Source organism: Impatiens glandulifera, chromosome 1 (assembly GCF_907164915.1).
Source record: "Impatiens glandulifera chromosome 1, dImpGla2.1, whole genome shotgun sequence".
Taxonomy (NCBI): Eukaryota; Viridiplantae; Streptophyta; class Magnoliopsida; order Ericales; family Balsaminaceae; genus Impatiens; species Impatiens glandulifera.
In genome coordinates, this window is record NC_061862.1 from 8,308,586 (window position 1) to 8,380,674 (window position 72,089).

The 72,089-nt window shown below is 31.0% G+C and overlaps 2 protein-coding genes and 1 pseudogene across 2 annotated transcripts; all 3 read left to right on the top strand.

Moving 5' to 3' along the window:
- The first annotated feature begins 17,595 nt into the window (after positions 1-17,595).
- Positions 17,596-18,863, top strand: LOC124939136. The gene is made up of 4 exons (XM_047479673.1): positions 17,596-17,842; positions 18,121-18,212; positions 18,556-18,681; positions 18,756-18,863. The coding sequence occupies exons 1-4, from the start codon at positions 17,596-17,598 to the stop codon at positions 18,861-18,863; spliced, it is 573 nt and encodes a 190-aa protein (XP_047335629.1).
- A 1,807-nt stretch (positions 18,864-20,670) lies between these two features.
- On the top strand, positions 20,671-24,502 carry LOC124920972 (metal tolerance protein 10-like). The gene is made up of 6 exons (XM_047461564.1): positions 20,671-20,979; positions 23,170-23,279; positions 23,365-23,610; positions 23,682-23,762; positions 23,831-24,061; positions 24,150-24,502. Exons 1-6 carry the CDS (start codon positions 20,784-20,786, stop codon positions 24,492-24,494), a joined length of 1,209 nt encoding a protein of 402 aa, XP_047317520.1. The 5' UTR covers positions 20,671-20,783; the 3' UTR covers positions 24,495-24,502.
- A 463-nt stretch (positions 24,503-24,965) lies between these two features.
- Positions 24,966-25,059, top strand: LOC124923196 (annotated as a pseudogene).
- The last annotated feature ends 47,030 nt before the right edge of the window (positions 25,060-72,089 follow it).

Here is a 72,089-nt window from a genome sequence, read left to right on the forward strand (position 1 = left end):
TCGGGGTTCGAGGTGGGGATGGTATTTACATGCACCAAACTGATCCCCGAACTGAACCGATTATATTTATTTAATAAAAATATATTAATTAATGACATAATTATTTAATGTCATCATTATTTTTCCTCTTTTTCATTGAAAACCTCTTTAGCTTCCTTCCCTCTACACGCTATTTACTTTTTATCTCTTCATCTTCTTCTCATATTCATTTATCTTTCTCATTATCATTTCTCTCTCTAGAATTTATTATAATTTTAGTTACACATTTTTTCTACGTACATGATTTTCTCTTGAATCTTGAGAGTGTTTTCAGATTGAAGGTTAGTTGAACTATTTGCTAATATTATTTTGTATATTATTTTACTATTTTCTTACTAATTAATATAAACAATATGGCATCACATCTTTTTTGTAGAGTTTTTTCTATCTTTGTCTTTCACAATCTTTGTTATATCTTCTATCGACTTGACGACGATATTTTTGATTTCAGGTCAGTTTAGTTATTTTATTTCCAATATAAACAATTAGTTTAGATCACTATTATTTAATTTGTATAATATTTGTGTTCGATCATTTTTTTTGCTATTATATTCATGTATAATATTTTATTGTTCCTCAAATAAAAAATTGTGTTACAAATTATTTTGTCCTCAAATTACTTTTTATTAGATGTTGATGATGAAGATGTTAAAGTGTAGGATGAAGAAAGAGGTTATGAATTTTTATGATGTTATTAATCAAGAAAATTGTTTTGTCTTTTTTATTTATTAATATTCTTTTTTATGAATGTAGAATTTAATGTTAATAGTGCCAATTGAACATGGTACATTGGTACTAGCCTACTAGGTCGTTTTTGAATGAAGAATGTTAGATTTCTTTATTGAATATGTATAATTAAATATATAATAATACTTCATTTTATTTATTAATATTTTTTTTATTAATACAGAATATGATCATAATTATTGAAGATGAAGAATGGAGATTTAATCCATTAGAGTTTATGTTATATTTTGAAACATTGTTATTATTGGAAGTTTATTTGTTTTGTATTTAATACTTTAAAATTATATTATTGAATGTTATTTTTGTTTGGTATTTAATATTTTGATAAATTATAACTCTAAATATATGAATTATTTTATTATTTATATTTTAAATTTAAATTGTTATTCGGTTTCGGTGCACCGCGGGGAAACCCCGTCCCCGATCAGGGCGGGGATGGTTTATATTTAAAAACCAAGTTGGGAATCGGGGCGGGGTGGGTAAATTCGAGGCGGGGATGGTATTGTCATTCACCGAACCGAACCGCCCCATTGTCATCCCTAGCTATCATTAACTTGAAGGATTAGATAGGTGAATAATCCACTAATGTGTTGGTGGAAGATGAAAGATTTGGCCTACCATAGGAGAATGTCGAGAGGGCTTGAAGTGAAAAAAGAATTATAGATTTAGAAGACTATCGTGAGAAGTTTGAAAACTACAAAAAAAACATATTTGAGGAGTAAAAATGAAAACGAGAGCTCAAAGGAAGCTCTGATATTGTTAATAATATATTATTATATTATATATTATTTTATACTTATTATATTCTTATTATATTTACTAATATGACTCAGGTATAAATACGATTATGATCTTAAATCTATATGCATAATATTATTCTATTTCTCTCTCTTTTAACAAGGTATAAACTATAGATTTTATGGTCGTTTAAGATATGTGTATTTATTTTTGGAATATTGATGTTCACGTTGATTCAACTTTAATGGATAAGTTTTCCAAATTTGCATTCTCTATCGTTGTTGTTGTCGCATGTACTTCATTAGAGAACTTTTACCAAATTCTCTCTTAAAAACCTTCAATCACTTTTACAAAAACTTCAATCAGATCATGGTATTACATTTTCTTCAATCATATCTTCTCCAATCTTATCTACCACACAAAGTACTTTCACCTTATGGGTTTTTTTATTCAATATGTTGTAATCATATGACTTTTGAATCTTTTTTTTCACATTTATTAGAAATCATATTATTCTGCATGATTTTCATATTGCTGATACTATTACTTTAAATGTTCAAACTATTGGTACCGTTCAAACTTCTATATTGTCCTTACCTAAATATTTTTTTGTTCCAAAATTTCGTTAAATCTTAATTTTGTTTGACAGCTATGTGATTTCGATTTGAACTTAACTTTTTCGAGTAATTGTTGTGTTATGCAAGATCCTCAAACAAATAAAATCATTTTGAAATAGGACGTAAGGTTGGACGATTGTTTGAACATACTTCTCTATCTCATCCATCACAATTTTTTATTGGAGCTATCACTTCTCAAATTTAGCAATCTCGATTAGGTCATCCTATTAATACTGGAACTTTTGATTGTATTTCTTGTGAGTTTTTTAAAGGACACGCTTTATCTTTTTTTTCCAATAATTCTAATTTTTAGCACCTTTTGATATAATTTACTCTGATATTTGGGGTATTGCACCATATAATATTATGAGTGGTTTGAAATATTATTTTATATTTATTGATGAAATTTTCTCGTAATACATGAATTTATTTGATGCATAATAGATCTGAATTGTCCTCCATTTATATTTGTTTTGCCAATATAATTAAGACTCAGTTTTTCTCCATAATTAAAATCTTGCGCACTAATAATGTAATGGAATACATAGACACAAAATTCATAGAGCTTCTAGCACAAGAGAGCACAATTATTTAAAGATCTTGTCCTGGAGCTTCTCAACAAATTGGCCGGGCCTAACAAAACACAGACACATTCTTAATGTTGTTCGAGCCCTTCATATCTCGTTTTCTTGTCCCGATATCTTTTGGGAAAAAGCAACTTTCGCAGTTATTTATACTATCAATATCAATTGTATTCATTGATCTCTTGTCATAGATAACATCTCTCATTTTGAGCGTCTTTTTAATTGAGCTCTAAATTATCAAACTCTTAAAGTTTTTGGATATTCTTTTTTTGTTTTATTATACAACCTCATGAGTACACTAAATTAGAACTCAAATTCAATTATATTATTTCTTAGGTTATGGAATCAAACACAAATGATATAAGCGTTGGGATACATTGTCTCAACGTCTTCATATCTCTAGTCATGTATCATTTTGGAAACATAAGATGTTTTCAACTCTATCTAAATTTAGAGTCAATGAACCTCCTATTCAATTTTTTTGTGATCCTAACATACCTTTGTTTCCTAAAATTTCTTATGTAGGATCATTTAACAGCTCATGCGACTCAATTCCACATGTGTTTCCTACCTCGACATCTTCTCCATCTCAAAATCTTGCACATACCTTATTTGATCATATCATTCAAAATCTCATTATCAGTCACACCATCACAAACCTCATATGATCCTATCATCCAAGATTATCCTTATCTACCACCACCTACTGTTGGAGTTAAACTAACTAGAGTCGTACCTATGTTCGATAAGGCCTGAGGCAAAAAATAAAAAATAGGCCATTTCGTTGCCGTAAAATTTAGTATGCAATATATATATATATATATGAAATATGTCACGTCAATAAAAAGACAAAAGTTAACAATATTTGAAATAACTAAATAAACATCACTCGTCTAATTAGAGGCAAAAATATTGATCAAATATGTATAATCTAATTGACGGACTATTTTTTTCTCAATCGATAACATTGTTTGCCCATTTAGTTTATCATGTAACATTGTTGATCAAAGATAATTTTTAATTAACTTCAACTTCGAGAAACTTCTTTCTACCGATGCAACTATTACTGTTATGGTTAATAAAATCTTATAAGTAATATTAATATTTGGGAATAAACCATTCAGTTTTTCCAAACATTGTAGCATATCAATTTCTCTTTTTCCATTTGTTAAATAGCATCTCACGACCATCAACTCTAAATACAATTCATCACCATTAATGTCTGAACGTCCATCGTGACTCAAAAATTATTGAAGCTCCATACAAAACTTCATCAAGCTAGTTACATGCTCACGTTTTAACTTCTCCAAATTCAATAAAACCCAAATATTTCTTGATATTATTTAAATTGTTCAAACCGAACCTGAAGCGAAGATCGAGCTTGATCAATTATAAACAAAAAATATTCAACTCTAAAAGACTCTTCACTAGATTGTGTCACATCATCATTACCACTTTCAACAAAATATTATATATGAAATAGAATATACAAGCCATAATCTATCAAATGTTTGTCCATTTGCTATTATTCGTGTATAATGCGATGAATCAAAATGCATATTGTTACTATCCTTAAGAAACAAAAAATCATCCACTCTTTTTGGACCCATATGTACCAAATAATCTCTTAGTTTTTGACTAACCTCAACTAATTCTTCATTTTCATAGTGACTTTGTTCTTCAATCACCAAACTATCTCATTCCTCTATTTTTGTTATGTTATTTCTACTAAAATATTTGTTATTATCACCGACTTGACTTTGAATTAATGTCTCCTCCCATTTTCTATTTTGAGCTCCAAATAGATATTTAGGAGGCATTTTTATACAAGATCAATTTCAATAGCTACAATCATTTTTTTTTTCAGTCGACAGATTTTGAAATTATCATAATTTACAACTAGCATTTAGCCCGTGCATTTGCACGAGTAATAATATAAAAAACCGTGAAAAAAATTACGGATAACATTTTTAATTTTATTTTTAACCGTTTTAATTTTATGGGTGGGTCAACCCACAATCCGACCCAAGTATCTATTTACTCAACATCCTTATATATTAATTAGTTAAAAAGTTGAACTTATATTAATATTAAAACGTCCCGCGTTTATCAAATTTGGTGTTGAATTTAAAATATAAAGTCTTTGTAGCTTAGTTAGTTAAAGAAATGTACTTGTTTTGTTAGGTTGCAAGTTCGAAACTTACCTCTAGGATTTTTAATTTTATTTTTAACCGTTTTAAATTTAAAAACGGATCAACCCACAATCCGACCCAAGTATCCAAACTAACCACAGCTCTCGACCCGGCAATCCGGACACTTTAAAAATTAAGCATCATTATATATATATAGATTAGTTAGTTAAAAAATTGAACTTATATTAATATTAAAACGTCCCGCGTTTATCAAATTTGGTGTTGAATTTAAAATATAAAGTCTTTGTAGCCTAGTTGGTTAAAGAGTTGTATTTGTTTTGTTAGGTTGCAAGTTCGAAAATTACCTCTAGCATTTTTAATTTTATTTTTAACCGTTTTAAATTTAAAAACGGATCAACCCACAATCCGACCCAAGTATCCAAACTAACCACAGCTCTCGACCCGGCAATCCGGACACTTTAAAAATTAAGCATCATTATATATATATAGATTAGTTAGTTAAAAAGTTGAACTTATATTAATATTAAAACGTCCCGCGTTTATCAAATTTGGTGTTGAATTTAAAATATAAAGTCTTTGTAGCCTTGTTCGTTAAAGAGTTGTACTTGTTTTGTTAGGTTGCAAGTTCGAAACCTACCTCTAGCATTTTTAATTTTATTTTTAACCATTTTAAATTTAAAAACGGGTCAACCCACAATCCGACCTAAGTATCCAAACTAACCACAACTCTCGACCCGGCAATCCGGACACTTTAAAAATTAAGCATCATTATATATATATAGATTAGTTAGTTAAAAAGTTGAACTTATATTAATATTAAAATGTCCCGCGTTTATCAAATTTGGTGTTGAATTTAAAATATAAAGTCTTTGTAGCCTAGTTGGTTAAAGAGTTGTACTTGTTTTGTTAGGTTGCAAATTCGAAACTTACCTCTAGCATTTTTAATTTTATTTTTAACCGTTTTAAATTTAAAAACGGGTCAACCCACAATCCGACCTAAGTATCCAAACTAACCACATCTCTCGACCCGGCAATCCTGACACTTTAAAAATTAAGCATCATTATATATATATAGATTAGTTAGTTAAAAAGTTGAACTTATATTAATATTAAAACGTCCCGCGTTTATCAAATTTCGTGTTGAATTTAAAATATAAAGTCTTTGTAGCCTAGTTGGTTAAAGAGTTGTATTTGTTTTGTTAGGTTGCAAGTTCGAAAATTACCTCTAGCATTTTTAATTTTATTTTTAACCGTTTTAAATTTAAAAACGGATCAACCCACAATCCGACCCAAGTATCCAAACTAACCACAGCTCTCGACCCGGCAATCCGGACACTTTAAAAATTAAGCATCATTATATATATATAGATTAGTTAGTTAAAAAGTTGAACTTATATTAATATTAAAACGTCCCACGTTTATCAAATTTGGTGTTGAATTTAAAATATAAAGTCTTTGTAGCCTAGTTGGTTAAAGAGTTGTACTTGTTTTGTTAGGTTGCAAGTTCGAAACTTACCTCTAGCATTTTTAATTTTATTTTTAACCGTTTTAAATTTAAAAACGGGTCAACCCACAATCCGACCCAAGTATCCAAACTAACCACAGCTCTCGACCCGGCAATCCGGACACTTTAAAAATTAAGCATCATTATATATATATAGATTAGTTAGTTAAAAAGTTGAACTTATATTAATATTAAAACGTCCCGCGTTTATCAAATTTGGTGTTGAATTTAAAATATAAAGTCTTTGTAGCCTAGTTGGTTAAAGAGTTGTACTTGTTTTTTAGGTTGCAAGTTCGAAACTTACCTCTAGCATTTTTAATTTTATTTTTAACCGTTTTAAATTTAAAAACGGGTCAACCCACAATCCGACCCAAGTATCCAAACTAACCACATCTCTCGACCCGGCAATCCGGACACTTTAAAAATTAAGCATCATTATATATATATAAATTAGTTAGTTAAAAAGTTGAACTTATATTAATATTAAAACGTCCCGCGTTTATCAAATTTGGTGTTGAATTTAAAATATAAAGTCTTTGTAGCCTAGTTGGTTAAAGAGTTGTACTTGTTTTGTTAGGTTACAAGTTCGAAACTTACCTCTAGCATTTTTAATTTTATTTTTAACCGTTTTAAATTTAAAAACGGATCAACCCACAATCCGACCCAAGTATCCAAACTAACCACAGCTCTCGACCCGGCAATCCGGACACTTTAAAAATTAAGCATCATTATATATATATAGATTCCATTAATTAAATGGAAATGATATTTGGGCTAATGAAATTTACACCAAATTCAAATGTGAATTAAAGTGAAATTAATCCAAATGAAATTCACATGAAATTCAAATGTGAATTAAAGTGAAATTAATCCAAATGAAATTCACATGAAATTCAAATGTGAATTAAAGTGAAATTAATCCAAATGAAATTCACATGAAATTCAAATGTAAATTAAGGTGAAATTTCATCCAAATGAAATTCACATCAAATTCATTGTGAATTAAATTTTTTAGTTGTTACAATTAACATAAATGTCTTGAATGAGGCAATTAACAAATGATGTTAATTGCCATTGTAACTACAAAATATTTATTGTAGGATGTAACTTGCAAAGATGATGAAAAGGCAAGCAACGATAACCGTTGGATGAATGGATGATGGATTAGTGACCGTTGGATTAAAGAATTGATTATGAGTTTAATTTTCAACTATAAATATCCCTTCACATTGTATTCCTCTCCACACATTATCTTATCACTTCTCTCTCTAGAATTCTAAAGTCTTTTCTTGTTCTTGTGAGTGTTCTTCGAGTTTTTTGACTCGACCATTTTTATGCAAAACCCGGTGATTGTGATTCAGGTACTTTTGTCTAGTTCGCTGTTGTAGTGATTTTTCTGTGCTAAATCATTGCAGGTTCCGTTATACCCTGGGAAGCAGCCACCGACGAAACTCTCCAGCACAAACGGGAGATGGTGAAACTGTTTTAAGGGAACTGTGATTCCACAGGCCTCGGAGCAAACGAGAAGATTTTTCTTAATTTCTTAAATAATCTGTTGTATTGTTTTATTATCATTGTATTATTTTCATATATCATTTACGTGTAATTTTTATAAGATAAGATAACCAACAATCTTAAAACAGTGTCAAATATAATTACTTATCTCAGATTCTTACACATTTCTGGTTGTGATTCAGAAATGACTACCGAAACACCTACTTCTAACATGAGGATGCCGGTTCCAGCTAACCATCTGGATAAGCCAGAAAAGTTTGATGGCTCAAACTTTAAGAGATGGCAGCAAAAGATGTTCTTCTACCTCACGACCCTAAGTCTTGCGCGATTCCTCACGGAGGATCCTCCCACTCCCAAAATCGATGAGCCAAACGTGGCTTCATCGTCGGATGCAAACGTGCATCCGAAAGTTGATGTGCAAGCGGCTTCGGCCATTGATGCTTGGCACCATTCAGATTTCTTATGTACAAATTACGTGCTAAATGGTTTATCAGATTCATTGTACAATGTGTACAGTGAAAAGAATACGGCCAAAGAATTATGGCAATCTCTTGAACGTAAGTACAAAACAGAAGATGTGGGTGCAAAAAAGTTTATGGTCGGTCGATTTTTGGACTACAAAATGGTAGATTCAAGACCAGTCATTAAACAAGTTCAAGAGATCCAAGTTATTTTGCACGAAATTCATGCTGAGGGCATGAATTTGGGAGAAACTTTCCAAGTGGATGCTATTATTGAGAAGTTACCACCGTCTTGGAACGATTTCAAGAACTACCTTAAGCACAAGCGAAAGGAGATGAACGTAGAAGAATTGGTGATTCGTCTACGCATTGAAAAGAAAAGAAAAGCGCCTCAAAAAAATACTTTAGTCAACATGTGGCTAAAGAAAATGTGGTTGAGCATGGTAAAGACAAGAAGAAACACAATTCTTTTGTAAAAAACCAGAGCCTTAATCCTAAAGGAGGAATCTCTAAGAAGTTCACGGGCAAGTGTTTCAATTGCAATGGCATGGGCCATAGATCTTCCGATTGCAAGAAGCCGAGAAGAGTTCGAGAGGCTAACTTGACTCAAGGATTATCGGACATGGATCTATGTGCGATGATATCTGAGGTTAACTTGGTGGGATCTAATCCATGAGAGTGGTGGGTTGATACAGGAGCTACAAGACATGTTTGCTCCAACAAAGAAGTATTTTCAAGCCTCGAAGAAGTGAAGAATGGTGAAAAGCTGTTCATGGGGTATTCTGCCACTTCTGACATACAAGGTGAAGGAAAAGTGGTGTTAAGGTTGTCTTCAGGAAAAGATTTAACTTTAACTAATGTGTTGTATGTTCCAGAGATTCGGAAAAAATTGATATCCGGATCTCTTCTAAGTAAGCATGGTTTTAGAATTGTGATTGAGTCGGATAAAATTATTTTATCCAAAGGTGGAATGTTTGTAGGTAGAGGTTATGCTACCGATGGGCTTTTTAAGCTAAATGTAATGGCAGTTAAGCCAAGTATGAATGAAAAGAATAAGTCTTCTATTTATTTGTTGGAGTCTTCCATGGTATACTAGGTCATATTAATTATGATTCGATGCATCGATTAATAAAACTGAATAGTATACCTACATTCGAAATTAATAAGAAACACAAGTGTGAAATTTGTGTTGATGCGAAATTGACGAGATCATCATTTCGAAACGTTGAAAGAAGTAATAGACCGCTTGATTTAATTCATACAGATGTGTGTGATTTAAAAGGAACACCAACACGTGGTGGAAGAAAATATTTCATTATTTTTATTGATGATAACACAAAATATTGTTATGTGTATATTCTTAAAAGTAAAGATGAAGCCATAGAGAAATTCACTCTCTATAAAAATGAGGTTGAAAACCAACTTGGTAAAAAGATCAAGGTGTTAAGAAGTGATAGAGGAGGTGAATATGAATCACCTTTTGCCGAGCTATGTGCTCAACATGGTATAATCCATGAGACGACAGCACCTTATTCTCCTCAGCAAAATGGTACGGCTGAGAGAAAAAATAGAACATTAAAAGAAATGATGAATTCACTTCTATTAAGTTCTGGTCTACCACATAACATGTGGGGAGAAGCTATTTTGACAGCTAATTACCTTTTAAATAAGGTTCCACGAAAGAAGCTAGATAAGAGTCCATATGAATTATGGCATGAAAGAAAACCATCATATGAATACTTACGAATGTGGGGGTGTCTAGGTAAGGTAGCCGTACCATTACCTACAAAGGTGAAAGTTGGACCAAAAACTGTTGATTGTATATTTATTGGATATGCACATAACAGTAGTGCTTATCGTTTTCTTGTGTTTAAATCGGACATTCCGGATATTCATAAGAATACGATAATGGAATCGAGAAATGCATCGTTCTTTGAACATGTACTTCCATATAAGTCTAATGAAGAACAACGTTCTCCAAAAAGATTTCTTGAACTAGATGAACAAGAAAAGGAGAATGAAGTTGAGGTTGAACTTAGACGAAGTAAACGAGCTAGAACCGAAAAATCATTTGGTCAAGATTTTATTACTTTCATGATGGAAAGTGAACCTCAAACGTATAATGAGGCAATTAACTCATCTGAAGGGCCTCAATGGAAAGAGGCAATTAATAGTGAGATAGAATCTATCTTGCAAAACCATACATGAGAACTAGTGGATCTGCCTCTGGGAAATAAACCACTAGGTTGCCGATGGATTTTCAAAAGGAAAATGAAAGCTGATGGATCAATTGATAAATATAAGGCAAGACTGGTGGTAAAAGGATATCGCCAACGAGAAGGTCTTGATTATTTTGATACATATTCTCCAGTTACGAGAATAACTTCTATTCGATTGATTCTTGCGATTGCTTCTTTGCGCAATCTAGAAGTTCATCAAATGGACGTAAAAACAGCTTTCTTAAATGGAGACTTGGAAGAAGAAATTTACATAGATCAACCTCAAGGGTTTTCTTCTCAAGGGCAAGAAAATAAAGTTTGTAAATTAGTTAAGTCATTGTATGGCTTAAAACAAGCTCCAAAACAATGACATGAGAAATTTGATCATGCTATGATCTCAAGTGGATTTAAGATCAATGAATGTGATAAATGTATTTATATTAAAGACACAAAAAATGGTTACGTCATTTTATGTCTTTATGTAGATGACATACTTATCATTGGAAGTGATGATAAAATGGTTAAATCCACTAAAGATATGTTAAATTCAAAATTTGACATGAAAGATATGGGATTGGCTGATGTGATTCTTGGAATCAAAGTGATTAGAACATCGGAAGGGATAGTTCTAAGTGATTCACATTATGTGGATAAAATCCTCGAAAAAATTAACAATGATGATTCTGCATTGGCTAAGACTCCGATAGATACGAGTCAACATCTATCTAAAAATCGCGGAGAGAGTGTTTCTCAATTAGAATATTCTCGAATAATTGGGAGTCTAATGTACTTAATGAGTTGTACAAGACCAGATATAGCCTATGCAGTAAGCAAACTAAGTAGATACACGAGTAATCTGGGTAATAATCATTGGAAAGCCATTGTATGATTACTTAGGTATTTAAGAAATACTCGTGATTATGGTCTGCACTACACGAGACATCCCGTTGTTATCGAAGGGTACTATGATGCTAATTGGATTTCAGATATGAAAGACTCTAAGTCAACAAGTGGATATGTATTTACACTTAGAGGTGCAGCTATATCTTGGAAATCTTCTAAACAAACTGTTATTGCTAGATCCACGATGGAATCTGAATTTATAGCTCTTGACAAATGTGGTGAAGAAGCTGAATGGCTACGTCTATTCTTAGAAGATATTTCAATATGGTCTAAGCCCGTACCAGCAATTTCTATTCATTGTGATAGTCAATCTGCGATTGGACGAGCTAAGAGTCATATGTATAATGGTAAGTCTAGACATATACGTCGTAGACATAATACCATTAGACAATTACTCTCTACTGAAATTATCTCAATTGATTACGTAAAATCAAAAGATAATATTGCGGATCCGCTAACCAAAGGGTTAAATAGAGAGTTGGTGTTAAAGTCCTCACAAGGAATGTGACTTAAGTCTACAATAAGTTAGTATGAAGGGAAACCCAACCTATGATGACTGGAGATCCCAAGAACTAGGTTCAATGGGACAACCTAATTGTACTAAACTTGGTAGATTGCTATGGGTAAAAATCCTACGATAAAATAGCATTTCAGGAAAGGATAAGCACATAGGCTTTTAATGATTCTTTATGAATAAAGAGATCACCTATGTGAGAGAGAAGTGGGGCCGCTTCGAAAGAATTGCACGGCTCAATTCTAGACCCTCTCACTGAATCAGGCGAGTGTTCATGGCCAAAACGAACACAATCATGAGAACTGACATGTATCAGGAAGAATTTTATGTGAAAGTGTGTAATCGCTTACACAAAAGGAAGAATAGTTCAAGGACATCGAGTCTACTAATCGGTTAGTAAAGTTATATACTTTCATAAGGGAAGGTTCAAATGGTTACACCTACCTATCCTATGTAAAATTTAACTGTTGAATCTTTCACCGAGTTAATCTTTCAATTTCCATTAATGTGGGGGATTGTTGGAATTAAACTAATTCCATTAATTAAATGGAAATGATATTTGGGCTAATGAAATTCACACCAAATTCAAATGTGAATTAAAGTGAAATTAATCCAAATGAAATTCACATGAAATTCAAATGTGAATTAAAGTGAAATTAATCCAAATGAAATTCACATGAAATTCAAATGTGAATTAAAGTGAAATTAATCCAAATGAAATTCACATGAAATTCAAATGTAAATTAAGGTGAAATTTCAACCAAATGAAATTCACATCAAATTCATTGTGAATTAAATTTTTTAATTGTTACAATTAACATAAATGTCTTGAATGAGGCAGTTAACAAATGATGTTAATTGTCATTGTAACTACAAAATATTTATTGTAGGATGTAACTTGCAAAGATGATGAAAAGGCAAACAACGATAACCGTTGGATGAATGGATGATGGATTAGTGACCGTTGGATTAAAGAATTGATTATGAGTTTAATTTTCAACTATAAATATCCCTTCACATTGTATTCCTCTCCACACATTATCTTATCACTTCTCTCTCTAGAATTTTAAAGTCTTTCCTTGTTCTTGTGAGTGTTCTTGTGAGTGTTCTTCGAGTTTTTTAACTCGACCATTTTTGTGCAAAACCCGGTGATTGTGATTCAGTTACTTTTGTCTAGTTCGCTGTTGTAGTGGTTTTTCTGTGCTAAATCATTGCAGGTTCCGTTGTACCCTGTGAAGCAGCCACCGACGAAACTCTCCAGCACAAACGGGAGACGGTGAAACTGTTTTAAGGGAACTGTGATTCCACAGGCCTCGGAGCAAACGAGAAGATTTTTCTTCATTTCTTAAATAATCTGTTGTATTGTTTTATTATCATTGTATTATTTTCATATATCATTTACGTGTAATTTTTATGAGATAAGATAACCAACACCTACCTCATTTGATCATATAATCCAAGAATCTCCTTATCTACCACCATCACATACTTCATATGATCCTATTATTCAAGAATCTCCTTATCTCCCACCACCATCGTCACCACATCCTCGTCGTACTAATCGTGTAAGTCAACATTTTGTTCATCTCCATAACTTTCAGGTGTACTCATTTATTGTCTCTCCCTCTCTCTATGAACCTCGTACTTTTCGTGAGACCAACTCTAACCCTTTGTGGTAGTAAACAATTATAGAAGAATGGTAAAACTTAGCAAGACAACAACTTGAAACTGGGTTGATTTACCTTCACATAAGTCTGTTCTTGGTTGCAAATAAGTTTTTAAAACTAAGACACGAGTAGATGGTTCAGTTGAACGATATAAAGCTCGCCTTGTTACAAAGGGATATACTCAAAATATGGTATTGATTATGAGGAAACGTTTGCTTCTATTGGTTGATTGACATCGATTTGTAGCCTCATTGCAGTAGTTGTTAGCAAAAGGTTGTAACTATTTCAAATGGATGTAAAAAATTCATTCCTTAATGGTGAACTAACATAAAAAGTGTATATGTAACCTCTACTAGGGTATGATCATCCTCCAAATAAAGTTTGTAGACTTCGTAAAACTCTTTATGGTCTCAAACAAACTCCTAGGGAGTGGTTCGCCAAATTTAACTACTCCATTGGTAATATTATATTTCAAATCCAACTCTTATGATCATGCACTGTTTTTGCAAAAAAAAAATCAAGGTTGTACTTTACTTTTATTTTTTGTGGATGACGTGATAATTACTAATGATGACACAAATGGAATTTATGATCTCAAAAATTCTCTACATCAACAATTCGAAATGAAAGATCTTGGACATTTAAGTTACCTTTTTGGGTTTGAAATATCTTCCGATGAATCTGGTTATTATTTATCACAAGCTAAGTATGTAATTGATCTCATGTCCCAGACCGATATTATAGACATAAAAGTTGTTAGCACACATTTTGACTCCATAGAGCACTTGTTTGCTTCTGATGGTACTACACCAAGTGATGAAACACTATCGACAACTAGCTGTTAAACTTATATACCTTACTGTCACTCGACTAGATATTGCATATGATGTCCATATTGCGAGTCAATTTATTTCATCTCGTTGTACTACTCACTTCTCTACCATTCTTCACATATTACATTACATTAGATGAACATTATTTAATGGACTATATTTTGTTCACTATTCTCCTCTAGAGTTAGAGACATACTTTGATGTTAATTGGGCAGGGGATCCAACTGATCGTCGATCCACTATTGGATATTATTTCTTTTCTGGCACATATTTCATTTAATGGAAGAGTAAGAAATAAATTGTTGTTTCTCGCTATAGTACATAATTTGAATATCGTGCTTTTACATATACTACCTCTAAGAATGTAGATTGCTCATAATGATGTATTTCACGAACTTATCAAATATATCAAAATTGTTTGTCATCTGACAAGACATTATGTCATTAATGGTACCATACAATTGATTCATATTTTTTTGCAAGCTCAGAATACCTGACATTTTTATCAAATCTCATTCTCCATAGTGTTTTCAAGATTTAGTTTTTAATATTAAATTATTCAATTCTTTTCCACCTTGAGCTTGAGGGAGAGTGTTAATAATATATAATATATTATGTTATACTTATATTATTATTATTATATTTACTAATGTAACTAATGATCTTAAATATATATATGCACAATATTATTCTTTTTCTCTTTGGATACTATGTAGAAACTTGATTTGAGAGTGAAAAGTGTTATTTATTGTATCTTGTTAAATGATAAATATATAATATTTAAAGAAAGTTAAGTAAACTAAATAATAAGCAATGCATTAAAAAGATAAGAAAGATTGAGTGAGGAAAAATTGAGGTTATTCAATGAAAGAGGGATAGTAATGTTTTGTTCAAAAGTTCAACAAATACTTTTTTATCTCCATTAGAAACATAATTAAGTGGTCCATGTAACTTATGTTTCTCTCCAATTGCTTTCTTTATAAAAATGATATCTCTTTTGTTTTCCAACCAACACTCCATAATTTGGAAAGAGTTTCAAACTTTGAAGACCCCTTATCCACATTTTTGGTGTCAAAGTTTAGCTTCATTTTCTTTAATAACCAAACATTTTTCTTCTCTTTTCCCTTTGAATGTGCATAATAAACATTTTGTTTTGGTCATATCTATGGTCATAATCATCCAATTTTCTCTATGATAAATTTTACATTTATTCTTCTATTAGATTTGAGCGTCATTTTGAAAGTAGTTGTCACTCATCAAATTTGGTTTCAAACAAGGTACATAAATTATTTTAGTAATCATATGAATCTTTCCATTTACGTTATCTTGATGTTTCATTTCACTTTGACAACTAAACTAGGGTGATCTCCAATTTTACTAATATATTAAAATTTTCATTGAAATATGAGAACTTTTTCTTTTTTGTCATATGGTTACTGCAGCCATGGCTAATATACCACATTTTTTTTTCAATTTGCTCCAGATCATTTTGTCATGAACAAGAATTCTTCAGTAGTTTCTACATATTGTATTTACATAGCTGTCTCTATATTTATGACAATAATAACATTCAACATTTGATTTGTCGTATATACCTAGCTCTTTCTCGAAATCCATAAGAGTAATTATGACTAATCTTCAAAGTTTGTTAAGCTTCCGAATTGTGTTCATTCATCAAAGATTAATGAGCAAGCAAATTACTTTGTAGGACATCAATTGTTAAAGACAAAGTGTGAACACAACCTAATCTGGACCGGCACGACTTCCTGTGACCAATCCCCCGGAGACAGAAATATGACCGTTGTCATATTTCCCTATGAAAAGGAAGTCAAAGCATTTGAAGACAACAACAACGAATGAACGAACAAAAATAAAAAAGAATAAACTGTTGAGTTATAAGTTTTACATTCCATTGTAAAAGTGTATTACAGTAAATTAAACGACGAGTAGTAAATAAGACTCGATCGTATTGTGTATTGTTGAATATTCTTAGTGAATATCCTTCTCACTGTTTGAGAAGAAGGGGTGACGTAGGAGTTTCATCTCCGAACATCCATAAAATATGTCATGTGTTCTTCATTATTTCCGGTTATCGTATCAACCGAACCAAATCACCATCTAGTCCAACCGAACTGAATCATAACTTTACCAACTGAACCGGTCTTCCCTTCATCCCAACCGTCTTCTCCTTACTACCTTCTCTAAACTAAACTATGTGCGTTGCTTCAAATTGAAACAAACACTTCCGCCCTTGAACTCGGTTCAAGAGTCTGTGACAATCTGTGTAGTGTTAAGAACGGTTCTAATCTTTAACCGGATTAGCGTCAATTGGTGTGTGTTGTTGTAAGTGATTACCTTTAGCCGGATCCCGGTCCTCTATCGGCGATCCCGATCCTAACAATATTTATAAAAGATATTACATTATCTTAAATTTCTATATTCTATGCGATTTATTAGATAATAATATAAAATAGTTTATAAAAGTTCCTTAATTAAGAAATAAAAAATGAAATATATATATAAAAGATATATTTTGATTATATATGGACTTTTATATATATATATATATATATATATATTATTAATTATGGTGATATATATATATAAACACAAATATATTTATATTATATATTGGAATATATATATATATATATATTCTAATTATGGTGAAATATATTTCTTATAATATACAAAATAGTATATATTATAATTATAATGAGAGAATATTTATAAATATATAAAAAATTATATTACAGTAAAGCTGAATATGATATTATAAAATTTGTTAATATACGAGAATATTTATATAAAAATTTACTTTTAGAAATATAAGAAGCCGGTTAATATATGATATTATAAAATTTGTTAATATAGGAGAAAAAATATTTTAAAAAATAAATTTTAAATATGGTGAGAAATATAATATTTTTTTAATATAAGAAATATTATATATATAATTATAAAGAATATATATATATATATATCTTTTTTATATATAGATTTTTTTTATAACTTTATAAATACCAAACAAATAGACCTAATTATTTATTTAATTTTTTTTCATTGTTTATATTTTACTTTTATAATTGTAAGAGAGAACAATGGTGCTTATACCCAATAGTGAAAAACATGTGATGCAATCAGCTTTAAATGTTTTTCATGATGTTTGCAACAGGGAAGATGATTTCAGTAGCGAAGATGATTACAATTTTAGCGAAGATGAATTCGACGAAGAAGACACAGAAGTAATGTTAATGGAGATTAATGAAAATAATATTGCTCCCCATTTCAAAGATATGGCTCTAGCAATTAAGAATCGAGATGTTAATGGACTTCAAATTGCTATAGGTATGCTGTAATTTTTTTATATGCTTTTATTGTATAATCTTTTGAATTTCAGTCGTAAAAACTCTAACTTATAAAATTTTAATTGAATACATATTTTTTACAATTTTATGAATTTTTAAATACTTTTCTTGATTGAATTGAATACTGATTAGTTTTCCATAAAAGTTTATTAATATAAGAATATATAATCTTAGAGAATAAAGTTCGTTAAGAAATAATTTTTTATAATAAACTTAAATCAATTTTATTATTATTATTGTCTTAATTTGTTGTTATAGATAATTTAACTGGAAATATAGACGAAAATTCAATAGATGGAGAAACTGCTCTTCATTATGCATGTCTTTGTTGTAGTCGAAAATCTTTTGAGGTAAGTTTTTAATAATTAATTATTAAATATATTCAATAAATTAATATTAATATTGAAACTAATGTATTTATTTATAATATAGATACTAGTTGGAAGGGTGCTAACATGGAGACTAAAAATAAAGATGGAGCCATTCCTCTACACATTGCTTGTGATAATGGTTCGTTTAATATTGTTGAATTTATATTCAATAATATTAGTGATGGAGATATTAAAATGAGAATGTTAAACTCAGTTGATAGTGATGGCTCTACGGTAATCGAATTTATCTTCTAAATGAACAATATGTTTTTTAAATTAAATAAATGTTTATAACTTTCAAATTATTATTTGTTTTGAATAGCCTATGCATAAAGCAGCAAGTGAAAATATCAATATTGTTAAACTATTGTTAGATATTGTTATAGAGATAGATAATTCAGCTGGTAGAAGCAAAATGATACAAGCAGTTGATATATATGGTCAAACGGTAATTTTTAATACAAAATATTTTTATTTATATTTAAATTATATTATAATTCTCTTTTTATCTTTTTGATATAGCCTCTACACGAAGCAGCATTATATGACAAATTTAAAATTGTAATATTATTACTAGAATTTGGTGCGTCCACTCAAGCACGTACCAATGAAGGAATGGTTAGTTTTTAAAATATGTTTTTATTTGTTTTTTTTATTCCAAATATTTGTATAATATATATATATTTTACAGGTTCCATATCAATATGCTAGACGTAACTCAAAAGCTTGGAGAATACTTAAGGGAATTCATGAAAATTAATATGATTTTATTTTTCTAAATTTTTTCTAATTATTTTGGTGTGTTTTTTTATTTTATATATTAGATATAATTCTGATTATTTTGTGAGAAAACTCTTAATTTATTTGATTTATGATAGTTTAGTTTATTTGTTTATCTATTTTGTGAGAAGACATATTTATTTTTTATTTTTATTATAAATTATATATTATTTGGGTTTTTATTATTGTTTTTATTTTGAACTTGGGTCATTTAGAAAATATTGAATTGAATTAGTGGTAAGTAACAACCACCTAAGTCTATACTAAATTTACAATGCTTATATATTCAACTGATAAAAATAATAATTTATTCTCTTTAAAGTTATCCATTTTATGTTGAGAAATAAGTAAGCAAAGGTTTTAAGAACAACCATAGTGAAAAATTTAACATGTTAAATTTTACTAATTAACAATTATTAAGTATCTCTAATATGAAGAGTCTTGTCACTTGGGTAATGGAGTATGTGTGTTTTAAGACACTTTGCTATTAAAATGTTATTGAAATTTAACCATTGTAGAAACTCGATAAATTAATACTCGATTATTTAATAAACTCTCTAAGATAATACTCGATTAATTAATCAAATGTATAGGATACTCAAATAAAATTATTTTTTTATCCTCAAAATGATGACAGCAAGTTAAGTAATATTCATTAATTTTGTATAAAAAACTCTTATTGTAATTTTTATTTTCCACTAATATTAATTTTCTGCCAACCAATTACCAACATTTGACTGATATAAAATAATGTCATTTTATTAGCAATTATTATAATATGTTCTCCTGATAGATAAGTTTGTGGAAATTTGATCACCCATATTACAAACAAAATTATTAAAAAATAATTCAATATGTTCCGCCACAATTGAGAAACTTCTTTGAAATCTCCATGGAAGGCAGATATCAGAAATAATAGCATTAATTAAGATTATACTTACCCTTTTGTTTATTGTCTCCACTTTTAATAAACTTTGTAAAAAAAAAAAAAATTGAAAACAAAGAATAAAAATTACAAAAATTTCATACTTTTCTAAAATTATATAAAAAAAATTAATAGTGAAATACTTATATAAATATTCTAATTAGGGATGACAATGTGAGTTAATCGAAGGAGAATGTGTTTGTCATTCATTCCCTTTTATATTTGAAGATTTTTTTTACTATCATCTCGTCCCGTTTGATTAGGAGAATCCCGCGTCACTATTATAATTTGATAATATTTTATATTAATGAAATTTTTAATATTATATATATATAATAATGTATTAAAAAATTATATTATTAAAAAATAAACTTAAAATTTTAATAAAATATCATCCCAATCATCTAGATTAAACTGGAGAAAAACGGATGTAAAAAAAAAATATTATAATTACTAGAATAATAATAAAAAATTAAGGAGAGAAAATATATTTTGGAATAATCTCAAACATCACTTTCTCTCTTTTAATTTTATTTTTATTTTTATTTATAACTTTTTTTCAAACTTTTTTAAATTAATTTTTAATTTTATCATGTGTGACATGTGGCTGGTATCTTTATTTTATTATAATAATCTATAAGAGAGATTTTGTTGTTAAAATAAGTCGGAGGAGGCAAATCGTTATTTTGAATTAACGAAAAATCTGGAACGGATCAAAAAGATTTTCAGATACAAACTTCCCTAGATATCCCTCCCATCCCATGCAAACTGAGCGCCGCGTGCTTAACTAGGTCAAGTCAAACGCTTAATCTCAATCGGATTATTGGAGGCTATATACGACGATCATGGCAGACGTCAATGGAAGTACAAGCATCGGAATGCCGGCCGATGAACAGGACAATAGGGAACTTCTCTCGTCGGAAAACGCCGTAGATGCGTCTTCTTCGTGGAGGCTCCTTGCTAGTGAGTTCCAGTTGCCGGAACGTAAATCTTCCGATGATCGTTCTTTTTTCGGTATCCAACGCCTCTTCCTCAATCAGAGTAGGTTTTTATTTTTATTTTCTCTTATGTAATGTAATTATGGTTTCTATTGGTTTAAATTTTGTATGCAATGTGGTATGAGTGAATATCTTCACTCAATTCTGTTAGCATTGTAGAAATGGATTATTTGAAAAAAATTAATTAGAATAGGGTTTACTCCATGGCGGCTGGAGTTTTGCCGGCCATGCTCGATGGAGGAAGCGGGAGGCTAGTCGGAAATCGAAGGAGGTCCGCTGCGTTTTACCCTTGGTGAGTATGTGGTAGAAGGATCGTCAACATGGTGAAATCTGCGGGTAGGAAAGTATTTGATGTGTCAGTATTGAAGAATTCCTGATTCTGATTTTTGAATGGCATTGGATGTTTAGTTCTTATGCTAACAAATGAAAGGGTTTGTTGATGTTCTACTAGTAGGTTCCTAATGATGGTTCGTATTGGTTTCTTTGGGTACTAGATTAATTGGTACAGATAGGTTTCTTGGCTACAAAAGGGTTATTTAGTATCAAATGGGTTATTTGGTGACAAAATGATTCTCTATACTTGGTTACAAAAGGGATACTAAGTTTCATATTTGTTACTTGGTACTTGGTTAGAAAAGGAATATTAAGTTTCAAATGGGTTACATGGTACATGGCTACGAAAGTGTTATTGGTTACTTGGTTACAACAAAGGTTACTTTGCTAATGTGTGTCAAATGGGTTGCATGGCTACAAAGGGGTACTTGTTATAAAAGGGCACTTGATTACTAAAGTGTTACATGGTTACAAGAGTTCAAAAAGAATACTTGGTTACAGAAGGGTATGTAGTTTCAATTTAGGATTAATTGGAAACTGATGGCTTATGCGAGTACTTGTTTCTATAAAAGGGTTAATTGGAAATACAAGGATTTCTTGGTTCAGAGAGGTATTTGGATACACAAGGGTTACTTGGTTAAATAAGAGTCCTGGTTTTAAAAAGGATAATTGGCTACCAAAGATATTACCTGGCGCACTAATGGAACACTTGATTGAAAAGGGTACTTGGTTAATGTAGAGTTTATTGTTTCAGAAGGTTTATTGGCTTAGGGTTATTTGGTATCAAATGGGTTATTTGGTGACAAAAGGATTCTCGATACTTGGTTACAAAAGGGATACTAAGTTTCAAATTTGTTACTTGTTACTTGGTTTGAAAAGGAATACTAAGTTTCAAATGGGTTACATGGTACTTGGTTACAACAAAAGGTTACTTTACTAATGGGTGTCAAATGGGTTACATGGCTACAAAGGGATACATGGTTATAAAAGTGCACTTGATTACTAAAGTGTTACATGGTTACACGAGTTCGAAAGAATACTTGGTTAAGTGTTATATGGATTTCTAGGCATAAAACTTTACTTGGTTACAAAAGGGTATGTAGTTTCAAAAGGATTAATTGGAAACTGATGGGTTGTGCGAGTACTTAAGGGTTACATGAGTTCAAATGGTTATGCGAGTACTTGTTTCTATAAAAAAAAAGGTTACTTGGAAATACAAGGGTTTCTTGGTTCAGAAAAGAGGTATTTGGTTACACAAGGGTTGGTTAAATAAGGGTCCTGGTTTAAAAAGGATAATGGGCTACCAAAGGTCTTAACTGGCGCACTAATAGAACACTTGATTGAAAAGAGTACTTGGTTAATGTAGGGTTTATTGGTTCAGAAGGTTTACAGGCTACATTTGGGTCACTTGGCTCACAAGGATTACTTAGTTTCGAAAAGGTCCTTGGTCACAAAAGGGTTGTTCGGCTCTAGAAGGGTTTTAAAGATTAAGGGTTATCTGTCTTTGGAAGGATTTATTGTTTACTGAAGGGTTATTTGTTGGATTTGTCAAAGAAGATGGTTCTTTGTGATAAGATCAGTAACAATATCAATTGAGTTCTTAGTTTATATCGAAGCTTGCCTCATTCCCTTTTTATTTGTTTTTATTGTGTGATTTGAACACTTTTGATTCAATCCATGTTTGTTATGAATTCATACTGCCATGTATTCAACAGAAAATTCTGTTAGTATTGTCTTGTAAAAGTTCACCATGTTAGGTAAACTGTCATGAAATTGGCCAACCAAACATGCTTTTTCCTTGGATATATATCTTAGCAGATTTAGGCTATACTTAAAGTATTCAAAGAGCTAATCTATAGAAATAAACCTATGATTTCTATTTGGATAACCAACCAATCAGGGAAACAAGGAAGGGTTGCCAAGTACTATGAAACGCAAGAAAGGCTTCTAGAGGGTTACAATGAGATTGAAACTATGCACGAGGAAGGTGGTTTACAAGGAATGACCGAGGTTGGTGAGATTAGAAAGTTTTTCAATATTGGTTTGTACAGCTTCATCTAAATTTAGTCTTTTTATTGTTATTTGTTCTCTTTAGGATGAGATGAAGCAACTTGCCAGGAATGAGAGTTGGGCTGTTACAATCTCAAATGTGGCTAACATGGTGCTATTTGTAGCCAAGGTTTATGCTTCCATTGAGAGCAGGTCACTGGCGGTCATAGCTTCAACCTTAGATTCTCTATTGGACCTTTTATCCGGTTTCATTCTTTGGTTCACTGCCCACGCAATGAAAAAGCCAGATCACTTTCGCTATCCTATTGGAAAACATCGGATGCAACCTGTGGTATGTAACATTAAATGCGATTTGGATTTAAAAAAATATTGAGTTTGATTTTGATTTTCAACAACTTGTAGGGCATTCTTGTCTTTGCATCAGTAATGGCAACATTAGGATTGCAAATCCTGCTTGAATCTGGTCGGCAACTTGTGAATAAGGTAGTTCTTTCCAAGAATGGATGTCTGTTAAGTTAATTATTTGCATACTGATTTCCTTTGGAATTCAGACCAGTCATCAAATGGGAAAAACCGAAGAAATGTGGATGATTGGCATTATGGTTACAGTAACGATGGTAAAGTTTGTGCTGATGGTTTACTGTCGTAGATTCAAGAATGGCATCGTGAGGGCCTACGCTCAAGATCATTTCTTCGACGTGATCACTAACTCGGTTGGACTTGTGGCGGCTATCTTGGCAGTCCGTTACTACTGGTGGATTGATCCTACCGGGGCTATAATAGTGAGTTAATCAATCAATCAATCAATAACAAACTATATATATACAATGGTGAATGAATATATATATAAGTATTAATTAATACATGCAGATAGCACTTTATACAATTAACACATGGGCAAAAACAGTAATCGAGAACGTGGAAGCTTTGATTGGAAGAAGCGCTCCGCCAGAGTTCATTGGGAAGTTGACGTTCCTGGTGTGGAATCATCACGAGAATATCAAGAACATAGACACGGTCCGGGCTTATAATTTCGGGTCTCGTTACTTTGTGGAAGTTGATATTGTGTTACCAGAAGAAACTGCTTTAGTGCAGGCTCATGACATTGGAGAAACTTTGCAAGAAAAATTGGAGATGTTGCCTGAAGTTGAAAGAGCTTTTGTTCATATAGACTTTGAGTTCAGTCACAAGCCTGAACACAAGTGCCATGTCTGATTGATAGATTATTTATTTTTATTAACTCCATGTGTTCTGTTTTGGGATGAAAAAATTCAGAATAAATATGAAATAATTACATATGGTATAACTATTTATGGGTTTATTTTATTAAGTATTTTAATTATTAAAATAAATATATTTTAATATTTTAGTTGATTGAATAATGAAAAAACTTATAAAATTCTTAAAAGCAAAAAAAACCCAGCTCTAATTATACAAATAAAAGGCCAGGCCCAAAATAATTATAAAATAAATGGGCTGTAATACATTGGACGTTTAAGCTAGGGTTTCTCTTCGCGAATCTTCTCTCTCGATGCTTAAATTCACGTACAGTTCATTCGTGTTCTTCATATTCAGCTTGGACTTCTCCGTCTAAGAGAGAAGGATTAGATCTCTTCACATACATACGATAGAAGGATTCTTCATTTTCATCTAGATTCGTTTCTTCTGCATTTTGTAAGTTTTTTCAGGCTATGATGACTAAAGTTATACCATCAAACTATGAATAAGACTCAATGATGTTGAGTTCTTTGATTAATTCATAACTAATTTCTCTGAGCCTTTCAATTTGATTTGCAACATCTCTTATTTTCCGTTTGATGTCTTCTTCTTCTTGTAATTAATTAATTGTAAGGCAACAAATTAGAGTCTCTGAAGCACTAATATTTGATAGTGTTTATAGCGCTGTACGTTGCCCATAACGATCTAAGAACTGATATTCTGGCTTTCGGCGTTCTACATTGACGCCAATGCATTCAAAAGTTCTTATATTGATAAATTTATTATACTGTAGTAATCCACAATTGATTGATCCGATCCGGTTTATGTGATATCTTGAAAGGCAAAGTAATTAGAGTCATTGATGCATCTTTATCTATAGTGTAATCAGTGCTATACTTTGCCGACATTGATTTAGGAATCATGATTCTGGCTTTCGGTGTTCTATTTTATAACGCCATTGTATTCAGATTTCTGACGTTCCTATATTATGATTTTCGTTTCTCTTGTGCAATCTATCTCATCAATTGAGAATAATACCATCAATAGTTAAATCCCTGATTCTTTCAATTGGCTTCTCAATAGTGTCTATAAATCTGTAATTGTTTATACTTAGTTTTCTATTATGAGCTTTGAATTGATGCATAATTATGCGAAACTTCAAAAGATTTCTTCTGTTTGTTCATCAGTTTGATTTTGCTTGATTTTGCGCTTGTACTTGTATTACATTTAATAAAACACTTTATTTCATTTAATTGGTCTGAATCAAATATGGTAGGTTAAATATAATCAAATATGTTAAGATAATGCAATATCTAAACTACCTTGTTTATGACATACTTCCTTCCCTTCCGATTCATTTTTCTCTCTCTTCAAGCTTTTGTCAAATTCGAAAAGTAATGGGATCATTATTTTATTCATGTTTAGGAAATCTTGCTCTGAAAATGTCATTTCAATAAAAAATTTTCGTTTTCGTATTTAAGAAACCCACCTAGGGTTAGGTTTAATTTGTGTTTTTGTATATTATTTCAAGAAACTCTAGTTACTTATAGGATTTTTATTATTAATAAAGCATTCTTTATTAATGTGCACAACATACAACAAAATCAACTCAAACAATGCAAAAGAATACATTTTTTTCTTCAATTAATTATCTAGTCAAGATAAATCAATTATCTAGTCAAGATAAAGTATTATTTTTGTCCTATGTTCATTTTGTATAGATTATCTAAATTTTTCATTGTAATGACTATGTTTTTCTAAGAAATAATATTATTGTTTTATAGAGCTCTTAATGGTATAATTTGTTGGCATTTGTGGTACAACATGATTCATGAGGTTAAAAGATATCATGTTACTCATGTTATAGTTTATAATGATGTTAATGGTGAATGCGGCCGAACTCTCAAATAAGCTAAATATTGAACTCTCTCAATCAACGCTTTGAAAGTTTGTCTGCATCCATAATTAGCATAGAAGCTATAACATCAAGAATATTATCTCTCCACCTCATAGACACCATTACACCAAAATGTCATTAAATTGCACTATCAATAGTTAATAATATTATTTATCATAAGACATGTTAATATTATTTATCATAAGACATGGTCATTACAACAATGAATGCAAATTTACATAATATGTACAAAATGAATATAAGTCAAAAATAATACTATATATTCACTATATAATTGATTGGGTAAAAAATCATTATTTGTTATAATATTTGGGACGATTTTGTTGTTTGTTACTGCACATTAAAAAAAGATACTTTGTTAATAACTAAAATTAGTTTTTTTTTTATGTTAGTAACTAGGGTTTTGAAAAAATAATATACAAAATAAAATTTAAAAGTTTAATAGGTTTTATCATCATTGTCCATGTTGATAGAGAAAACTTTTGATGTTAAGGTGAAGAATTTGAAGGCATATTTTTTAGGTTATTGATATAATAGTTCTTTAGACTATTCAAAGTTACTGGATCAGTCAAAAATATTTGGGATTTAATGAAAAAGAAACATTAAAAAATTTGATTGTGTTCAATGATCACAATTGCAAGCTCTGAAAAGAGATTAGGAGGTGTTACACATGAAGGCAAGAGAGTTTGTGAATGCATAGTTTTTGGGCAGCTTAACCATTGTCAGCAAGATGAGGCGGCAACAGAGTAAGGTAATGCTATTGAAAGATAGCAAGGTTAATAACCCCTAATTGTTGCCACTGTAGTTTGTTAACCCCTAATTATTGCCACTGTAGTTTGTTTTTTCGATTTCATCATTATTTTAATTGATGAACTGCAAAGCGCATATGTTGATGATAAGTAGGCTTTAAATGTTACATATGAAGAGTCTTTAAGAAGACAGAACATGATAGAATTAGTGGGAGACATAACTATGGCAAATCAATTATTGAATGTTTTGATTAAAAGTTTGAGCATTTTTAGTATGAATGTTCAAACAAATCATAAGAGAGGGCACATTATGTGGAAATAGAAGAAGAAATGTTTGTTGATGTCTTATATATATGAAGGAAAGAAAAATCAAAATGAAATATGTATGCGATACATTGATTTAGGCTGTAGCAGCCACATGAGTGGCAAGAAAAAGTTTTTTTTTCAGTTTTGATAAAGGTTTCAGAGAAATCTTTATCAAGTCAAGGGTGAAAGTGATTGGAAAATAAATCGTTGTGATGATGGTGAATGAAATTACTCAAGCCATTATTAATGTGTTCTATGTTTCAGATTTAACAAATAATTTACTAAGCATTGTGCAGCTAGTTGATAAGGGTCTGGAAATTGTCATTAAACAAGGGAATTGCACACTTTACCTTGCTCATAGGGGACTGACTGGTTGCAGAAATTATAATGTCTTTAAATCAATTGTTTAAGCTCTTTACAAATACAAAGATGAAAGACGGATGTTTCTCTATTGCTGAAAATGTGGTTCAATTGTGGCACCATCGATATGGTCATTTGAATTACAAAGGACTGAAACTTCTCCAGCAAAAGGAAATGATAAATGACTTACCTTCACTTTGAGTCATGTCTAAAGTATGTGAAATGTTTTTATAAGGCAAATAACATAATCAACACAAACTTCCTTTCCCACTAGAGACTACATGGAGAGCTACTCAAGTTTTTCAACTGGTGCATGCTGACATTTGTGGACCTATCAAGCCTATGTCCAACAGTGGAAAGAGGTACATAATTACTTTCTGATGATTATATTAGAAAAATATAGATATATTATTTTTGTAAAAATCAGAAGTTTTTAATACTTTTAAATTTTTTTAAAGTCGTGTTGAGAAAGAGAAGGGTGTGCTTATCAAAGTTATTCGTATTGACCGTGGATGAGAGTTACCCTAAATGAGTTTAACAACTTTTGCAGAGACAATGACATACAAAGATAGTTGACAACTTCATATACTCCACAACAAAATGGAGTTGCAAAGAGGAAAAATCAAACTCTCATGAACATGGTTCGTAGTCTGCTTCTTGAGAAGCACATTCTAAAAACTATTTGGGAAGAAGCTGTGAATTAGGCAATTAATGTCCAGAATAGAAGTTCAACGCGTTCCATAAAGAATAAGACACCATAACAGAAGCCTATTTTAACAGAGAATGTTTTCTTCGATGTCCTTATGAATATACACTTTTTTGTCAAGATGGGAGGTGAAAGTAAAATTCTCATTGTCTGTATCTATATTGATGATCTCATATTCACTGGTAATGATGAAGTGATCTTTAACAAATTAAAGAGTTCGATGATGCAAGAATTCGACATGACAAATCTTGAGCAGATAAAGTATTTTCAGAAGAAAGAAGGCATTTTTATATGCCTAAAAAAGTACTTAGAAGAGATACTAGAGAGATTTGAAATGACTAATTACAATACAGTTCATAATTCAATTGTTTCTGGTTCTCAACTTACTAAAGATGAGAGTGAAAATAAGGTTGATAACAGTCAGTACAAACATCTAATTGGTAGTCTCATGTATTTTACAGGAACACGATCTGATATATGTTTGTAGTAAGCTAACTCACTCGATATATAGACTGTCCTACAGAACTTCATCACAATGCAAAAAAAGAGTATTATGATACTTAAAAGAGATATATAATTATGGTATTCTTTACAAGAAGGGAAGAGATGTAAAACTTGAAATCTACACAGATAGTGACTATGCTGGTAATTTGGACGATCGTAAGAATACATCAGGATATGTTTTTCACCTGGGTTCTGGTGTTGTGTCTTGACTATCAAATAAGAAGGCAATTGTTACATTGCCCACAACATAAGTAGAATTTGTTGCAGTAACTTCAGCAGCAACTCAGGCAATCTAGTTAGGAAGAATTCTATAGCATCTTCATCAGTTAGAGAATAGTAAGTGCACAATTATACTATGCGATAACAGTTCAAGCGTTGCTCTTTCTAAGAATCCAATTTTTCATGGTCGTAGAAAGCACATTAATGTAAGATTTATCTTTTTTCGTGATCTTATTAAAGAAGGAGCTGTTAAATTAGCTCATTATTTCAGTCAAAATCAAGTTGTTGATATAATGACAAAACCACTGAAACTAAACGTGTTTGTGAGGCTCAAAGGTTTGCTTGGCATGTGTTTTGCATCAATTCTAAACTGAATTCTTATTCAGTTTTGAGGGAGGAAATGCTAAAGTGGTCAGTCCAATCAATTAGTGATAGTCAATTTTTAACAAGTATATCCTCTTAGGAATTATTTATGTTCAATTTTTTTTTTTTTTTATGTAACCAGTAACACCACTAAGTTAGTAGTGATTTCTATTTTTTTTTGTAAGGCTATAAATAACCATATCTTTTTAGTTATTGCTTAACAAATAATACATGCATTTCCTATACACTCTTGTCTATAGACAAACATAAACTAAGGAATAAAATAGGAAAACTGAAACTTTGCAAAAGTTTGGCATGGGCTTAACTGGTCATCCTTAATGCTATCATCCTCTTAGAGGTCTTTAAAACATGATCAGACCGGTTGGGATGAACCCAAATCACCCAGAGGCCATGATTATAAAAGAGAAACCGAAACAATCAAAAAATGGGAATTGGGACTTTCGAATTTATATCTCCATGTTTAGTGAAATCAGTTCAGACAACTATATGTTTAGAAATAAGTGTAATACAAAAAAACCAAAAGATAATAAGGTACAATATTATATTCCAAAAATTATTCAAACTGAATTATGATCTAGTAGAAACTTACACTATTTCTAAGTTACCTTAGGAATGGATTTAAAAACGACATCAAACTATCAATATAACTCCTTGAACTTAGTCACGTGACATCACATGTCTAGTCTTAGACTCCTTCGGTTAGGACTCTAGAGTTGACCCACGTGACACTTTATTTTTACAGGATTTAAGAGGTGCTCCCCCATGTCACTTTGTTCCTTCATCGGGTCGGCTCTAATACCTCTTGTAACGTCCCAAACCCAGACATTGTTACTCGTGAGGAAATAAACTATAAATACCCTCAAACAAACGATTGGGAAAGTACAACATAAGCTCAAAAGGTATTAATGAAGATATATATATAGTTTATTAACTTTAAACTTATTAAAAGTTCATATTTATTGTTATGTCACGATGCATTTAACGCCCCAAACCTTGTTATGTCACGATCCCCAAACCTTGTTATGTCACGATGCATTTAACGCCCCAAACCCATGTATCGTTATTCATGAGAAATAAACTACAAATACCCCTAAACAAATAACTAAGTCATCACTGCCCAAACTCAAACGATACATATGAAGGTATTTATAGTCTATTAACCTTACTCTTAGTAATGTGACGTCATCTATTATGTCACGATGTATTTAACGCCCCAAACCCATGTATCGTTATTCATGAGAAATAAACTACAAATACCCCTAAACAAATAACTAGGTCATCACTGCCCAAAATCAAGCATTTTGTTCCCGTAGGATTCAAAATTGTTCCTCGTGACACGTTCTAAAAGCAAACAATTTAGCCACTACAATTCAAACTCAAAAAGTAACATGAAAGTATTTATAGTCTGTTAACTTCACTCTTGTAAGGGGTTTATATTTTTTATAATTTCCCAATGTGGGACATCAGGATCAAGGCCCTCTGATAAGTTACCTTTCTTTTCCCCCTAGATTCACACTTGGGAAGTCATTTATACAGGGGATATATCGTAGGCTTGGGCCTCGATGATGGATTTAAGGTTTCGTCGTTTTGTTCTCTTTCGTTGCAACATAGGATTGAGAGGTCGTGGTCACTAGGAGACTTTATGCCCCAATTCCTCGTAATCCTCGTCTCTTAGGGGTTGTTAGTCGCTTTGTTTGGGACGATTTGGTCTAGCAAATCAGAAATAAGATTTTTCCGAAAGGAGTTACAATCGTTCGTTGTTAGGCGACATCGAAGAGAAAGGAGTAGATGGAGATGAAGATGAAAGAGGAAAGAGTGTGTCTTTCGTGTGTTGCCTATATATGTGCATTCACGAGGTCAGCAACCACTAGGCATGCGTTCATAATCGAAGGTCGACGTCCATTAGGCCTTCCGCCTCATTGACAAGGATCAATGCACGTTGAGTCATGTTGACCTTCTCTCCTAGGCCTGGTCGACTAGGCTTCTATCCGTTGGTCGATGTTTTGCCCCTTTTTTGACTTACAAAACAAAGGTAAACAAAAAATAATTAATAGATATGATTCTATTTAGCCTATTTTAAAAACTATTCAAACATTTGTACCCTTTTATTTTATTTAAAATGCTCTAAAATTTAATTGTTTAGGAATCCCATCAATATAAAAAATAGTTTCTAAATTAATTATTTATTTTAATCATGTTCAATGAGCCCATATAGGAATATAGGAATGTTTTATGAAAAAAATGATTTGACTCGAAATTTGTAGACACCATATTTTGCACCCTAAGATTATAATTATGGACTTATTTAGATAAAATAAAATTAGTAAATAAAACTAACCAATTAAATTGATTTAAAATGAATTTGATCTACTTAAGTAATTTGTGTTTGGTTTCATTTTTGTAGAAAAAAATGTGTTCATGCCTAGTCAAAACAAGGCCCGTGCACAACCCAGACACCAACTTTTGGAAACAAACAAGGCCTGGGCGAAATTAAAACAATCACCCAAACCCCTAAAACGCCAAATCAAACAGGCCCTTCCCAAAATGATGAGATTAGGAGTGAGTCGATACGATATACTTAAATTTTTTATTTATTAAAATCTTATACTTTATCGAAAGTTTCGTTATAAAAAAAATATATACATTACCTTACCTTGATTTCGATATACCTTAATTTCGGTACGGTAACGGTATTATACATTTGATACCTAAAAAACATATTAACTTGACAATAAAATCATTTCCTTCATATCTGAACTTCACTTCCAACCACAGATCACAGATGGTCTTAGTCGATTGAAATCTTCTTTGTAGTCTAACATCTATGGTGTTCATTATCCATGCTCAAGTTATTGAGTCAATAATTTGTCTTCCATCTTCTTGATCAATTGGCATCGGATTCCATCAATAAATCCAATTTATTCTTATCCAATAAAGTAAGTTTAATACTTAAACACCAACCAAAATAGATTTCTCTCGTTGTAGTTAGAGTCAAACCTGGATGATCTGTTGGATGAATCACTGACAGATCATTATTTTACTTTTTTTTTTACTTAAACTAGTTGATGAGTAGCTTGAGGTTGACTGACCTTAGGAAAAGAATTTGCACCATAGCTAGGGTTAAGACTTTCGTTGCTTGTTGCTTCTTTGGTATTCACCATTCTAACTTTGATTCTCCATTATGCTTAGCATTAAATAAGAACTTGCTTTGATACCATTTAGACTTCAAGAAATATTGAATTAGCAGAAGCTATGAGCAATTATGGAAGAGAGAATGAAGAATAAGAAAATGAAGGACAAGAAAAGTTGAGAGAAAAACCCTTAAGGTGTGTTTGATGAGGGGGAATTGGAATTGGCATTGGAATTCTAATTCCAATTCCATGAGAATTAGTATTGAATTACAATTCAATTCCTATGTTTGAAAAAATGATAGAATTGTAATTCAATTCCAAATCCTATGTTTGGGAAAATGATAGAATTGTAATTCAATTATAATTCCAATTTTTGTAAAAAAAAATATCGGTTCAAAATGTTAACTTTTAAAATATGTTTTCACGTTTTGGCACGTTTAATACGTTTTTGACATTTTTTCATATTTTCACACGTTTTCACGTTTTTCACGTTTTAACACGTTTTAACACGTTTTTCACACGTTTTTCACGTTTTCACGTTTTTTAAACGTTTTTCACATTTTTCACATGTTTTTCACGTTTTCACGTTTTTCACACATTTTAACACGTTTTAACATGTTTTTTACACGTTTTCACGTTTTTTACACGTTTTAACACGTTTTCACGTTTTTCACACATTTTAACACGTTTTCACGTTTTTCACAGATCCTTCACGTTTTTCACACGTTTTCACACGTTTTTCACGTTTTCACGTTTTTCACACGTTTTAACACGTTTTACATGTTTTTCACGTTTTTCACGTTTTCACACGTTTTAACACTTTTTAACATGTTTTTCACGTTTACAAACGTTTTCACGTTTTTTACACGTTTTTCACACGTTTTAACAAGTTTTTCACGTTTTTCACACATCTTTCATGTTTTTTTACACGTTTTCACACGTTTTTCACGTTTATCACACGTTTTTCACGTTTTCACACGTTTTTTCACACGTTTTCACATTTTTGGCACCTTTAACATGTTTTTGACATTTTTAATATGTTTAACATGTTTTTCACACGTTTTGATAGGTTTAAAACGTGTTAAACTTATCAAAAACGTAAAAACGTGTTAAACGTATCAAAAATGTGTTAAATATGTCAAATAAGTGAAAAACTTATTAAACGTACCAAAACGTGAAAAACGTGTTAAACGTGTTAAAACATGTTAAACGTGTTAAATGTGTTAAAAATGTGTCAAACGTGTCAAAAACATAAAAAAAACATGTGAAACGTGTCAACAACGTGTTAAAAACATGAAAACGTGTCAAAAACGTGTTAAACGTTCCAAACATGTGAAAAGCTTGTTAAACATGCCAAAACATGAAAAACGTGTTAAACGTGTCAAAAATGTGGTAAACGTGTCAAAAACGTAAAAAAAAGTGTTAAATGTGTTAAAAACGTGAAAACATGTTAAACGTGTCAAAAACGTAAAAAAATGTGTTAAATGTGTCAAAAACATGAAAACGTGTTAAACGTGTTAAAAACGTGTTAAATATGTGAAAAACTTGTTAAACGTGTCAAAAATGTGGTAAACGTGTCAAAAACGTAAAAAAATGTGTTAAATGTGTCAAAAATGTGAAAACGTGTTAAACGTGTCAACGTGTTAAATATGTGAAAAACTTGTTAAACGTGCTAAAACGTGTCAAAAATGTGGTAAACATGTCAAAAACGTAAAAAAAACGTGTTAAATGTGTCAAAAACGTGAAAACGCGTTAAACATGTCAAAAACGTAAAAAAACGTGTTAAATGTGTCAAAAACGTGAAAACGTGTTAAATGCGTCAAAAACGTGTTAAATATGTGAAAAACTTGTTAAACGTGCCAAAACGTGCAAAATGTGCCAAAATATAAAAAACGTGTTAAACGTGTCAAAAACGTGTTAAACGTGTTAAAAACGTGAAAATCATGTTAAACGTGACAAAAAAATGTTAAACGTGTCAAAGACTTGAAAAATGTGTTAAATGTGTCAAAAATGTGTTAAACATGTCATGGACGTGAAAAACGTGTTAATTGTGTCAAAAACGTGTTAAACGTGTTAAAAACGTGTTAAACGTGACAAAAACGTGTTAAACGTGACAAAAACGTGTTAAACGTGCCAAAAACGTGTTAAACGTGTTAAAAACGTGAAAATAATGTTAAACGTGTCAAAAACGTGCCAAAAACGTGTTAAACGTGCCAAAATATGAAAATATGTTAAACGTGTAAAAAACGTGTTAAAACGTGTTTAATGTGTGAAAAACGTGTGTTAGGATCTAGGTCGTGGCTGGAGGACCGGGGTTGGACCGGTTAGCGCGTCTCACTCAAAGGTGGTGATTAATCCGATTAGAGATTAACACCGGGATTTCAATACTACACAAACTGTCACAAACCCTTGAACTAGGTTCAAGCGCGGAAGTGGTTTGTTTCAGGTTGAAGCAGCACACATACAAGATAGGCAGAACCGTATTTGGGCGGGATAGGTTTGGAGATTGTTGGGTCGTTTTGTAATTCAGTAATTCGGTTTAGGTAATGTAGAGTCGGTCAAGGCGGTTAGTGCAGATCGGTAATAAAGTAAAATAAGCAGAAAGCAAGTAACAAAACAGATTTTATGGATGTTCGGAGATAAAGCTCCTACGTTACCCCTCCTCTCGAAACCGCGAGAAGGATATTCACTAAGGAATACAAACACAATCCGATCGAGACTTATTTCATGCTCGATAATACCCGTACAATTTTAACCGAAATTGTAAATACACACTTCAACTTAACACTCAAGCTTTCTAGAGATAGAACACAATCTTATCACTTGTAAATTAATTGTCCACTATGTCCCACATTTACTCCTCTTCAGCTCCTCCTTTTATAGATGAAATTTGCCAACGGTCATATTTAATTTCCTTGAATTTGATTGGTTGAGCAGAGGTTCAGTGATTCAGACCTGGCGGTCTAGTCTTCCAGTGTGTAGGTCAAACCGGCTAGGTTTGTCTTTTACTCAATGTGGTAACTGTCGGTTAGACAGTTGTCTGTACTTGGAAGATTGTCTTTCTGATTTATCCTGAAGTGGAAAGATTTGTAGGACGGTTTTCTGCAGCCTGCAGACTTTCTCAGACTTGTATGAATATGGCAATGTTTAGTCTGTTCCTTTGGTATCATTCTCAACAGATACCCGAAGTATATTTTTTACTGGTCGGTTATGTGTGTTAACCGAATGACTTCCGGTTATTCCTTGGCTTCTAAATGACCGACTGTCTAGTGTTTCCGTCCTTCCGGTTTGACCGATCTTGCCTTTCTTGTTCGGTCATTTGGTATCATTCTCAACAGATACCCGAAGTATATTTTTTGTTGGTCGGTTATGTGTGTTAACTGAATGACTTCCGGTTATTCCTTGGCTTCTAAATGACCGACTGTCTAGTGTTTCCGTCCTTCCGGTTTGACCGATCTTGCCTTTCTTGTTCGGTCAGGTTTTTGGTCGAATTGATAACTTGACCGGTTGAGTTTCTTAACCGGTTGAGTTACTTGGCTTATTGAGTTGCTTGACCGGTTTCGTTTCTTAACCGGTTTCTTAATTTGACCGGTTCGGTCCTTTGCCTGTTCCTGCACAAGAGTCTTGTCTTTGTTAAGTTTTATTTAACCGATCTAATTTTATCTAACAACGTGTTAAACATGTCAAAAACATGAAAAACGTGTTAATTTGGAATTACAATTCCGACCTAAAAAGATAGGAATTGAGAACTATCCAATTACACTATATTGAATTCCATTGAAATTCTAATTCCAATTCCAATTCTTAATATTAAAGTGTCTAACAAACATAAGAATTGGAATTGGACCATCCAATTCCAATTCCAGGGTTATCAAACACACCCTTAAGGGATTTGTGATTTTATTATGTATTTATATAGTGACAAAATTCAATATAGGTAAAAAAACTCTCAACTATTCTAAAAAAAGTATTTCAAGTAATTTTAATACAAAATATGTCATAAACTATATAACTATGGTTATAACTTCTATTAACAAACAATACAATTAGTTAAGGGTGAGAAAAATTATCGATATTAAAGGTATATCGAAAATATCGTACCACAATATATCGAAAATATCGATTTTTAAGGTATACCGAAAAAAAAGTAAAGTATGATATTGATACCGAAATTATTGATAAGGTAAAGGTATGAGATTTTTAAATTTTTGGTATATCGAAATATACCGAAATATTATTTATAAGTTAAAATATATAATATATATATAATATTTATAAGGAAATAATTAAATATATTTGATATTAATTTAATTATAGAAATATAATTTTTGAATAATATCAAAATATAATTATACTAAAATATTATTCAATATATGCAATCTCTACGGCCTTACCGATGAGATTGATTTTTTTTTTTAAGTTAATATATTTTTTAGGTATCAAAGGTATAATACCAATACCGTACCGAAATTAAGGTATACCGAAATCAAGGTAAGGTAAATGTATGAATTTTTTGTATACCGAAAATAAGGTATATCAAAATCAAGGTATACCGAATTCAAGGTAAGATAAATGTATGCATTTTTTGCATATCGAAATTTTCGGTAAGGTATAAGGTATGAATAAAATATTAAGGTATACCGTACCTACCTACCCCTACAATTAGTTAAGTCAAGTTAACTAACATTAAATAATCTAGGTACCTTAGACACATGTTTAGGGACATATCGGGCATGTCCCTTGGATCTAGGCTAGAGTTGGGGTAAAGATTGAATGTTTAGACTTTAATTTTAAAAAATGTAGTGTAATTTTTCATGTTTTGAAAAATTCAACGGTTTCGGAGTAAAGACCGTCATTTTGGACGGACGCGTAACTGCGTAAGCCATAATGTTGATTCATTTTCCCACACATAACCAAACACCGATCCCAATTATTTCTCACGGAACAAACTAGACGGTGACTCTTTTGATTTAATACATTTTAGGAATAAATTCGGACACATGAAGATAACCATTTTAGTTTCTTATCACACTCGAGATTTGAGAGAAAAGTATGGCATGGGGCTAAAATGTGTAACGAGTTGATTTCTAGAGATGTAACACTTTTTAACGCGTTCAAGTTGATCTCGTCCTAAACATTCACATAGTCTTGTAACATTTTGTTCCTAATCATTCGTCTATGTATAGTTATGGTGTGGAAAAACGAAATAGGTTAAAGAAAATTACATGTCATGGAGAATATAAAATGCAAGGTAAAAAAATAAAATAAAATGTTAGTTTTTATATAAACCATTTCTTTGGAGACATTTATTCTTTTATTCATAATTTTATGAAACTCATGATTTCATAATTATTTTTATGGTTTTATGTTTTTTTAGAATTTTAGAATTTTTATAATATTTAATTTTTTAGAGAATTAAAATAAATAAAAAGCTAAAATGTCAAATAAGACAAAAATATGTACATCAACTGAGGCCTTAATGGCTTCAGCCGGATTCAATTAGGAGGACCAGTCGTAACCGAGCTAAGCACAAAGTGATTGTTGGTCGTAAGTAGACAAGTGAGAGATCGCGTGTGCATAGAGGACCGGTTGCGAACATTGTTCGCGTGACTGGGGCTTTCAGATATGTGGCTAAGAATCTCGGTTGCGGTCCTCGGTCAGACTCTCAGTCGTAGAGTTGGAATCCTCTACTGTCGACTTTCGGTTGCGACCTTGGCTAATCGGTTGTGAATCTCAACTGGGCCCTTGGTCGGATACTGAAGAACTCGGTTACTAGCAATGGCGGAGCTACGTTGAGGGGTGCGTTGGGCTGTAGCCCAATCTAAATCTTTTAAAATCTTTTATATATATATTTAACATACACCGCCTTGTCCAATTGGCTTTTCAGCTTAATGTTATATATGATTTGGTTCAGTATTTAAATAAATAAATTGATATATTATTTATTCTTTTAAAATGATTTATATGCATTAATATTTTATAATCCTAATTTTGAGTGTTTATTTATTTACCACAATTTTGTATTTTTATTCTTATTTATATTTTTTGTTTACTTTTTATCTACATTCACACAAAAATTAGGCTGAAATTCATTAATTAGACTTGTATATTTTTTATTTATTTATTTATATATTTAGTTTTCAATTTTGTATTTTTATTCTTATTTATACTTTTTGTTTACTTTTTATTTACATTCACACAAAAATTAGTCTGAAATTCATTAATTAGACTTGTATATTTTATTTATTTATTTATATATTTAGTTTTTTATTATTTAAAACTTAATTAATTTAACTTCTCATTTTGTTTTAATATATATATTTTTTTAAATAGAGTATTTTTATATTTTATTAGGTTTCGTATATTTATTTTATTTTAGTAAAGATATTTTTGGAACTGTTTAATTAATATGTTTACTTATTACTCATATTAGTGTAATACATAGGGGAGGAAAAAATTATCAATATTAAAGGTATATCGAAAATACCGTACCGCAATATATCGAAAATATCAATTTTTAAGGTATACCGAAAAAAAGGTAAGGTATGATACCATGTCGAATTTATTAGTACGATAAAAGTATGAGATTTTTAAGATTTTGTTATATCGAGATATACCGAAATACCGAAATATTATTTATAAGTTAATATATATATATATATATATATATATATATATATATATATATATAATACTTATAAGGAAATAATTAAATATATTTCATATTAATTTAATTATAGAAATATAATTTTTGAATAATATCAAAATATAATTATACTGTAATATTATTCAATATATGCAATCTCTACCTTATGCATGAGATTGATTTTTTTAAAGTTAATATGTTTTTTAGGTATCAAAGGTATAATATCGATACCGTACAAAAATTAAGGTATACCGAAATTAAGGTAAGATAAATGTATGAATTTTTTTTATACCGAAATTAAGGTATATCAAAATCAAAGTATACCGAAATCAAGGTAAGGTAAATGTATGCATTTTTTGCATACCAAAATTTTAAGTAAGATATAAAGTATAGATAAAACACTAAAGTATACCGTACCGACCCACCCCTAGTAATACTTTTAAAATTTTCAGCCCAGTGAAAAAATAATCCTGGATTCGCCCTTGGTTACTAGCCTTCGGTCGCGATCTTAAATTATCGGTTGCGTCCTTTAGTCAGATGACTGAAGTTCTCGGTCGTTGGCTTTTGGTCAAGAATCAAAATAGGGCTTGGTTTTCTAGGTCGAAAACATGTCAAAAACCATGTCGTGAAGTGAATAAGACTTGGGCTTCCATAGTTAGAAGTTAAGCCAACATTAGAGAAGCCACTCTCGATTCAAAATCAAGTAGTGTATGAATTTCTCAAACGAAATTCAGGACATAAACCTTAGTTGTGAAGGGGTAAGGCTTGGGATTCCATGGTCAGAAATTAGACCATCAATGGGGGAGCCACTCATGGACAAAATACATGTTGGTGTTATGTTCTTCCTTTAGAAACTAGAATTTGCTAAGTTCCCCAGTAAAAAACCAAGCTAGGAGCTTCTTGGAGGTTTCTAGGTTAGCATGCATCAGTTCACCATCAAAACCCGAAACCGAATGTTTATTTGTTTTCTTAACCTTAAAATTTACACAACTAACTAACAAACAACTAAAGTAGCAAATAAACCTAACGAAAGTGATATAGCAACCATATACGTTACAAGAAAAAAATGGATGGATGTTAAAGATGAAGTGTAGGTTTCTAAGACCAAATTGGATCGTAGGTTAGCCGCGCCTTAGGAGCTCAATGGTATTCAAAAATGATAACCCATACAAGTTTTTTTTTCTTTGTTGAAATGGAGGTATAAAACATATGTGCAACCAAAAATTTAACACTACAACTAATAATCACAACATTACAATTTAAAGTCACTAAGGATAGTCATGAACGATTAAGAACATAACTAAAAATATATGAAAACTCAAAACTTTTCAAAAGTTTGGTTTGAGCTTAAATCGGTCCTCGTTTCATGTTATCATCCTCTTAGAGACGTTTAGAACATGTTAAGACAGGTTGTGATAAACTCTAAAACTTGTTTGAATTCTAAATCATAAACTCTAAATCACAACGGTCGACACACAACACAATCGACACGGTCGACATGTTAGTCGCGTGAAAATCGATTGGTTGATTTGGTAGTGAGTTATGGGAAACGTGGTGGGAGTCACGATTGTCAGCTCATCTGACACATTCGACACATCGGGGAAAATCGTTTAGTTGTGAAATTAAAAAACATCAGCTAAGGTTTGAACAAGGACGGGAAAAGGGTCGCGAATTCTGGTCACAATGTCTTTATCTGCGATCGATTGAGGTTGATCACTATTCGGTTCTTGGTCTGCTGCACAGGGTATTCATGTATTATGTATTACTCTATTCTGTATCTACTCTATTTACTGCATAATTCTGTTATTATACAATCATGGGAAGAAAGAAAAACAATAAGACAAAGGAAATTCAAAATTTTGATATAGAAGGTACAAATGATGCTGATGAAAATGAAATCAACAAGATAGCCAAAGAAATTGTACAGGAAAAAGTACAGAAAAACAACAAAGGTAAAGAACCAGTTGCTTTTCAAAATATTGTTGAAACTCAAACAGAAAAATAGGGGAAAAAGAAGGAATATGGAAGGTTGTGTATAATGAAAGAACAAATCTCTTTGGGTTTAAAAATCAAATCACAAAACTACTAATGCATGCAAATAAATGAAAGATTGTGCTAAAAAAATAAAAAAATACAACAAACAATCGTCTAATTGAATATACATTATCTTTATGATTGGAACCTACTGAAGAAGGAAAAATATGAAAAGATGGTAAACTGGTTAGGAAAACTATGAGAGAGTTTATGAAGTCCTCAAAATCAAAGACATATACTATTAGAAGCAATTCCAACTATAAGGTAAATGAATTCTGGAAAAATATAATGCAGTAAAGAAAGTCAAGATTCTCAACTCTCTTTTTTTAATTTAAATTGCCCACTGAAAGAGAAAAAATGCGTCAAAGAATGAAAAAATGTAGTTGTTGGAAAATTCATAAGAAAGAACTGTGTATCTTTCCTAGTCACCAAGGAAGAACTAATGAAACAATGGAATCAAAATGGACTAAATAAAGTTTCTGCAAACATCCATGATCTCTATTTTCTATAATCCGTGTATCTGGCAATTGCTCGACGCTGAAGATTTTCTGGCTAACTCCTAAAAAAAATTTTATCAACCAATAAATTTTTACTAAATACCTAAAAAAAACAAATAAATTAACTTTAATAATAGATAAATTCATCATATTTATCAACTTATTTTTTTTATACTTTGAGTTTTATTTAAAATATAGTCCAAAATTAATTATTTTTGTAATTCGATTGATACGAAATTGTTTCTAAAATAATTATTTGCAATGAATTATTATATGAATTTTAACAAAATTATTTATTAACTTTAATAATTTTAAATAAATTAGGAAGTAAAATTTGTGTGTTTACAATTATTATATATTTTTATTTAAATAATATAAATTAATTCACATTTTAATAATTTATAGAGTTTGTTTGATATTGAATTTTTTTTTTATTTTTGCTTAGAAAAGCTTTAGTCTATAAAAATTTGGGGTTTTAATTAGTTTATCATTAAAATGATTTTTTACTTAAAATTTAAATTAAATAAAAATAAATATATGTATTTTAATATTTTGATTGATTAATGAGTGCAATTATGATTAGAAAATAGTGATAGTGAGAATTTATAAAAAAATCTTATAACATAAATATATATATATATATATATATATATATTAAACTAGCTCTAATTATTTAAATTAATGGGAAGGCCCAAAACAATATATAAAATAAATAGGCTTTTCATTGGACGTTTTTGTTATTTATAGTACGTGAAGCAATACAATATTTAGGGTTTTTCTTCGCGTATCTTCTCCGTCAGACCGTTGATGTTTAAATTCCGTACAGTAGGATGCCCAACGGCAGGTTTCGATCTCTTCTCTCTTTCTCTCTGTCTAAGATATCCTCATATTTGCGTTAAATCTCTTCACATACGATAGAAGGATTTCGTTTTTTTGTTAGATTCGTTTCTTCTGCATTTTACAAGTTTTTCAGGCTATGATGTCTAAAGTTATACCATCAAACTATGAAGAAGACTCAATGTTGTTGAGTTCTTTGATTAATTCATAACTAATATCTCTGAGCCTTTCAATTTCGCAACATCTCTTATTTTGGTTTTCTCAATCTGCCTTCTACATCATATTATTGTTTTCAATCCGTTTGACGTCTATTCTTGTAATTGTAAGGCAACAAATTAGAGTCTCTGAAGCACTAATCTTTCACAGTGTTTACAGCGCTGTACGTTGCCCATAGATCTAGGAACTGAGATTCTGGCTTTCGGCATTCTACCCTGAGGCCAATGCATTAAGAAGTTCTTATATTGATTTTTGTTTTGATAAATTTCTTATATTGTAGTAATCCACATTGATTGATCTAATCTGGTTGATGTGATATCTTGAAAGGCAATGTAATTAGAGTCACTGAGGCATCTTTTTCGATAGTGTAATCAGTGCTATACGTTGCCGACATTGATTTAGGAATCAAGATTCTGGCTTTCGGCCTTTTTTTCCTAGCGCCATTGTATTCAGATTTCTGATGTTCCTATATATTTTTTGGTGTTCCCTCATGGGTATTGCTAGATTTCAGAGATTTCCATTGTATTTTTTATTTTTCTAGAACCTTAATGATGATGATGAGTAACAATCCAATAGATGATGCATCAACAAGAGTTATATACGAATTCAATGTTTAGTCCAATGTGTCTTTCAAATGCCTTCTCAATAGAGTCTATAATTGTGTGATTGTTTATATTCTGATTTCTATTGTGAGCATTGAATTGATGAATACATATGAGGACTTGAGAAAATTTTCTGTTTGTTCAGTTTAATCAAACACTATCTAAGCATTAACTAATCTGAATCAAATAAGTATGAATGAAACTCTGAATCAGTCATTTCGGTTAATACTGTTCAAACTTGAATTACCTTTGGACTCTCAGTTCACATTTGCATATTCAAAATGGGGTTTCAATAACTCTCCAGCAGTAGCATATTTCTTTGATGAATTGTCTTGCATAATTTATTTTCTATAACAAATTGAGGTGTAATGATTTCACTTTTACTGGTTGGTGTCATATTTACCATACAAGGATGATGTGCTCTTTATTTAATACTCCATTGCTCATATCTGTCTAACATTTAGAAATTTTTATGGAACACTATTAAGCAGAGTAAGATGCTCTAAAAAAACCAAACATGGGTATTGATTGAATCACCAAAAGGTAAAAAACTGTTGGATCTAAGTGGGTCTATAAACTGAAGTTAAATGCTGATGGAACAATTAACAATCATAAGTTAAAGGTTAGTGACTAAAGTTTTTCTTTTTTTTTTCAAAAAGAGTGTGTTGATTATAATGAAAGTATTTCCCTTTGTTGTTAAATTTGCTGCCAAAAATATGTATTTGCACCAAGTTGACATTAATAATGTTTTTCTACATGGGTATTTGGAAAAAAGAATTTTATATGGTTCCCATTATAACTGTCTATTTATTAAGAAAAAAAATTGATTCTTTTATGGTATATTTGATATATGTGGATGATGTATTGATTGCTGGATATTTTTGGGATTAGAAATTACAAAAATAAATAAAATAATTTATGCTAGTCAAAGATGTTGGTTTATTGAGAGTTAAGCCTGCTAAAGCACCTATGATTAAAGGTCTTAAACTTTGTACTACTGATGGAGTTGTTCTTGCCAATCTAGATAAGTACATAAGACTGATTGGGCGATTATTTTATCTTGATTTTATCTGATGGAGTTGTTCCAGATATTATTTATGTTGTTCAAAATCTTAGTCATTTTGTGCATAATCTTTTGATACCTCATTGGGAAATTGCTCTTAATTTGGTGAAATACATTAAGGGTTTTTGTTTTATGGAATACATAATTCACTTAAACGGTAGTGTTACTGTTATGTTGATTGGGCTTCTTGTGTTGATACAAGGAAGTCGTTTATTGAATTTTCTGTTTTTTTAGAAGATTCATTATTCTCGTGCAAATTAAGAAACAACCTATTTTGTCAAGGTCATCAGCTGAGGCAGAATATCAAAGTATGGATGCTTCAGTTTTTGAATTACAATGGGTAACTTATATTATTGCTGATTTATATTTTTACTTGCTTAGAAACACTTAAAGATTGACAATGGGTGAATTACAGTTTGTGAAACACTTCGAGATTGACTGTCACTTGGTTAGAAACATATTTATGGACTGTCACTTGGTTAGAAACATATTTATATTTATGGAGGGATTTGTGGTTCCAAAATATGTTCATAAATGGTATTGCTAGATTTCATAGATTTCTAATGTATTTGTTGTTTTTCATTCTATCTTTTATTTTTCTAGCAACTTAATGGTGATGATCATTAATAATTGAATTGATGACACATCATCAGTTAGAATAATTCTCATCAAGAGTTGTATACGAATTCAATGTTTAGTCTAATGTGTCTTTCAAATGGCTTCACAATAGTGTCTATAATTGTGTGATTATTATTTATATTAAGATTTCTGTTGTGAGCATTGAATTGATGAATACTTATGAGAATATGAGAAAATTTTTTCTGTTTGTCCTGTTAGATTAAATATAATCACTATTTAGGCATTTAACTAATCCGAATCAAATAAGTATGAATGAAACTCTGAATCAGTCATTTCGGTTAATACTAATCAAACTCTAGTTACCTTTGGAACAAAGGTATTTTAGTTCACATTTGCATAATCAATATGGGGTTTCAACAACTCTCACTAGTAGCATTATTTCTTTGATGAAGTGCTTTTATAATTTATTTTCTATAACAAATTGAGGTTGATTTTTCTTTTGCTAGTTGGTGTTAATTTACCATACAAGGATGATGAGCATGCTCTTTATTTAATACTCCATTGCTTATTTGAGATCATGTCGATTGTAGGGTGAGATCTTGGATTTTTAACTGAATTTTGAAATAAATTTATGAGTCCTTCATCTACACCACATCAGTTAGGTAGCTTTGGATTGAGTTTTCCATGCGATATGGAATATTTATTTCTCCAAACCCAAAAAATTATAGGTTGAGTTGTACTGCCTCTCAATTACCTATATTTGTACATGTGATGCATTAGTGGGAACTATGAATAAATTAACTATGAATAAATTGTCATTGATAAATTGATTCAATTTTTAATGGAATTGAATGAGATGTATATACATGTTAGAAAAAAATTTTGAAATTGGATTTTTGTTGTTTGATGTATATTTGTAAATGTGATGCATCAAAGAGAACTTTGGATATATTGATTCAATTTCTGATGAGATTGAATGAGATGTATATACATGTTAGGATATAAATTTTGAAATTGGATCCATTGCCAGATATATATTTGTAATGTGACGCATCAAAGAGAACTTTGGATAAATTGTCAACTGATAAATTGATTCAATTTCTGATGAGATTGAATATACATGTTAGGAGACAAAGTCTGAAATTGGATTTGTTGCCAAATTTATATTTGTAAATGTTATGCATCAAAGGGAACTTTGGATAAATTCTCCACTGATAAATTGATTCAATTTCTGATGGCGAGACAAATTCTGAAATTAAATCTGTGTTGCCTGATGTATATTTGTACATGTGACGCATCAAAGAGAACTTTGGATAAATTGATCCAATTTATGATGGAATTGAATGAGATGTATATTTGATTTGTTGCCAGATGTATATTTTTAATGTGACGCATCAAAAAGATCTCTTCACATACGATAGAAGCATAGTTGTCAATAGCGTATAGCGTTAAATAGCGCCAAAGCTGCTAATGGCTATAGCGTAAAGCGAATAGCGTAGCGAGGACTATTTGAAAATAAAGCGTAAAAAACATGTAAATATCAAAAATAAAAAATATCACAAAAATAAAAGTTCAAAACATAAAACCATCAATTCTTAAACTAGAAAAAGTTCAAAACATAATCTAAAATTCATTGCCATCATTTTTTTCATGAAGATCGAGATCATCTTCTTCATTTGAAATTGCATAATGCTTGGCATCATTCTCTTTTTCACTTTTTTTTTTATCAAAATCAAATTCATCTAAAATATCAAATGTGTTAAATGTTCCTATTGGTCTTTTCCCCCTTAACTTAGATGTGATTGCCTTTGAGCTTCTTAAATGTGTAGATGAAGAGAAAATAAGAGAATGAAGGATAAGAAAAGGTTAAAGAAAAGAAGAGAATGAGGGATAAGAAAAGGCTAGAGAATAAATATAGAAAGAAGATTAGAGGAAAGAAGAGAAAATAATTAGAAAAGACTAGAGATGAAAAAATAATAAGAGAATAAAAGAATAGTGCAAAGAAGAGGAAGAGTAAATTTTTTTTTGAAATCTAAAAATTATGGGGAGATGAAAAGTCATAATTAATATTAATTTTGTAAAAGCTACAAGGGGCAAATAGCTTTTGGCGCTATAGGAGCTATAGCTATAAAAGCGGGGCTATTTAAAAGTGCGTAGCCTATAACCCCTTATAGCTACAAGTAGGCTCTACGCTATTCTCTATAGCTAGCGCTACGGGTGCTATTGACAACTATGGATAGAAGAATTTTGTTTTTTGTTACTTCATTTTCATTTAGATTCGTTTCTTCTGCATTTTACAAGTTTTTCAAGTAGACTATGATGACTAAAGTTATACCATCAAACTATGAAGACTATTTTTTTATTAATTCATAACTAATATCTCTGAGCCTTTCAATTTTGAAACATCTCTTATTTTGGTTTTCTTAATCTCTTAATTTTCGTTTGACGTCTTCTTATAATTGTAAGGCAACAAATTAAAGTCTCTGAAACACTAATCTTCGTAGTGTTTACAGTGCTGTACGTTCTCGATATTGATCTAAGAACTGAGATTCTGGCTTTCGGCGTTCTACCTTGACTACCTTGATTACCTTGACGCCAATGCATTCAGAAGTTCTTATATTGAATTTTGTTTTGATAAGTTTATTATATTGTAGTAATCCACGATTGATTGATCCGATCCGGTTCATGTAATCTTGAAAGGCAATGTAATTAGAGTCACTGATGCATCTTTCTCGATAGTGTAATCAGTGCTATATGTTGCCGACATTGATTTAGGAATCAAGATTCTGGCTTTAGGCGTTTTTTTTCTCTAGCGCCATTATATTCAGATTTCTGATGTTCCTATATGATTTTGGTGTTCCTTCATGATATTGCTAGATTTTACAGTTTTCCATTGTATTTGCTGTTGTGCATTCTATCTTGATCATTAATAATCGAATTGATGATGCATCATCAGTTAGAATAATTCCTATCAAGAGTTATATATGAATTCAATGTTTAGTCTAATATGTCTTTCAAATGGCTACTCGATAGTGTCTATAATTGTGTGATTATTGTTTATATTCAGATTTCTGTTGTGAGCATTGAATTGATGAATACTTTATCTGTTTGTCCAGTTTGATTAAATATAATCAAACACTATCTATGAATGACACTCTGAATTAGTCATTTTGGTTAATACTGTTCTAACTCCATTTACCTTTGGAACAAATGTATTTTAGTTCACATTTGCATTTTCAAAATGGGGTTTCAACAACTCTCACCAGTTATATTATTTCTTTGATGAAGTGTCTTGTATAATTTATTTTCTATAACAAATTGAGGTGTAATGATTTCACTTTTGCTGGTTGGTGTTATATTTACCATACACGATGATGTGCTCTTTATTTAATACTCCATTGCTCATTTCTGTCTAACTTTTAGGAATTTCTATGGAACATTATTAAGATAGACTTGTAATATATACCTTATGGTAAACTAAGTATGTATGTGTTTATTTTCTACAGGTTTTATTGTCAGTTTAATGTTGTTAGTAATGTATAAATAATTTGTTTAGAATTAGTTTTCGATTATTCTTTTTTGTAACTAATTTATTTCGTAAGTGTATATAATCCCTTCATAACGTAAGTTAATTTTTATATCATTCTTATTCTAGTAGAAAAAGGAGATATAACTTTAGAAAATTAGTGATGTACGATCGAAATTTAATGATGAATTTCTACTTCTTCACAATTCCGATCATCTTGGTACAATTCTAGGTTGATTTAGTTAGCAAAAGAAAATTTCCTCATTTGGAGTCATTGTTGAAGATCTTGTCAAGCCAGAGAGGAAGGAATTGTTGTGTGTAGAATTATCCTGAAGAAAAATAATTCCAAGAATGGAATGTTGAGAAAGTCAGTCAATTAATTAGACTAATTGATTTGTAAATCTCCGTGTCTCGACAGATTTATTTTTTCTCCTTTTTTGGCAAACGTCGTCTTCATTTCTCGACAGATTTCTTTCAACATTTTATCTGTCAAAAATTATCATTCTTCACTTCAAGAGCTGAGCCAAGAGTCAAGAGCCAAGTGCCAAGAGCCAAGAGCCAAGAGCCAAGAGCCAAGAGCCAAGAGCCAAGAGCCAAGAGTCACTCCTCTAACTAAGTGAATCATGATTTTTAAATCAGTCAAATGGAAAGAATGTCATCAACAATTCATCGACAACACCCTCTTCAATCTCCGCCAAGACTCTATTACACTACTCTACGTTACATCCCGCAATCAGGTGGCTGACATACACACCAAGCCGACTCGAGAAAGTTTGTGGCAAGTTGGGTAGTCTCAACATCTACTACCCAACTTGAGGGGGAGTGTAGAATTATCCTGAAGAAAAATAATTCCAAGAATGGAATGTTGAGAAAGTCAGTCAATTAATTAGACTAATTGATTTTTGTAAATCAATCAATTAGACTAATTGATTTTTGTAAATCAATCAATTAGACTAATTGATTTGCTAATTAGCCGTTGATTATCAATTACATGATTTTACTATTTAATTATTTCATTTTCTACAAATGTAAATTTACTATTTAAGCACTAGACGTCTTATGTAAGAAGCATAACAAGAAAAACACAAAGCAATAAAATATTCTCTCTTTTCTTCATTTTTCTACATGGTATCAGAGCGGGTTTTTTAATCTTGAAGAAACCGACTCACAATTTTCCGCTGCCTCCTCCAATGGTGGAAATAGCCATTGGAGGAGAACTCAAATGATTCTATAATCTCATATTTCTCTAAAATTATTATCACAAATCTCAGTGCATTTTTTCCATAGTTCAGTCGAATCTGTATCGAGCATCGTCTCCGTGTCTCGACAGATTTATTTTTTCTCCTTTTTTGGCAAACGTCGTCTTCATTTCTCGACAGATTTCTTTCAACATTTTATCTGTCAAAAATTATCATTCTTCACTTTAAGAGCTGAGCCAAGAGTCAAGAGCCAAGTGCCAAGAGCCAAAAGCCAAGAGCCAAGAGCCAAGAGCCAAGAGCCAAGAGCCAAGAGCCAAAGCCAAGAGCCAAGAGCCAAGAGCCAAGAGCCAAGAGCCAAGAGTCACTCCTCTAACTAAGTGAATCATGATTTTTAAATCAGTCAAATGGAAAGAATGTCATCAACAATTCATCGACAACACCCTCTTCAATCTCTGCCAAGACTCTATTACACTACTCTACGTTACATCCCGCAATCAGGTGGCTGACATACACACCAAGCCGACTCGAGAAAGTTTGTGGCAAGTTGGGTAGTCTCAACATCTACTACCCAACTTGAGGGGGAGTGTAGAATTATCCTGAAGAAAAATAATTCCAAGAATGGAATGTTGAGAAAGTCAGTCAATTAATTAGACTAATTGATTTGTAAATCAATCAATTAGACTAATTGATTTGCTAATTAGCCGTTGATTATCAATTACATGATTTTACTATTTAATTATTTCATTTTCTACAAATGTAAATTTACTATTTAAGCACTAGACGTCTTATGTAAGAAGCATAACAAGAAAAACACAAAGCAATAAAATATTCTCTCTTTTCTTCATTTTTCTACATTGTGGAATCATGTCAATTGTATGGTTAGATGTTGGATTTTAAACTTAATTTTGAAATAAATTTGAGTCATTCATCTACACCACATTGGTTAGGGAGTTTTTGATAGAGTTTCCCATGCGATATGGACAGCATTTGTATTCTTTTGTTCAATTTATAGAAAAAGATCCACAATATTGTTCAAGGAAATATGTCGTTGGATGTTTAAAACCTAGAATGAGTTGTATTACCTTTTTGTGACCTATATTAGTAAATGTGATGCAATTAAAGGGAATTATGGATAAATTGTCCACTAATAAATTGATTCAATTTCTGATGGGAATGAATGAGATTAATTGCATCAATTGCTACATGTATATTTGTACATGTGATGCATCAAAGGAAACTTTGGATAAATTATCCACGGATAAATTGATTCAATTTTTGATGAAATTGAATGAGATGTATATAAATTTTAGGCGACAAATTATGAAATTGGATCCGTTTCCATATGTTTATTTGTACATGTGATTCATTAAATGGAACTTTGGATAAATTATTCATAAATTGAATTGAATGAGATGTATATACATGTAAGGACATGAATTCTGAAATTGGATTCGTTGCCATTATGTATATTTGTACATTTGATGCATCAAATAGAATTTTGAATAAATTGTTCATTGATAAATTGATTCAATTTCTGATGTGATTGAATGAAATGTATATACATGCTAGGAGACAAATTTTAAAATTGCATCTGTTAGTAGACGTTAATAAAGCCTATTCTATATTACTTGTTGAACAACAAAACGATTCCATGTTGGTTAACATGATTGGATTTGTTAATAGTACTTGACAATTATGATCAATCACTAATTTAAGAATGTCTGAAGGAAAGAAGGATACAGTCAAAATGTTGATGGAATATTAACATGGTTGATTCCTCTATTGGAAAGAACGTTGATGATACAATAACTGAATTTATTGTGCTGATTCAACAAGAGATTGTGAAGACATTCAAAAGAAATCAGGTTAACTTTGCTCACTGTGGTGGATATGTAGGTATTAATTCTTTCTTATATTCTTTTTAAATAAATGATTTTATGAAATATTATTAATTGATTATAGATACAAGAGCTAGTGGACATGTATGTTCTAATCTAAGCATGATGAATCTGATTGATAAATCTGTTAAAATAATTAACAGAACATACAATGTGAGTGAATCTATAAATGTTAAATTTTCAAATCTATTTAATAAATCTGTTAAAATAATTCGAACAGACAAAGTGAGTGAATTCATAACTGTAAATGTCAAAATTTGTTTCAATCTTATGTCATCATATATCAAAATACTTGTGTATATAGTCCATACCATAATAGTTTAGTGGAGTGTAAATACAAGCATTTGATTTAAGTTGCTCGAGCTTTGATGTTTGAATCTAAACTGCCATCTCAATTATGGTCATTATCAATTCTTATGGCTACATTTCTTATAAACATATTGCCCACTGTGATTTTTAAGTGAAAAACATCATTTTACATGTTAAATGAACAAGAACTAGATTATTCAAGTATTCAAGTTTTTGGTTACTTATTCTATGTTGTGAATTCTCACCTACACAAGTCTAACTTTGATTCGAGAGCCTCTAAATTCATCCTTTTGCAATATAATGATGGACAAAAGGGATATAAAATATATTATCTTGATTCTGAAAAAATAATTATTTGTAGAGATTATTTTCCATTAGCGTATGTGTTTCCTTTCCTCCCATTAGTATGTGAAACAAATGACAAATATTTGCTTCCATTCTTATACATTGATGATGATTCGAATTTCTATGATCTTTCTTCTACTGAATTTGATATTAATGTTGTTGAAAATCTTGATAAAAATATTTTATCACATAATTCTAATCATTTTGTTGAAAGTTGACATTCACCATCTACAAATAGTGTGTCTCCAATCAATAATGCTTCAACTTAAGTATCATTTGAGAGTTTAGTATTCATTGATCATTCTTCATCTAAGTCAAATATTTCTATTGACTTGAATGACTATGATTCAAACATAAATCTACGTGGATGCATGGTTATCAAGTTTATATGAATAACTATGATTCAATAGTTAAACCTAGTTATATATCAAAAACTAAGAAAATCAGTAAACCATTCTAAACCTACTGTATTTACCTCATACCATACACTACAAACCTATACATGCTTCTTCATGCTTAGATTACTCGTATATGTGTTTTTGACATATGTTTCAATTTTACAGGAACCAAACTCATATGATCAAGCCAATAAAAGCAAGGAACGAGTTGATGCAATAGAAGTAGAGTTAGATGCTCTAAAAAGAAACCAAACCTGGGTATTGACTGAATTATCAGAAGATAAAAAAATCTATTAGATTTAAGTGAGTCCATATGCTGAAGTTAAATTTTGATAGAACAATTAACAAGTATAAGGTAAGGTTAGTGACTAAAGGTTTTTTGTGTTGATTATTATAATGAAAAAATTTCACTGTTTTCCAAAAATTGGTATTTACACCAAGTTGACATTAATAATATTTTTCTATATGGGTATTTGGAAAAAAGAAGTTTATATGGTCCTCTTTTGGATATAATACAGATTCTCTCCTTAACTAGATATGTAAACTATTAAAATGTTTATATGGCCTTAAACAAGCATCTAAACAATGGAACATTTCTTATTTTGATTAATTCATAATTAATATAGCCTTTCAATTTTGTATATAAATAAGTTTTATCTTCTTCATAAAATATGTTAAGTCTTTATATTATTCTTCACACTACATATTTATCTATTAACCTAATATCTAGATGGTATGCAAGTTAGGAGAAAAGGGAGATGGATTTCTACTTCTTCACAATTCTGATCATCCTGGTACAAGACTGAATGTTAGCAAAATGAAATTTTATCAGCGGTAAATATTGTGCTTATTGCTAAAATAAGTTAAATTATATCATGGATATTTGTGCACAGAGAAAGAAATTGTTGAAATTGAGTAGTGGAATCATGTCGATTGTATAGTAAGATCTTGAATTTTTAACTGAATTTCAAAATAAATTTATGAGTCCTTCATCTACACCACATCGGTTAGGAGCTTTGGATTGTGTTTCCTATGCGATATGAACATAGCATTCGTATTCTCCTGTTCAATTTACAGAAAGAGATCAACAATATTGTTCAAGGTAATATGTTCTTGAATATTTATTTCTGCAAACCAAAAAATTTATGGGATGCATCAAAGGGAACTATGGATAAACCTAAATTGATAGGATTGAATGATATGTATATACATGTTAGGAAACAAATTCTGAAATTGGATATGTCATGATGTATATTTGTACATTTGACGCATCAGAGGGAACTTTGGATAAATTGATTCAATTTCAAAGGGAACTTTAGATAAATTGATTCAATTTCTGATTAGATCAAATGAGATGTATACATAAATGTTACGAGACAGATTCTGAAATTAGATCTGTTGTTGTCAGATGTATATTTGTACATGTTATGCATCAAAGGGAACTTTGGATAAATTTTCCATTTATAAATTTATTCATTTTCTGATGGAATTGAATGAGATTTATATACATGTTATAAGTTTAATTCTGAATTTGGATCCGTTGTCAAATGTATATTTGTACATGTGTCGCATCAAAGAGATCTTTGGATATATTGTCCACTATTAAATTGATTCAATTTCTGATGGGATTGAATGAGATGTATATACATGTTATGAGACAAATTCTGAAATTGGATCTGTTTCCAGACGTCAACAAAGCCTATTTCATTTTACTTGTGGTTGAATAAAAGAATGATTCCATTGTGGTTAATATGATTGGATTTGATGATAGTTTTAGAAACTTTACAATGATGATCAATGAATCATTCAACAAATCCAGAGAAATTTACTAATTCAAGACAGTCTGAAGGAAAGAAGGATAAAGACAAAATGTTGATGGATGTTTCAAACTCTTTAGATTTCTATACTGGTACAAAGTCTCAAGGGATATGACTTTGAAAGTAAAAAACTAAGTTAACATGGCTGATTCGTCTATTGATGCTGAAAAGAATGTTGATGATGCACCAACTGAACTTACTGTGTTTATTTAACAAGAGATTGTGAAGGCACTCAAAGGAAATCAGGTTAACTTTGCTCATTATAATGGATATGTAGATATTAGTTCTTTCTTATATGCTTTTTCAATAAACAATTTTATGAGATATGGTTCATGGATTATAGATACATGAGTTAGTGGACATGTATGTTCTAATCTAAGCATGATGTATAATTTTAGAACAATTAGCCATTTTTCTAATGTCCCCCTACCTTATTGATCTTTTAAAATTGTGAAATAAATGGGCTTGGTGAGAGGCTATCCATAATTAAACTTAACAGATGTCCTATACATACCAGATTTCAAATATCGGTTTCCAAATTGTCTAAGGATTCTCATTTGTTATTAACCTTCTTCACAAAAAAATGTTTGTTAAAGGATCATGAAAAAAAGATACATTGACTATTGAAAAAGTGAGGAAAATCTCTATGTTTTAGACTATTTTAGTTTCAATAACTAAAACGATAACTGATGCATCGATGATAGAGTTTATTCATGTAATAGTTTGAATTCTAATGCAAATGACATTTCTGAAATTTGGCATAAACGTTGTCATCCTTTTGTTGAAGTGAAGCATTTTTCATTGTAATTTGTTTTAGTTAAAAATTATTTTTGTTAAAAATTAGTTTGATAAATCTGTTAAAACAATTAAACAAACAATGAGAGTGAATTCATAAGTGTTGAATGTTAAAATCGATTTCAATCTTATGGAAAAATAAATCAAAATACATGTGTATATACTCCAACCAGATTAGTTTAGTGGAGCATAAAGACAAGTATTTGCTTCAAGTTGCTTGAGCTTTGATGTTTGAATCTAAACTACCATCTAAATTATGACCATTTTCATTTGTTATGGCCACATTTTTTATAAACAGATTGTCCATTGTGATTCTTAAGTGGAAACACAATTTTACATGTTATATGGACATGAACCAGATTATTCAAGTTTTTGGTTGTTTATGCTATGTTCAAAATTCTCACTTACATAAGTCTAAATTTGATATTGATGGACAAAAGGGATATAAAACATATGATATTGATTCTGGAAAATAATTATTAGTAGATATATTATTGAGTAATGATAGAGGGCGGGAAAAAAATGACAAGAAAGTGTAGGGAAATGATGTGTCATTCCTTGAGTGGATTGAAAATCTGAAAATTCTCTCTCCTATTAAATTTTCAAACCACTCAGGAAATAACACATCATTTCCCTACACTTTCTTGTCATTTTTTTCCGCTCTCTATCATTACTCTATATTATTTTTCATGAGCATATGTGTTTTCTTTCCTCAAATTAGTGTGTGAAACAAAGGACAATTCTTTATCATCATTGATGATGATTCCAATTTCTATGATCCTACTTCTACAGAAGTTGATATTAATGTTGTTGATAAAAATATTTTATCATAAGTTTTTCAAGCAGACTATAATGACTAAAGTTATACCATCAAATTATGAAGAAGACTCAATGTTGTTGACTTCTTTGATTAATTCATAACTAATATCTCTAAGCCTTTCAATTTTCTAACATCTCTTATTTTGGTTTTCTCAATCTGCCTTTAGCATCATATTATTGCTTTCAATCTGTTTGACGTCTTCTTGTAAGACAACAAATTAGAGTCTCTAAAGCACCAATCTTTCATAGTGTTTACAGTGTTGTACGTTGTCAATAACGATCTAGGAACTGAGATTCTAGCTTTCGACATTTTTTACCTTGATGCCAATGCATTCAGAAGTTCCTATATTGATTTTTGGTTTTCGTTAAATTTATTATATTGTAGTAATCCACGATTGATTGATTCGCCCCGGTTGATGTGATCATGAAAGGAATTGTAATTAGAGTCACTAATGCAGCTTTCTCGATAGTGTAATTAGTGTTATACTTTGCCGTTATTAATTTAGGAATCAAGGCTAGGTCGATCCATTTAGCAAAAAGAAATTTCAACTCATTTGGAGTCGAGTGTTGAAGATCGCGCTTGGTGCTAAGATGAAGTTAAAATATATCATGGATATTAGTGCGAAGCCAGAAGAAGGAACTGTTGAAATCGAGTAATGGAATCATGTCAATTGTATGGTTAGATCTTGGATTTTTTTACTTAATTTCGAAATGAATTTGTGTCATTCATTTACACCACATCGGTTAGGGAGCTTTGGATCGAGTTGCCTATGCGAAGAAAAAGATCAACAATATTGTTCAGGGTAATATATCGTTGGATATTTAAAACTATAGGATGAGTTGTATTGTCTTTAAATGAGCTATATTAGTACTTGTGATGCATCAAATGGAACTTTGGATAAATTGTCCACTAATAAATTGATTCAATTTCTGATGGGATTGAATGAAATGTAATTGGATCCGTTGCCAGATGTATATTTTTATATGTTGATGATTACATGTGATGCATCAAAGGGAACTTTGGATAAATTGTCCAATGATAAATCAATTCAATTTCTAATTGAATGAGATGTATATAAATGTTAGGCGACAAATTATGAAATTGGATCCGTTTCCAGATGTGTATTTATACATGTGACGCATCAAAGAGAACTTTTGATAAATTGTCCACTGACAAATTGATTCAATTTCTAATGGGATTGAATGAGATGTATATACATGTTAAAAGACAAATTATGAAATTGGATTCGTTGCCAGATGTATATTTATATATGTGACGCATCAAAGGGAACTTTCAACAAATTGTCCACTAATAAATTGATTCAATTTTTGATAGGATTGAATGAGATATATATACATGTTAAGAGACAAATTCTAAAAGTGGATATTTTGTTAGATGTATATTTGTACATGTGATGCAATCAAATGTGTATTTACATGTTAGGAGACAAATTCTGATATTGAATATGTTGCCAAATGTATATTTTTACATGTTAATCATCAAAGGAAACTTTGGATAAATTGTCCACTAATAAATTAATTCAATTTCTAATGGGATTGAATGAGATGTATATACATGTTATTAGACAAATTCTGAAATTGGATCCGTTGCCAAATGTATATATGTACATGTGACGCATCAAAAGGATCTTTGGATAAATTATCCACCGATAGATTGATTAAATTTCTGATAGAATTGAATGAGATGTATATACATGTTAGGAGACAAATTCTGAAATTGGATTTGTTGTCAGATGTATATTTGTACATGTGACGCATTAAAGGGACTTTGGATAAATTGTCCACTAATAAATTGATTCAATTATGATTGGATTGAATGAGATCTATATAAATGTTATGAGACAAATTCTAAAATTGAATCCGTTTCTAGATGTATATTTGTAAATGTGACGCATCAAAGTAAACTTTGGATAAATTGTCCACTAATAAATTGATTTTAATTTCTGATGGGATTGAATGAAATGTATATACATGTTAGGAGACAAATTTTGAAATTGAATCTTTTTCCAGATGTATATTTGTACATGTTACACATTAAAGGGAACTTTAGATAAATTGTCCACTGATAAATTTATTCAATTTATGATGGATTGAATTAGATGTATATACATGTTAATAGACAAATTCAAAAATTTGATCTTTGACACATCAAATGGAACTTTGGATAAAATTATTCACTAATAGATTAATTCATTTTCTAATAGGATTGAATGAGATGTATATATATACATGTTAGGAGAAAAATTTGGAAATTATATCCGTTGTTAAACGTCAACAAAGCTTACTCCATGTTACTTGTTATTGACCAACATAACGATTCCATGTTTGTTAATATGATTAGATTTGATAATAGTTTTGAAAACTTGAAAATGATGATCAATGAGCCATTCAACAAATTAAGAGACAAATTCATTAATTCAAAAAAGTCTAAAGTAAACAAAGGATAAAGACAAAATGTTCATGGATTTTTCAAACGCTTAGGATTTTCAGACTGGTACAAAAACTCTAGGGATATGACTATGAAAGGAAAACAATGTTAACATGGTTGATTCCACTATTGATGCTGGAAAGAATGTTGATGATACAAAAACTGGATTTATTGTGCTGAATCAACAAGAGATTGTAAAGACACTCAAAAGAAATCAGGTTAACTTTGCTCATTGTGGTGGATATGCATGTATTAATTTTTTCTTATATTCTTTTTAAATAAATGTTTTTTCTGATGAAATTGAATTAGATGTATATACATGTTAGAAAAGACAAATTCAGAAATTGGATATGTTGCTAGATATATATTTGAATATGTGACGCATCAAAGGGAACTTTGGATAAATTGTTCATCGATATATTGATTCAATTTCTAATGGAATTGAATGAGAAGTATATTCATTTTAGGATACAAATTATGAGATTGAATCTGTTGTCAGATGTGTATTTTTAAATGTTACGCATCAAAGGTAACATTGAATAAATTGTCCACTGATAAATTAATATAATTTTTGATAGGATTAAATGAGATGTATATACATGTTAGGAGACAAATTCTAAAATTGGATCTGTTGTTATATATATATATTTGTACATGTGAAGCATCAAAGGAAACTTTGGATAAAATGTTCACTGATAAATTGATTCAATATTTGATGAGATTGAATGAGATGTATATAAATGTTAGTAGACAAATTCTAAAATTGGATGCGTTGCGAGATGTATATTTTTACATATGATGCATCAAAGGAACTTTGGATAAATTGTCTACTAATAAATTGATTCAATTTCTGATAGAATTGAATGAGATGTATATATATATGTTATGAGAAAAATTCTGAAATTGGATTTGTTGCTAGATGTATATTTTTACATGTTACGCATCAAACTCAACTTTGGATAAATTGATTTAATTTCTGATGGAATTGAATTAGATGTATATACATTTTAGGTGACAAATTCTAAAATTGGATTCGTTGCCAGATATACATTATATTTGTATATGTGACGCGTCAAAGAGAACTTTGGATAAATTATCCATGATTGATTCAATTTCTGATGGAATTGAATTAGATGTATATACATGTTAGGAGACAAATTATGAAATTGGATTGGTTGCCAAATTTATTTTTAAATGTTACGCATCAAAGGGATCTTATGATAAATTGTCCACTAATAAATTGATATAATTTCTGAGGGATTGAATTAGATGTATATACATGTTAGGAGACAAATTATGAAATTGGATCCGTTGCCAAATATATATTTGTACATGTTATGCATTAAAGGGAACTTTGGATAAATTATTCACTAATAAATTGATTCAATTTTTGATGGGATTGAATGAGATGTATATACATGTTATGAGACAAATTCTATAATTGGATTTATTGCCAGATATATATTTGTATATATGACACATCAACGGAACTTTGGATAAATTGTCTAGTGATAAATTGATTCAATTTTTATTGAGATTGAATGAGATGTATATACATGTTATGAGACAAATTTTGGAATTGGATTTGTTTCCAGATGTATATTTATACATGTTACACATCAAAGGGAACTTTGCATAAACTATCTACTATTAAATTGATTAAATCTCTAATGGAATTGAATTAGATGTATATACATGTCAGTAGACAAATTCTGAAAATAGACAAATTCTGAAAATGGATATGTTGCTAGATGTGCATTTTTACATGTGACGCATCATAGGGAACTTTGGATAAATTGTCCACTAAAAAAATAATTCAATTTATGATGTAATTGAATGAGATGTATATACATGTTAGGAGAAAAATTATGAAATTGGATATGTTGTTAGATGTATATTTTTACATGTTAAACATCAAATGGAACTATGAATAAATTGTCCATTAATAAAATGATTCAATTTCTGATTAGATTAAATTAGATGTATATACATATTAGGAGACAAATTCTGAAATTGGATTCGTTGCCAAATATATAATTTTACATGTTACGCATCAAAGGGAACTTTGGATAAATTGTTCACTGATAAATTGATTCAATTATTTTTATGGAATTGAATGAGATGTATATACATGTTAAGAGACAAATTTTGAAATTAGATCTGTTACTAGATATATATTTTTATATTTAAAGAGAACTTTGGATAATTTGTCCATTAATAAATTGATTCAATTTATGATGGGATTGAATGAGATGTACATACATGTTAGAGACAAATTCTGAAATTGGATCCGTTACTAAATATATATTTTTACATGCGTATCAAATGGAATTTTGGATAAATTGTCCTCTGAAAAATTGATTCAATTTTTGATGTAATTGAATGAGATGTATATACATTTTAAGATACAAATTATGAAATTGGATATGTTGTGAGATGTATATTTTTACATGTTACACATCAAATGAAACTTTGGATAAATTGTCCACTGATAAATTAATTCAATTTCTGATGGGATTGAATAAGATTTATATATATATTTTAGGAGACAAATTCTGAAATTGGATCTGTTACCAGATATATAATTTTACATGTTATGCATCAAAGAGAACTTTGGATAAGTTGTCGATAAATTGACTCAATTTCTGATGGAATTGAATGGGATGTAAATACATGTTAAGAGACAAATTCTGAAATTGGATCTGATACAAGATATATATTTTTATATGTTACGCATCAAAAGAAATTTTGGATAAATTGTCCACTAATAAATTGATTCAATTTCTGATGGGATGGAATGATATGTATATACATGTTAGGAGACAAATTCTAAAATTGGATCCGTTACTACATTTATATTTGTACATGTGATGCATCAATGAAAACTTTGGATAAATTGTCTACCGATAGATTGATTCATTTTTTAATGGGATTGAATGTGATGTATATACATGTTAGTAGACGAACTTTTAAATTGGATATGTTGTCAAATTTTATTATTACATGTTACGCATTAAAGAGAACTTTGGATAAATTATTAATTATAAATTGAATCAATTTATGATGGGATTGAATGAGATATATATAATGTTAGAAGACAATTCTAAAATTGGATTTGCTGCAAGATGTAAATTTGTACATGTGACGCATCAAAGGGAACTTTGGATAAATTGGGCATCGATAGATTGATTTAATTTCTGATGGGATTGAATGAGATGTATATACATGTTTGGAGACAAATTCTGAAATTGGATCTGCCAGATGTGTATTTGTATATGTGACGCATCGAAGGGAATTTTGGATAAATTGTTCACTAATTCAATTATCTGATGTGTTGAATGAGATGTTATACATGTTAGGTGACAAATTCTAAAATTAGATCTATTGCTAGATATATATTTGTACATTATACGCATCAAAGAGAATTTTGGATAAATTGTCCACTAATAAATTGATTCAATTTTTGATGGGATTGAGTTAGATGTATATACATGTTATTAGATAAATTCTGAAATTAGATTCGTTGCGAGATGTATATTTGTACATGTGATGCATCAAAAGAAACTTTGGATAAATTGTCCACTTATAGATTGATTCAATTTATGATGGGATTAAATGAGATGTATATACATATTAGGAGACAAATTTTGCAATTAGATCCGTTGTTAGACGTCAACAAAGCATATTCCATGTTACTTGTTGTTGAACAACAAAACGTTTCCATGGTGGTTAATATGATTGGATTTAATAATAGTTTTGGAAACTTGACAATGATAATCATTGAGTCATTCAACAAATCCAGAGACAAATTCATTAATTCAAGAAAGTATGAAGAAAAGAAGGATAAAGACAAAATGTTGATGGATGTTTCAAACTCTTAGAATTTCTAGACTAGTACAAAGACTCTATGGATATGACTGTGAAAGGAAAAAACAAAGTTAACATGACTAACTCCTCTAATAATGCTGGAAAAAATGTTGATGATGCACCAACTGAACTTACTATTAAATAAGAAAAATAAGAGAGATATAACAATTCTTGTAATTTTCTTTTAAAATATTAAAGATTTTATAGAAAATTTCTCCAAATTTGTGAGTGATTCTCTTCCTGGGACAACAACATTCACCATCTACAAATAGTGTGTCTCCAATCAATAATGCTTCAACTCAAGTATCACAAGAGTGTTTAGTATTCCTTGATTATTCTTCATCTAAGTCAAATGTTTTTATTGACTTGAATGACTATGATTCAAACATAAATCTACATGGATACACTATTATCATGTTTATATGAATAACTATAATTCAATAGTTAAAACCTGGTTATATACTAGAAACTAAGAAAATCAGTAAACCATTCTAAACCTATTGTTTTTACCTCATACCCATACACCACAAACTTATATATACCACACTTATTCATGCTTTCATTACTTGTATCTATGTTTTTAGAAAATGTTTCTATTTTACAGGAACCAAACTCATATGATCAAGCCAATAAAAGGAAAAAATGGGTTGATGCAATAGAAGTAGAGTTAGATGCTCTAAAAAGAAACCAAACCTGGGTATTGACTGAATAACCAGAAGGTAAAAAAATCTATTAGATCTAAGTGGGTCTATAAGATGAAGTTAAATGCTGATGGAACAATTAACAATAATAAGCTAAGGTTAGTGACTAAAAGTTTTTTTTTTGCAAAAAGATGGTGTTGAGTATAATGAAAGTTTTCCCCATATTGTTAAACCTCCTATACTTCGTATGTTGTTAACATTAAATACTGCCAAAAATTGGTATTTACACCAAGTTGACATTAATAATGTTTTTCTAATACAAACATAAATCTAAATTACATAATTATCATAATAAACATATGAAATAAGCACTAATCAACTTCATTTTCACTAGATCTAGTGGACCACGTGTTCTACATATTAGTGACCAGATTATTTTTAAATTATAGTCACTCATTACTTGGGCTAATTTGTGTAATATGTTACACTTCTTCACCATCAGTTTTCTCAACACTATCCTCTTCTTCTTCTTTTCTTTCATTCTTGATTCTTGTAGATCAAAACTCATAAATTTGCGAATTAAGTTATGTAAAAGGCAACATGCCATTATGATGTAAATTTGACTTTGAATGAAGAAAAATGAAGGGGATGCAATAATCTCACATATTCCTTTTAACAATTCAAATATATTTCTATAACATTTATGGCTTTAGAATGCTTCATGTTTAAGTATTCATCTAGAGTCTCTAATCGATGACCATTAAATTCTTAGAGGTGATATCGTTGTCCTCGATAGAGAATATGAATGGCAATGGGTACCTGTATACCCGACACCCGTAGGTACACGATGATCGGGTTCATGTATTTTAAATCGGGTTCGAGGTCGGGGATGAGGAGTAAAGAATGTTGCCCGGCCGGGTTCGGGTTTAGAGATCAGTAGTGTTGGAAACTCAAACCTGATACCCAAATATATTAATATTAATATATATAAATATTGATAAAATTTAAATATTTTTTCAAATCCCCAATCATAATTCATATGACTCGTTACCACCCTTAAATAAATATATTAATTATTTTATCATTACTCACACATCATGTTAACATCATTTCATTTATTTTTAATAAGTATCTCCCTCTCATAATAAAAAAAATGTAAGTAATGTTTTCATTTGTGTTTTTAAAATTTCGATATTACTTGTTTTAATGTTATTTAATAAAGTTAAGCTTGTTCTTAGACTTTTACAATCTTATACTTTTTTATTAACTTAATCTTCAATTTTTTATTTTGTAGCTTCTTCTTCCGTTTTAACAGCAACAAAGTTGACTTCTTCTATAACTTCTACAATACTACACATACCTATGTAGGTAAGTAATACTTTTATTATATGTTTTTTCAATTTTGATATTGCTATTTTTAAAGTTTTTTATTAATATTTTGTATTGTTTCCATTTAAAATAAACTAATTTTAAAAGGTAAGTTTTTTAAGGCAAAAATAAAAGGTTAGTTTTTTAAGGTATCTAATTTTTTTTGAAGAGTTTTTGAAATTATAAGTCATTACTAATTTTGAATCACTTTTATTAAATATTTAATATTTTACTATGTTTAGAGAATAAAAGTTTAATATATTATTTATTTATTATTTTTTAAATATTAGTATATAATATATAAGACTATAAGTTAAAGAATCATATTAATTCTTACTTTTTTTTATTTGACTTTTTAGCTTTTACAAAAAGAACGAGTTTAATACCACCAAACATGGAAACTACTCAATTTTAAGTTTCAACTATAACATTAATATTCAATTATCTCTTGTCATTGAAAATGTTCCATCAAATTCAATTCATATTATAATTGTAACAATATAATACCATTGTTGGGAAGAAAAGAAAGTTATTTTTAAACGTTTGGAATTATTTTCACAAAAAAAATTATAAATGAGAAAATTAAGGTAATATGCAACCATTGTAAGAAATAACTAAGAGGTGATTCAAGAAATAGCACAAAACATTTGTGGACTCACCTTTGGACTTGTCCAAAATTGTATACGAAAGATATCACTCAGATGAATCAAAAATATTTAAAGGATGAAAATGGTGAGGATGGAATAACAAAGATTGTTAATATGACTTTTGATCAAGAAGTGTCACAAATTTTTTTATCAAGAATGATTATTAGACATGACTATCCTCTTTTGATAGTTGATGACGAAGGTTTTATAGTTTTTGTGAATAGCATACAACCGTTGTTCACTGTGATTTCTAAAAATACCCTTCGAGTCGACATTTTGAGTGAATATCACACTTTGAAAGCCAAAGTGATGAAACAAATTGAGTCGAATCAAAGTAGAATAGTTATCATCACTGATATGTGGACTTCCCAAAATCAAAGACAATGGTATATGGTTATTACTGTTCACTAGATTGATGAATCATGGATTTTCTTTCTAACATTTTAAGAGACACTTTGATGAGTTGGGTTATTGATTGGAAGCTCACTACTTTGACGATTGATAATTATAGTGCAAATGATGTAATTATTAAAGATCTTGTCTACAAAAAAACTTAATGTTTGTTGGGTCAAATTATTTTGACTGAGGGTCAAATTATTTTGACTAACGATATTTTGATGATGAACTTATGTAAAACTTAAATAAGAATGAAACTAAGCCGTCTAATTATTTTTGGTTATTAGACGTACGTAGTTAGACGTGTAGTCTAACAGACACGTAGTTAGACGTGCAGTCTAAAAGACACGTAGTTAGACGTGCAGTCTAACAGACACGTAGTTAGACATGTCGTCTAACAGATACGTAGTTATACGTGCCGTCTAACAGATGAAAGTTAGACGCAAGGAGTCTAACTCCTTTAGACTAGTCTGAAGGTACATGTATTTAGACGTGTCATCTAACTCCATTAGACTTGGTGGTCTAATGGATCCTGATATTAGACGGGGGCGTCTAACTTCATTAGACTTGGCAGTCTAATGGAGCACGTCTAATGCCTCGCTTCAGCAATTGTACCCACGATCAACTAGTTGTACGCTACTTTTTCTCCTCTAATCCGTGCAGATCAGTACGACAACCAGTTGTATCCAATGAATGAATGCCACATAAGTAAATATTCTTCCCACTAATTGTTCCTTGTAGGACAATCCTAAAAGAATATTCGGCGCACTACCAGATTGGTACGGACACGATCTTTGTGCACAGTGTCTGCTGTACCTGTGTACTATGGAGGAGTTTTCCAATGGGTGCTTGCCACATTTCAAAGCAGAAGATTCGACCGTTGGTACCTGTTCTCTATTTAAAGATCTTCAAGGACAACGGACGAGCTGTCGGATGAACAATCAATCTTTCGAATTGCTCACTTGTTTACTTACTAAGTTTGTACATCAAGAGAGGGAGAGAATCAAAATCCTGTCTAGCTGAGTTATATTCTTAAACCTTATGTAAGTTGAACAGAGTATGTTCTGTTCAACAGTTAGCTAGCACTGAAACTGTATTTGATTCAAAGAAAAGTATATTGAATCCTTCCGGTGGTTAGAAGAAGGGGTGACGTATGAGAGTTTTGCTCTAAACATCCATGAACAACTCTCTGTGTCTTTTACATTCTATCATTCATTATTTCATTCGTTCTTAGCTTTAAACCCAAACTAACGTTTCCGCACTTGAATCGCTTCAAGAGTTTGCAAAGGTTTGTGAAGAATATAAAGTTATATTAATCTCTAACAAGATTTCTATCAATCGTTTTCCAGAAGTTATCATCAATAGTTAGACCCCTGTCTCTATTGGTTCCACCGATCTTTTCAATGCATCTACATTATTGTTGCATGGAAAATATTTTCAGATGCGATGTTGTGCTTGTTGGGGAAAAACCCTGACAGAACCACAAAAGAAGAAAACAAAAGAATGAACACACTAACAAAATTTGATAACGGAGTTCGGCCAAAATATTGCCTACGTCTCCAAGCACTAAGGCTATCAATTAATAAGGAAGAAGAGATACAAATTTGGGTGCAATAAACCAGAGAGGGGAGAGTTTCTTTTATACACTAAGAAACTTCCCCAACTCCCATCATCTTCCGATGTGGGATTTCTGCTAATTGTGAATATAGTTTCTTTTATATACTAAGAAACTTCTTTCACTCCCATCATCTTCCGATGTGGGATTCTAATTGTGCCAAAAACAACAAATCTCCACCTTGGCACAATATCCAAATACTAATCTTCAATATTAAAAAATAAACCTTCAGTGCTTCCAATTGGCGCTCTTCAGCGCCGACTCAAATGCGGAATGTGTTTACCAAATCTAAACAATTAAATTTGGTTTTCCCCATGTCTTTCATCTCGAACTCTCTACCCAATTGAGCCTTCAATTTGTCAACTTCATATTGGCTCTTTGATGCTATCAACATATCATCAACGTACAAGAGTAGATAGATGTAAGACTCATCTTGCAATTTGCGCAAATACACACATGAACTGAATCTGCTTCTTGTGTACTTGTGTTCAATCATAAACTTATCAAGTCGCTTGTACCATTGTCTCGACGATTGCTTCAACATGTACAATGATCTGTTCAACTTGCAAACTCAATTTTCTTTATCAGCAACTTTGAATCCATCTGGTTGATAAATGTAGATTTCCTCATTCAAATGACCGTGTATGTCTGCGGTCTTCACATCTGGTTGAGCTAGCTCCAAATTCATCTGCGCTACCAAGGCCAACAAAATTCTAATGGAAGAGTGTTTAACAACATGAGAAAGTACCTCATTATAATCACCTCCTTCCTTCTGAGCGTAGTCTTTAACTACCAATTTTTCCTTGTAGCGAACATCAAATTTTTCAGGAAATCCTTCTTTCTTAGCAAAGATCCATTTACAACAAATAGCCTTCTTCTCTTTTCGTAGATGTCTCAACTTGCATGTCTCATTCTTCTGAATAGATTGTATCTCATCTTCCATAACACCTCTCCTTTTTCCATTTTCAGTACTTTGACTGACATCTGAAAAAGTGGATGAAACATCATCTACGACTAGAAGTGCATAGGCCGCCATGTCAACAAACCGACCTGGTTTTTGAATAACTCGTCTTGGCCTATTAACAACAATTGATTCACTTTGTTCTGAAGGTTCTTGGGTCAGAACCTCTTCCACATTTAACTCTTCGTCTGTCGTCGGAGAGTCACTTCTAGTTGGGCTTATTTTTATCTGCTCAAACTCCACCTGTTGCGGAGTACAATCAATCTTGTCTGGTGTTACCTTATTCAACATTGAATAATCATCAAAAGTAACATCTCTTCTGATAATGGTTTTCTTTGCATCCAAACACCAGAGGCGATATTCTTTAACTCCCGTATTAAATCCCATAAAAAGAGCCTTCTTTCCTCGTGGATCCAACATTGATTCAACTACATGATAATATGCAGCAGAACCAAAAATATGCAAAGAATCATAATCAGTTGCAGGTTTTCCAGACCATACCTCTAATGGAGTCTTGCCACCAAGTACAGATGATGGTAGGCGATTTACCAAATGTTGAGCGTATGACACAGCTTCTGCCCAAAATTTCCTGTCTAACCCAGCATTAGACAACATACATCGAACTTTCTCCACCAATGTCTTGTTCATACGTTCCGATACTCCATTCTGCTGTGGTGTTTTTCTAACTGTGAAGTGTCGAACTATGCCACACTCTTGGCATAACTTCTGGAATGGATCATTCTTATATTCTCTGCCGTTATCAGTCCGGAGAACTTTGATCTTTCTTCCTGTCTCGTCTTCAACTTGAGTTTTCCATTTAAGAAAAATCTCAAACACTTCACCTTTGTTCTTCATAGTAAACACCCAAACTCTTCTGGAAAAATCGTCAACAAAAGTAACAAAGTAATGTCTACCTCCAAGAGAAGGAGTCTTGGCAGGTCCCCAGACATCTGAGTGCACATAGTCCAAAATACCCTTGATATTATGTATAGCAGTGCCAAATTTTACTCGCCTTTGTTTTTCCAGTATACAATGTTCACAAAAATCTAACTTACAAACTTTTGTACCTTTCAACAATCCTTGCTTGACAAGAGTTTGCATAGATTTCTCACCAGCATGCCCCAATCGCATATGTCATAGCTTTGTTGCCTCTAACTCCTTACTGCTCCCGGAAGTTGATACACATGATGTCCCATTAACTGTACTACCTTGATAATAATAATACAAATTATTACTCTTCCTGATAGCTTTCAACATCACTAGCGCTCCAGATATTACCCTAAGAACTCCATTTTCCAATTTCACATGTAGGCCTTTCGACTCCAAGGCCCCCAAAGAAATGAGATTCTTTTTCATATTCGGTATGTACCGAACATCTCTAATAATTCTGGTGGATCCGTCATCATTCCTCAGCTTGATTGAACCTATCCCCTTTATTTTACATGTATTAGCATCTCCCATGTAAACAACTCCACCATCTAGCTCCTTAAAGTCAAAGAACCACTTTCGAAATGGTGTCATATGATAAGTGCAGGCTGAGTCCAATATCCACGCATTAGGATGTGATATTGTGTGTGACATCGATAAAGAGTATTCTGAATCTGTATCACCTTTGTTTTCTGCAACATTCGCATCTTCAGAATCTTTCTCTTTCTTCTTCAACTTTGGGCAGTTAATCTTCCAATGTCCTTTCTCACGACAGAAAGCACATTCATCTTTGGCAACTCTACTTTCAGATCTTCTTCCTTTCCCTTTTGATTTGCTCTGCTGACGGCCCCTACCTACTTTGCTTTTCCTTTTATCCTGCTTTCTCAATTCATGACTATATAAAGCAGAACTTACAGCATCAAGAGAAACATTTCCCTTCCCATGAAGTAACGTTGTTTCTAAGTGTTCAAATTCATCAGGAAGGGACGATAGCAACATCAAAGCCAAGTCTTCATCCTCAAACCTAACGTCAAGGTTTAACAAATCCGCTACTAACTAATTAAACTTAGTTATATGCTCATTCATCGTAGTACCTGATTGGTATTCAAACCGGAACAGTCGCTTCTTCATAAGGAGCTTATTCTGACCACTCTTCTTCAGAAACTTGTCCTCCAATGCTTACCACAGTTTCTGTGCAGAAGTTTCATTCTTCACAGCATACTTCTGCTCTCTGGACAGGCACGACCGAATTGTTCCGCACGCCAACCGATTCATGATACTCCACTCTTTTTCTTCTATACCATCTGGCTTTCCGACCTCAATAGCAACATCTAGACCCTGCTGAAAAAGACAATCTAGAACCTCACCTTGCCACATGCCGAAATGCCCAGTTCCATCAAAGATCTCTACCGCAAACTTCAAATTCAACATCAGTGTCCTCGTCCAGGATGACGAAGGAGTTGACGCCCCTTTTGAAGACTCCACCATGCCAAAGACGAACCTTCGGCTCTGATACCACTTGTTGGGGAAAAACCCTGACAGAACCACAAAAGAAGAAAACAAAAGAATGAACACACTAACAAAATTTGATAACGGAGTTCGGCCAAAATATTGCCTACGTCTCCAAGCACTAAGGCTATCAATTAATAAGGAAGAAGAGATACAAATTTGGGTGCAATAAACCAAAGAGGGGAGAGTTTCTTTTATACACTAAGAAACTTCCCCAACTCCCATCATCTTCCGATGTGGGATTTCTGCTAATTGTGAATATAGTTTCTTTTATATACTAAGAAACTTCTTTCACTCCCATCATCTTCCGATGTGGGATTCTAATTGTGCCAAAAACAACAGTGCTCACATCCTTAATCTGATTGTCAAAGATGGGTTAAATATTATTGGAGACGGTATTGAAAAAATTAGGGATAATGTTGCTTTTTGGAGAACAAGTGCAAAAAGAGAGGAGAAGTTCATTGAAAATTATGGTCATCTAAAGTTAGCCATTGATTGTAAAACTTGATGGAACACTACTTTTATTATTCTTCAAACAAGTCTAATTTATAAAGACATTTTTGAGCGGTTAATGTTTAGTGAGTCCTATTATACCTTTCTTCCTACATAAATGGATTGGGAATTTGCGAGTATCATTTGCTTCAAGTAAGAATTATTCAATAATATCACAAAGTTCTTCCCAAGAAGTAAATATCCCAGTCTTGAGAGACTTTATATGTTCATCATAATTAATATTCTTTAAAAAATTCTTTAGGTTATCATTACCAGTTTTATACCATACTGGTATTTTTTCAATTTTTCGATGAATCAAACATGTAGGAGGGACTCTAATCTCCAAAAACTTTGTGAGATTAAGTTTGCTTTATCCAATTGGAAATGTGATTCTAATCCGTTAATTAGGAACATGGAAGAACAAATGAAAGTCAAATTTGATTTAAGTTGACTTTGTTACATTATTGCTTCTAAATAATTTATGGGATTGATACAATTTTGGAAGTAAATAGGATTCGAAGCATTTGTGCTGATTTACTTGTTGAATATCAGACTTTGATGAAAAGTAAGAGTGTGTTTCAAAATCGTAACAATGATTGTGGTTCTACTTCTCATACCATGACAATGAATAATGGTGAAACTTCAAGTGATTGGAATATTTCGGTTGGATATAATAAGTTTGTTGTTCAATTAAATATATCATCGAATACATCTAAATCAGAGTTGGATTTTAATTTAGAAGAAGTGGTCATCATAAATATCGCTAATTTTGAAATCTTATATTGGTGGAGTACTTTTGGAACAAAATATCTTAGAATGTTTTTATTGGAGCTTGAAATGAATGATTGCCCAATAATAGTAAT

Excerpts from the sequence above, each read along its gene's own strand:
- LOC124920972 (XM_047461564.1), top strand. The coding sequence starts at position 20,784 with ATGGCAGACGTCAATGGAAGTACAAGCATCGGAATGCCGGCCGATGAA. Across the intron at positions 23,280-23,364 it reads GTTTACAAGGAATGACCGAG|GATGAGATGAAGCAACTTGC; the intron begins GTTGGTGAGATT and ends TGTTCTCTTTAG. Across the intron at positions 23,763-23,830 it reads GTCGGCAACTTGTGAATAAG|ACCAGTCATCAAATGGGAAA; the intron begins GTAGTTCTTTCC and ends TTTGGAATTCAG.
- LOC124939136 (XM_047479673.1), top strand. The coding sequence starts at position 17,596 with ATGGTGCTTATACCCAATAGTGAAAAACATGTGATGCAATCAGCTTTA. Across the intron at positions 18,213-18,555 it reads GTAGTCGAAAATCTTTTGAG|CCTATGCATAAAGCAGCAAG; the intron begins GTAAGTTTTTAA and ends TGTTTTGAATAG. Across the intron at positions 18,682-18,755 it reads TTGATATATATGGTCAAACG|CCTCTACACGAAGCAGCATT; the intron begins GTAATTTTTAAT and ends TTTTTGATATAG.